Source organism: Myotis daubentonii, chromosome 1 (assembly GCF_963259705.1).
Source record: "Myotis daubentonii chromosome 1, mMyoDau2.1, whole genome shotgun sequence".
NCBI classification, from domain to species: domain Eukaryota; kingdom Metazoa; phylum Chordata; class Mammalia; order Chiroptera; family Vespertilionidae; genus Myotis; species Myotis daubentonii.
This window is the reverse complement of record NC_081840.1, coordinates 139,782,676-139,854,764: the sequence shown is the minus strand read 5'-3', so window position 1 is coordinate 139,854,764 and position 72,089 is coordinate 139,782,676. Positions and strand designations below refer to the sequence as shown.

At 42.5% G+C, this 72,089-nt stretch overlaps 1 long non-coding RNA gene and 1 pseudogene across 1 annotated transcript; one reads left to right on the top strand and one right to left on the bottom strand.

The window, feature by feature from the left end:
- Positions 1-41,797: 41,797 nt before the first annotated feature.
- LOC132214182 (tubulin alpha-1A chain-like) lies at positions 41,798-43,186 on the top strand (annotated as a pseudogene).
- Positions 43,187-63,935: 20,749 nt separating this feature from the next.
- LOC132214175 (uncharacterized) lies at positions 63,936-68,826 on the bottom strand. Its single transcript, XR_009448229.1, has 4 exons — positions 68,635-68,826; positions 67,996-68,177; positions 66,591-66,929; positions 63,936-65,021 (listed from the first exon to the last, which is right to left on the bottom strand). It is a non-coding gene; the product is annotated as an uncharacterized LOC132214175 (long non-coding RNA).
- Positions 68,827-72,089: the final 3,263 nt, after the last annotated feature.

Below are 72,089 nucleotides of genomic sequence, written 5' to 3'. Positions count from 1 at the left end.
TCAGCCCCTCACCCAGGCTGGCCAAGCACCCCAGTGGGGACCCCCACCCTGATCTGGGACACCCTTCAGGGCAAACCAGCCGGCCCCACCCATGCACCAGGCCTCTATCCTATATAATAAAAGGATAATATGAAAATTGATCCTAACAGCAAAATGACTGGTCACTATGACACACACTGATCACCAGGGGGCAGACACTCAATGCAGGAGCTGCCCCTGATGGTCAGTGCACTCCCACAGGGGGAGCTCTGCTCAACCACAAGCCAGGCTGTTGGCTGCCAGCGCAGCGGTGGTGGCAGGAGCCTCTCCCGCCTCCTCAGCAGCTCTAAGGATGTCAGACTGCAGTTTAGGCTGCTCCCCACTGACAAGTGGACATCCCCCAAGGGCTCCCGGGCTGCCAGAGGGATGTCTGACTGCCAGCTTCGGCCCGATCCCCCGGGGAACAGGTGGACATCCCCCAAGGGGTCCCAGACTGTGAGAGGGCACAGGCTGAGCTGAGGGACCCCTGCCCCCACCCCAGTGCACAAATTTTTGTGCACCAGACCTCTAGTTAAGAAATAATCCTCGATTTATTTGTAAACATTAATATAATTCATTCCTTTTCTCTAATGTACTAGATAGCTTATTATTAGAAATGAGAATAAAATAAAATTACAAACTCCTTCTTTCTAAAAAAAAAAAAGAAAAAGAAAAGAAATGAGAGAACACAAATAAAGTAGTTTACCCTTTTCATGAAGAGCTCCCTTGCAGACCTCTGCTCCCCTCAGTTGTCCCATGCAGTAGTAGCATTCCTTACCACTAGCACCACTGCCATCAGCCTGGAATCAGGCAGCTTTCCTCGTGCAAGCCTATGATAGTTAATTTTATATGTCAACTTGGCTGGGCCATGGTGCCCATATATTTGGTTAAATATCCTGGATGTTGCTGGATGTTGGATGAGATTAACATTTTAACATCTAAATTGGTGAACTTTGAGTAAAGCAGATTGCCCTCCATGTGGGTGGTCCTCATCCAATCAGTAGAAGGCCTGAATAGAACAAACTGATCTCCCCTGAGCAAGAAAGAATTCTGCCAGCAGATGGCCTTTGAACTCCAACTGCAACTCTACAACTCTTCCCTGAGTCTTCAGCCTGCCAACCTATTCCATTAGATTTTTGGAGTTATCAAGGCTCTGTAATCAGTGAGCCAAATTCTTATAATAAATCTCTCTCTCTCTCTCTCTCTCTCTCTCTCTCTCTCTCTCTCTCTCTCTCTCACACACACACACACACACACACACACACACACACACACACACAGCCTTGGTTCTATTTCTGTGGAGAAGCCTAATACAAGGCCTAATATCTGTGAAAAGTCAATTCCCCCACATGGGCACTTGGGTGAACCTGGCATGAATATAACTGGCTTCATTACATCCTAGTCCTAAGTGAAGCCTGCCATGTAAGTTCCTCTATTCTCTCTTGAAACTCACAGTTCTTCCCTCCCAGTCTTTCCAACCCCATTTCTTCTGTGTCTTTACAGGGACCAAATTGAAGACTATCAGCATTTTTATGCACGTGTTGTATATCTGTGCAAAGTGCTGGCCCCTGCTTTGCTTTTGTGTCAGCTGTAACATCTGGCTGTCCTCTGAGGAGGCTGTGTCATCTTGAGTGTTTCTTGACATTCCAATTTCTTCAGGATTCTTCTTCCTTTGAGTTTCTATTCAACAGATTGAAACCCTCTAAAACTAAGCCCTTCTCTTTAATGTCAAAAGTATCTTAGATTTCAATTTTTTTCTGTAATAGAACCACATTCCCCAAGGTCAGGCTTGCTCAGCTCTGCTACTGAACAAGGCATATCCTAAGGTTACAGTTTCTTCCCCCTGGCTAACTCCAAGAAATCCTTCCCAGACCTAAGGTTGATTCACTAACTGATTATTCTCTAGCTGAGAATCTTGCCAGGGCTTTAAAAAATATAGATTGCTGGGCTACTCGCCCAGACTTTTTGCCTCAGTAGGTCTGGGGAGGGGCCTGGGAATTTGCACTTCTAGCATGTTCCCAGGTGAAACTGATGCTGTGGATCCAGGGACCACACTTTGAGAACCACTGCCTGGTTCTGGTTCCTGACTTGCTGTCTCCTACACCAACTTCCTTTAGTCCCTAAATCTTTTGTAGATTCTCTCTTCTGGTTTAGGGTGGAACTCAAAGTGGGGAAATGGAATTATAGATCTTATACAGCCTTCCACTACAGGGATATGCCAAGGATAGCAGGAATTTAATTCAACATCACAACCATTTTTTTTTAGTGTCTGGTATGTTAAAAAGCACTGGTGGGAAGTGGTTAGAAAGATAAGTTTCTGCTCTCAGGCAACTTAACATATAATAAGGGGGAAAGCCCAGCACAACACTAACTATAGGGACCTCAGGCAGAGTAAAGTGGTCCTGTCAATAATTAGATAGCTAAGGCTCCTCTCAGGCCTTAAAGTCTTGTACTATAGATATTCAACTTTAAGCCACCTGTTCTATTGAAGGAAAAACTGAAGCTTTGAACAGATATGTGACTGTTCCAGATTAGCATAACACATTAGTTACAGATCCTCAATTAAGGCTTAAATATTTTTATGACAGCAGTCAGGCAATTAGGAAAGTTTAACTGGCAACTGAAGATATGCAACTGTTTGCACAGGACTGAGATCAATGCTCTGTAGTTGTCCCATCAATGTGGCATTTGCAGCCATGAAAGTGGACATAATCTAGAAAGAGAAAAGAATGGGACTCTGTGTCAAGCCTTGATAAATGCGCCCACTTAGATACAATGGAAAAAAAATATATCAGAAGAGGAGCTGGATTTTCATTCGCCACATTTATATCAACAAATACATAGCCCCAGATTGCCACCACCTCAACATATTCAAAATCCATCTCAGAGAGCTGGGCACAGTGATGGAAAGCAAGCGCTCTTCCTTCATATCCCATCTCCACCATGCATAAGCCGGATGACCAGAGCAAGGCACTGAACCCCTCTCTCTGCTTCAGTTTCCTCCTTTGTAAAATGAGGAAATGACAAGACTGACTTCAGAAGGCTGTTGAGAAGATTAAGTGAGGTGGTACATAATACGCATTCTTTAAATTTTATATAAAAAAAGAAAATGTATCTTGTTTCCAATCTGGTTCTTCTTCCTTGTTCCCTGATTTGGACCAATAACATTGCCCTTCATCTAGTCAATCTTCCTAGAAACCTGAGTCATTTTTTATTCCTTCTTCTTTCTCATTCCCCACATCCAGTAATTCACCAAATGTTATTGATTCTAGCTCCACAGTGTCCTTCAAATACAGCCACCTCTCTCTGTGGCCTCTATGACTACTCTCACTACAGTCCTTAGCACTTTCACTTGGACCATGGTCATGCTGGAATTTCTGTCAAAAGTGTCTGCACTTCCAATGTGTTAGCTATACCCACCCATTCTCTACCTCGAGGGTGGTGTTTGTAAACCCCAGGTCATTTTGCAGCCTTCCCTGGCAGTTTCTTTTTGCGGGCAGCATTAAGTTGATGTTCTTCAGCATGCCATTCTAGGCCTTTCACAATATGCCCTGATCTACCTCTCCATTTGGAGTAAAAATATTTCACCTTTTACTTTGAACCAAGAATATATCAATATGGATCAGTGCATTTTAAAAATTCAAATGAGTAATTGTCTTGCAACTGCGTATTGACTTGGAAGGAGGAAGCAGTGGTTTTTATTTGACTCCTAGTGGAAAATGCAAAATGCCTTAGTAAACCTTGCAGAGATTCCTCACCACTGCCTCCCGTAACTAGGGAGACCCATGTGTCCTCGTTTGGCCAGAACAATCCTTGTTTACAGCTATTGATCCTGTATAATTCTTAAGAGTTCCCCTGTTTTCTTCTAAAAAGTGTCCTAGTTTGGGCAATAAGTTATGTGGTCAACTAGAGCCCGCCTTGCCAAAATCAATCAGTCTGAGATGAAGGGCAACAATGGAATGATCACCCCCCATTCTCCCCACCCATCTTATTAGGCAGTTGGCTTTGAAGTCACTCTTCACCTCTGTCAGCATCTCCTACTTCCTTTTGGAAGCACTTTAAGGCTGCTTAATCCTTGCTGAAGCATCTCTTCCAAAGCATTGCTTCATACTTCCCAACAGCTTTATTACAAGTCACCGCATAGCCCTACACTCTGGACCTAGTTGATGATAAAAACTAATAACTAAAAAGTGGCTAGATGTACCACCTTCCCAGAGAGCATTTATGAATTTTAGAAGGACCTTAAGAGCCCTGACCAAAGGAATGACTAATGGAGGGAATATAGGAGAATTGTGTAGGTGTTGGCAATGTCATTAGAGTGATGCATCAGAGGCCAGGGATGGCATGAGGGACCAAGGATGACGTGAGCCATTGCTCACACCCCAGAATGAGGAAGAATAGGTGTGGGGGAGGGGCAGGGAAGCGCACAATAATGAATGATCCTGGAAACTAAGAGAAATGTGAAAATTAAAGAAAGGAATGGCTCAGGGAAATTACAGATGGGGACTCTCTGGCCATGTATTTGGAAATTGAACATGAGAAAACATTTTCAGAAGTAGGAACTAGCAGTATTCCAGCCAATCCAAAGCAGGCAGACAAAAGGCAGGATGCATAGGATGACAAGGGTTCTGGTTCTTTGGGGCCCCCAAGCTCCCCTATGTCTGTTCAGTACTAAGGGGTGCTCTAGCACCAGCTTCCCAAACATTGCTGTTCAGGAGGCAAAGGTAAGAAAAATCTAACATGGAAAAGGGAAGAGCTGACTTTAATCAAGAGTATTTACAAGGTGCTACAAAGGAAGATGAAAAGACAGAATAGATCCTGTCTTGGGAAGAGTTTACAGACTAAGACAAGAGAACAAAGGCATTTCAGAGTGTTTTCAGCCATCTTTTTCTTTCCTCCCTTCTTTCCCCTGTTCTTCACTGTCTCCTTCCTTCCTTTCTTTACTTCCTTGTTTTCTGGGTGTGGATGTGGATTTTTGGCTGGTGTGCCTTAGTCTGCAAACTGACTTGGGACATACCATAGATGCAGGGACTTCCAAGGAGGTGGAGCCCCCTCAGGGAAAGGGGGCAGATAATGGGGGAAACTGCTATAAGCAGAAGCTCAGTACCAAATATGACCTTATTCACCTTTTAATTTAAAATTTGTTATATCCTTTTGTGGATTATATAGAAATTGGCCAAAACCTGGGTCAACGTCTGTGAAGAAGACCCCTAGAGGCTGGGCTTTTTCAGTCTGGGAAGACTGTTCTCGAACTATTCAAGTGCTAATTCATGGCTGGTAACTTTATGGGAGACAGAAGATAATAATCTGACATTACTAGTATTAATATTAAAAATAAACATAGCTTATGAGTCAAACAATTTTAAAGTTTTGAAAAAGTATTCTATAAATAAAAGAAATACTATGTAAGGGGGGAAAAAGTGTTGGTGAGGATGTGGAGAAAAGGGAACCCTTGTGCACTGTTGGTGGGAATGGCACTATGGAAAACAATATGGAAGTTCTTCAAAAAGTTAAAAATAGACCTACCATATGATCCACTGTGCACTGACTTGGAAGGAGGAAGCAGTGGTGTTTATTTGACTCCACCAATTCCACTTCTGGGTATATACCTGAAGGATTCATTCAATAAATCATAGGGCATATGCTAGATTATTCTATTAAAAATCATAAGAAATATGAACAAGATGAATGTCCATATTACAATTAATTTTAAAAAGCATTTTTATAGAACAATATGACATAATTTCTATCCATGTCATATTGGTATATAGCACCAAAAGCACAGGTGACAAAAAAGTAGATAAATTGGATTTTACCAAAATAAAAATTTTGTGCATCAAATGACATTATCAAGAGAGTGAAAAGTCAACCTACAGAACGGGAAAAATATTTACAAATCATGTATCTGATGAGATTAATATCTACAGTATGTAAAGAACTACAGCTCAACAACAAAACAGACAACCAAATTCAAAAAGTGGGCAAAGGACTTGAGTAGACATTTCTCCAAAGAAGATATACAAATAAGCACATTAAAAAAGACACTCAAAATAAATAGTTATTATGAAAATGCAAATGAAAACCACAATGAGATACTACTTTACACTCATTAGGATGGCTATTATTTAAAAAGAAAAATAAGGAAAGGAAGGAACAGGTCTTGGCAAGGATATGGAGAAATTGAAATCCTTGTACGCTGCTAGTGGGAATATAAAGTGGTACAGTCATTATGGAAAACAGTATGGCAGTTCCTCAAAAAATTAAACATAGAATTACCATATGACTCAGCATTTCACTCATAGGCATATACCCCAAAGAACAAAGTAAGGTCTCGAATAAATATTTGTATACCAACATTCTAACATTATTCATAATAGCCAAAAGATGGAAACAGCCAAAATATCCAACATATACATGGACAAACAAAATGTGCTATATGATTCATCTTAAAAAAATGAAATTATTCTAGATGCTACAACATGGATGAACCTGGAAACAGTATACTGAATAAAATAAGCCATACACAAATATTGTATCATTCCACTTATGTAAAGTACCCAGAATAATCAAATTCATAGACATAGAAAGTACAATAGTGGTTACCAGAGGCAGTGGGGAAGAGGAAAATCGAGAGTTACTGTTTCATGGGGACAGAGTTTTAGTTTGGGATTATGAAAAAATCCGGAAGTGGATAGTGGTGATGGTTACACAACAATGCGAATACATTTAATGCCACTGAGTTTCCCACTTCAAATTTATTAAAGTGGTAAATTTTATGTTTGTACATCTTACTACAATTTCAAAGCCAAATTAAAAGGTATTGAAGAGCTTTAAACAGGAATTCTTGCTATTTTAATTACTGTATTTTTTAGAGATCATTTTGTTTGTTTTATGAAGGACAGATTTTCTAGGGTGGGAAAACAAGATAGAAATAGATGTGAGGGTTGAAGGGTTAGTGACAGTAGTCATAGAGTTAAAAGGGCAGGTTTGAGACTTTGGAGAGAGAGCCACACTGTGCTCCAGTTACATTGTTCTTCCTACACCAACCCACATGTGTCCCACCTCGGAGTCTTTATACTTGCTATTCCACCTGCCAGGTTGTTCTTGTCACAAATCTTAATATGGCTTTTCTTTATTAGTCATATCCCTGTTTAAATATTAGTTCTTCAAAGAGACATTCCTTGACTACCCCAGATAATTCCCCCTCCCCCTCTCCCCACACACACCCCTTTCCCTATCTGGTCCCTACCCCAATATATTTTCTTCATAGTAAATAATCACTAACTGAACATGTATTTACCATTTGTTTATTTAACTATTTGTATCCACTTTCCCTTTAGAATACACATGGAAGAGATTTGGTCTGTAGTTTTTGCCTCTGAATCCACTGGGCCTGGCTATTGTAAATGTTCAGTAAATATCTGTTACATGGATGAATAAATGAGTGTAGATGGAAGGAGGTGTAAAGATTTGTTGGTAGAAATACAAAGGAGGTTCACTCTTTTTGTGTGTGTCACTTTTGTCTCAAAGTTATTGGAGGAGAATTAGTTTGTAAGAAAGATATGTTAAGAGAAAAAAAGGTTAAGGCATAAAATAGGAGTGTGAAGACATAGAAAATTAGAATTGTTAAGTGACTGGTTCAGCCTGTGGTTACAAAGTCAAAGCAAATTCACTCAACCAATATTTGACTGCCTGCTCTGGGCCAGACCCTGTGCAAGTTGCTGGTAATTTAAAAGAGGAGGAGTCTGGCCAAGGACAATTACTTTACATTCCAAAACTTGACAATGGGAGTGTCCTTTCTCCCCAATTTCTAAAAGTTGTACTGAAAACAGTGACAAAAGCTGAATTTACTTGAGTTCATCTCTCATTTTCTGAGCACTTAGGTGATGCAAAACATTTATTCAGCACTGAAGGATTACATCCTAGTTACAAAATACATTGCCCCTGCCCTCACAGATACTACAAACTACTTAGAAAAGCTCACTATTTAGACAGGCCAACAATACACGTAACCCACAACTTGAGGCCTTGAGGCCCAGGTTAAACTGAGCCGAAAGTATTGGGTAAAAATCCATTGACCGAGACTCTTTGAGCTAGCCTTTTGACTTCTTCTTGGTAAGGGTTTTATTTCCCATTTGGAACTGGTCTTCCTTATGAAGGTCCAGATTAGGACTGCATAGTAGAGGGGCCTGTGTACAGAACGGGCCTCTATAGGAAGCATATCAAGGGACATGTGTTTGATTGCAAGAAACAGAAAACCCAATTCAAACTACACAGGAAATAATATAATATATATTGCATGTGTCATTGAAAACTCCAGAGATAGAGTGAAATCCACTTACTGTTTGTCAAAACTCTGGCACCATCCTAGTGGATGTCTCCCCTCTGCCATCTTGTGTGTGTTGACTTCATCCTCAAGCCTCCGATTTCCGCATCACACCATTTTGGAAGAGAAGCAACCACCAAAAGTCTTCCACTCTAACTGACCCAACTTAGTTCTCATTCTCATACCCCTTGGAACTAATCACTGAGACTAGGGCAATGTCAGGGTCTGACTTCCTTAGGTTTAGAAATAGGAAGGAAGTAATCTCCAAACCAGTCACCATGGCAACAGGAATGAGATTATGCTGATTGGTTTAGGTCAGCCAGAACCTCCTCCCACTTTGGCTGAGGTTGGGGTGGTCTGGAGTCCGCCCCACCCATGAACATTGTGTTAGGAAGCAGGAAGAGGGGATTTTGCCTGAAAGGAAAGCAACAACATACACCACAGGGGGACCCTCCCTCCCAAAGTGGAGAGATTCCGACTCATTCACTAAAAGAAGGCAGCAATATGGTGAGTGATATCTGGGGAAATGAATCGGTGCCTGTAAAGCATTTGTAAGAATGATCCCTAAACAACAAGAGTGTCATCATTGGAACGCTCGGTACACATGCTAGCTGCGATTGCCTGGGCTCAGGACTGTTTCACTGCTGTGGGGCTGGCAGCAGCCTCCTTGCCAAGACTTACTGTGGGCCAGCTGAGCCAGAGAAGCTTGGGGGGTTATTTAGCTCCGTTGATCTCTGTGACAGTCATTACCGATTTCATAACACAGCCCGCTCAGCATCAAAAGAAAAAAGGGAGAAGAAGGTCAGCAGCAATAAAATTAGCACATCTTCTTGCAGCCCCTCCTCAACACAAATAAGAACACTTTTCCAGGAATGAACAGGCCCTTCGTTGACTCAGTATCTCTCATCACTCTCTTCTCTGATGGGAGCAAGTCGATTGCCAGTTGCTGATCAGCCACATCCCTCTCATCTGGGTGGCCACACCACGTGGATAAGAACCCTGGTTTGGGGGTCATCTCAGCTGGGTTCCAGACCTGGCCATACTGTGGTATCTACTGTGTGGCCTCAGTCCTTTTATCTCTCTGGGTCTAAGTTGCTCCTCTGCCAGTTGCCCTGTCAAGTTTTAAAATCCTAAGTTTGTATGACTCCAGGTAAACTTCCCTGGCAGAAAAGTCCCAATCCTAGTTCAAAAATTTGTAACTGTTCTTAGTTTGAGTGCTCCAGAAAACAGGCTCCCACGTGGAGATTTGTGTGAGGAAGTTTGTGGGGCGTGCTCTTGGGATCAACACTCACGATGGAGGGAAGGAAGAGGGACAACAGGTAGAACTGTAGTTCAGTCTTAACGCTGGCTTCAGCCATGCTCATGCCGGGAGCAGCAGAGCTGCATGGCCCTTTATAGCCTGAAAAGGGGTCAGGGGTCAGGTCTGGGGTTTTGCCAACAAGGAGTTGGATGCACCTCCCCCCCAGAGAGAGAGCCTGGCCTTGAGCAAGGCAGTTTTCTTAAGCTATTGGCAATTGCCTAGGAAGGGCTCAGTCATGAACTTTTAACAGCCAACATTCCCGGAGATCAGGGGACTGAAGGCCTCAGTCCTGAGGGGGATTTGGGTATCTGAATGATGGACAATCACACCCACTTCATGTCCTACCACCATACCTTCAGAATATGGGACCAGGACAACCAGGGGCCATGTCTCTTCCTTTCCAAGTCTCTGTCCCCATGTGATAACCCAAGGTACCTGCTTTTTTCCAAGCGATTTCCTGGAGGGAGCATTAACCCTGGAATCCTCCTTACCTTGTTTTCATCCAATGACGTGACTGAGCATAACTCAATTATGCAAACAGCCCTCAGAAAAAAGCCTGTCTCCCGGCATTACAAAACATTGTTACTTTGGCCCTTATGAACTAATGCACTGCTTTTTAAAGGGAATTTTAATTTATCCCCAGAAAAAAAGAATCTGATGCATTGAGTGCTTGAGAACAGCTATATGCTTACATATCCTTGTGACAGCTGATAGCACCTGGTGTAACATCATTAACATTTCCTTAATTTATACCCAGGGAACTAGAGGCCAGCAGTCTTTTTCTGGAGGGGCCCTATGTCTGAGGAGCTCTCTCCTTCCCAATACTCAGAGTGAGGGGGGAAAAAACTTCTCTATACACTGAGATGGCCTAGCTAATTTTAACATTTCTTTTTCCTTTACCTGCTATATTTCTCTGACTTAACTATTTTAGAGTACCCTTTTCTTATATTTCTGTCCTTTGGTTTTGAACAAAAAGCATGTCTTAAATATATCTAATCAATAAGAAAGATGCAATTCCATTACGCATCACTTCCCTTAATAGGACCTATTTTAAACTTGGACTTCCTGGAACTAAGCTATCGAGTGGTTTATCAGAAATAATTATATAGTTTGAATAAAGTATATTTGCAGGTCCATATCTGCCTCTATGGATAGAAATTTATACAAAGCCACCACAAGAACTCTCTTGAAATGATATCCTCATTTAAGTAGAATCATCCTGGGTGGCTGTTTAGAAAGGATATAGAGACAACCTCCTCGCCCCCCTCGCTCCCAAATAGTTGTTTGAATTCAACTTTCCAAACATAACTCTATGTGGCAGAAGACATTATTCTAGCTGAGGAAATTCTCACCATTATAAATCAATTGTAATTTTTTTCTGAGAGTCTATGCCCAACCCTTCTGGTCAGTAGTATATCAAGAAGTATAGAAAATTCCCTGCCCTTGAGAAATCTCATTGGGGAGAACAGACTAGCACAAGAAATAATTAAAGCACAGTTAAATCTAAAATGCTCTAAGTTTAGTGGTGACTCAGGGAGGGGAGGGTTCAGTCCCTGCAGGCTGATGTAGATATGAAAGCTTTTACAAAAGGGTTAGGAATGAAGCCTTTGAAAGCCCCAGTTGAACTGCAAATATATTTTCTGGGAGGGGCAGTGTTTTGAGTGTTCATTACTCTTTAATGCCTTATCTATAAATTATTGATTAGACTGCTGAACACTGAGTTATACTTGAAAGGAAGAGCTGACAGTGGGTCAGGTGAGCTTAGAGAAAGAAAGGACCCAGAGAAGGTCAGAGAGCGGGTGGTGCCACTTGAGGAAGGGCAGGCCTGGACGAGAATCCCGGGGATACTGACCTTCAGTCCGTGTGGACAGAAAGGCTCAAAGTAGGGAAGAAGAGGAAACCAGGAGAAAGGTTCCCCAAAACAATATCTGCCTACTTCAAAATTCAGGTCCAAGTGTAAAGGGGATTGAGAAGTATTACAGCCTCTCTGGTCATTTAAACAACCCTGATCCTGGACATAGTCCCTATCTGCAGAGGGGACTTGATCGTCCCTCCCTTCTTTGCTAATTCTCAGCCTTTAAACGTGGTAGAGATCAGAAAGAGGAAGATGTGAGTCACAGCTGCATGACTCAAGACTTCCAACGAGAAACCTAGAGGAGTAGGCAGCAGGCAGCCGATAACAATAACTGGTATTACTTGAGCAACAGTGCTGCCTGGCACTGTTATATACATTTATAATCAGAACCTCATGTAATCTTCAAAATCATACTTTGAGACAGTGGCTATCTCATTGCATAGATGAGGAAAATGACCCTCCTGTAGATTGTGTAATCTGCCTTAACAGAGCTCATTACAATGAGCTCCATAATTCATTCGTTGAATGAATATTGAATGAACGAACCAGTTAAGAATATTCCATGAGAATGAAAATTATCAAAAGTATCAAGATTTGTAAAATGCCTGAGTACTGGCAATGTACTTTCATCCTTATTATCTCCCTCGATTCTCACAATTCTGCAAGGAAGACTTTACTCTTTTCTTCTGCAGAGAAGAAAATGGACAACCAAAAAGGGTATGTGACTCACCTGTGATTTCTCAGTTAATAGGAATAGCTTGAAACAAAATCCAAATCCAGGTGTTTGAACACCAAAGCCACCTTTGTTCCCATCAAAGGCTCCAAGTCCAGAAATAGAAAAATAATCTGAGGGCTGAAGGGAAAGGGTGCCCTCACATGGATGAATACAGTTACAGCACATAAAATTGGTTTGACTTTCATGATTATTTTTCTTATAGTTCCCCTCTAGCCCTATTATCTTGCATACAATACCTGCCTTTTTTCAAAGGGGAATTTGTGTGTGTGAGTGGAATTCTGGCAGGCAGCAGGGGAAGGTAAACATAGACAAAGACAGCATCCTACCCTGAAGCCGGTCTTGAGCAGGGAAAGGGATAATCACAGAATTATCCCTTGGAGAGGAAAAGCCAACAGAATCCCTGCGGCCTGTGAAAAAGAGAAAAGGGAGCAGAGAGGAGCAAGAACAGACTGGAAAGGTGACATTGGGGCTTAACTGGTGAGAGACCTTCCTGAGTTCGTGCCACTGGGGAGGTGACCATGGCAGTGAGGTCCCTGGGAATAGGACGCTTCAGCCAAACTCCCTGCCCATCCCCCAGTGGCCACCCCACAATGTCAAGCCTTCTCTTGGAAAGGCTGCATTGAAACCATTAAGATAATGCATTCCTTGCTGACTTTGCCATTGGGAGCACCAGGCCCATCCCTTGAGCCAGACTTTCTTTGACTGGAAGAACTAGAGGACTTGCTTCCATGAGAACACAGTTCCCCTGCCCATTTATACCATTGATGAGCTAGGGGAGATCCCTGGAAAAAGTCACCCACCTACTTCAACAAGGCAGGGAAATCGCCAAGGACACACAGATGGAGAGGAGTCTTAGGGAATGTTCCTGCTAGCTTGAAATGGCAGCTAGAAGTTACCATGGCAACCAGATTCCCTGCCCACCAAGCTATGAAGGAGGGAGAGGCCTGCAGAAGGGCTGCAAGAGCCAGTGCAGCTCTGGGCTCCCACCCCTACTCTGTTGGGAGGGTCCTTCTTAGGTCAGAGGCATCCCTGGGAACCCAGCCCTTTCTCGTGGTTTCTGGAAGGACTATATGGGTATTAGTTCTTTTCCATGAAGGGATAGTGTTTATGGAGCAGGAAGACAAAAACATGAATAAAGAAAGCAAATGGGTGGCTGCTATCACTCTCAACAGTGACTTTGTCATTGGGAGGCATTTGATCTGCATGTGTTCTACATAACTTTCCTTATCACTGTCTCTCTTCTTGAGTTCCCTCCGGTAAATCCCATAACTTGAAGTAATGTATCTAATACTCAAATACATGAGTTGTGCCTCTTGGGGGCAAAATGAGTGGACAGCGGAGCTGGGTAGTTAAGGAGAAAACAGGTTCAACCGGCTTAAATTTGAATATTCAAGTTATCCATGTGTGTGTGATTTATATGATTGAAATTTAGTCTGACCATGAAAGAGATGGAATATGAATAGAAACAAAACTGCTTTAGGAGCCAAAAGGCATGAGTTCAAGTCCCAACACTGTTGATAACAAAAAGTATGTGACTCAGTCAAAGAACAGCCTTTAGAGTCACAGGCATCTGGGTCTGCCTCCCTGTCCTTTGCAATATCTACTAGTAAAATTCAGAGACCAAGATGAGTGAAGGATGAACACATTCGTATATAATTGGCTGGGGTTTTAAAGACAGCTTTATTGAGATATAATTGACATACAGTATGTAGAGCATATTTAAAGTGTGTCATTGATGCATAAAGTATATCATTTGATACATTGAACAGATGCATACTCCCTAGAAAGCATCAGTCCAATAAAATGAATATATCCATCACCCTCAGGACTCCTTTGCCCCTTTTTAATTTCTTCCTACCATCCTCTCCTGCCCCCACACCTAAGCAACTGCTGTCAGCATCTACTTTCTGTCAGCATATATTAATTTGCATTTGCTGAAGTTTTATAGAAATGGAATGAGTATATTTTTTCTTTATTGATTAAGGTATTACATATGTGTCCTTATCCCCCCATTGCCTCCTCACCCCCCTACTCATGCCCTCACGCCCCAGTGTCTGTGTCCATTGGTTAGGCTTATATGCATGCATACAAGTCCTTTGGTTGATCTCTCCCCCTTACCCTCACCCTCCCCTACCTTCCCTCTGAGGTTTGGCAGTCTGTTTGATGCTCTGTCTCTGGATCTGTTTTTGTTCATCAGTTTGTGTTGTTCATTATAGTCCACAAATTAGTGAGATTATGTGATATTTATCTTTCTCTGACTGGCTTATTTCACCTAGCATGATGCTCTCCAGTTCCATCCATGCTGTTGCAAATGGTAAGAATTCCTTCTTTTTTACTATAGCATAGTATTGCATTGTGTAGATGTACCACAGTTTTTTAATCCACTCATCTACTCTATTCTAAAAAACTAGACAGTATATTCTTTTTTGAGAGTCTGATTTCTTTCATTTGGCATAATTATCATGAGAGTCATCCATGTTATTTTGTGTACCAATACTTCATTCCTTTTTACTGCTGAGTGTATGGATGTATTGAAATTTGTTTATCCACTCATCTGTTGATGGACATTTGGGTTGTGTCTTGTTTTAGGCTATTACCAAGAAGCTGCTGTGTACAAGTCTTTGTATGAACATATATTTCCTTTGTTTTGGGGCAACATTCTAGAAGTGGAATGATTGGCTTATATCATAGGTATATGTTTAACTTTTAAGTAGCTGCTGAATTGTTTTCCAGAGTGAATCATTTCATCAGGAAAGTATACAAGTTTCATTTTCTCCATGCCCTTATCAACATTTGTTATGGTCAGTCTTTTTTAATTTTAATCATTCTTACAGGTGTATATGGTATCTTGTTGGATTGGTCTTTTTTTATTGCAATTCCTCTAGTTGGGTTATTTTTGTTGCTTTGTGGGTTCAGAAAAATAGCATCACTTGAAACATTATGGGTGTGTGTAGTGAGTTACACCAGCTAACAGGTGTGAGAATGAATTAGATTTACTTCACCATCACTTTACTGTCCGGGAATGACACTGAGACACTGCAGATAATGCCACTAGCATCTTGTGCTAGGTGATGACAGTTACAGCTACTATTCATCAGCTTCCTAATGTATATCAGACATTGTGCTCAGGGCTTATGTAAATCCTTTCTTTTCATCTGCACAACCCAGATATTATTATCCTCATACAGAATTGAATGGTACTGAGGCTAAGAGAGGTTAAGCAATCTTTGCCTAAGGTCACTTGGGAATAAGTAGGAAATTCCTGGCCCAAAGCCAGCCCTGGGTGCAAAGCCCATACTCCTAACTGCTGTGTTCTAAGCTTCTGTGGTTAACTGCCTACCTCACCATGGCATCTGGATTCATTGGAATAGGATAATATAAATGAAATGGAGACAATTATTATTAATTTCCTTCTCACATTTGGCATTTAGTCTTGAGTGCTCTAATGATACCCTGATTTCTTTCCTTGCTTTAGGCCATCATGCTCATGCTTCTCCGTCAGCTGCTCTGTGCTTTGCTTATAATGATCTGATTAGTTCTTAAATTTTACAATAGTTCTGTGATTTACATTTCTTCCCAGTATACATATAGAGTACCTACTGTTGTCTGTGCAAAGCTAGTTTTATATCAGCTGCTATAAGAAAACCCATAAAGACAAAACATATAAAATCTTGTTTTAACATCCTTACAAATCTGCTGGGAAAATGAAAATAATTCAGGTCAATATCTGATCATTTGATCTATCCAAATATCTATATAAAAGTACTCAATATTACTAGTTGTAAAATATGCAAGTTGATATCAGACACCATTAGTTCTATGTCAATAATACCTCAATAAAGCTGGGGAAATTCTTTTAATTAAAAAAATCAGATATCAGATATTTTTACGTATCTCATTTTATCTATTTGTATAGGTATGTTTACATGCATACACACACACACTAGTGCAGTGGGACTATCATACACAACAGGAAGAATTTTTAAATTGTAATCACCTTTCTCAAAAGAAACAGGTAAAATATATATATATATATATATATATATATATATATATATATATATATATCCAGAGTGCTTCTATAACTTGGCCCAGTGCTTATCTTTCTAAAAGTTTAACCTAAGGAATGAAACTGAGAGCGAACGATTTACCTAAAGACTGTTAATTATTGCAATGGTAGAAATATAAAAACAACTGAAATACTGACCAGTAGAAGACCAGTTATAAATGAACCTTGGTACAGACATATATGGACTATTATACAGCTATTAAAAATTATGGTTTTGCTACATATTTAAAGACTTCAGGTAATGCCAACTTATGCTAAGTGAAAACAAGCAGGAAACAAAATTGTATGTAGAATATGATTCCAATCTTTTAATAGAAATTACATGTATATGTATATACACATATACTTAAACTTTATCAAGTACTTACATTTTTGTTTTCAGACAATAAGGTATGGGAGGAAAGGCACCAAAATTTAATAACAGTGATATTTTGTGGGATTTTAATTTTATGTTTCACCACATTTTTGACAATCAGAATCATTACTTTTACAAGCAGAAATAGAAATATGGCCTTAACCGGTTTGGCTCAGTGAATAGAGCATGGGCCTGCAGACTGAAAGGTCCCAGGCTCGATTCCGGTCAAGGGCATGTACCTTGGTTGCGGGCACATCTCCAGTAGGAGGTGTGCGGGAGGCAGCTGATCAATGTTTCTCTCTCATCGATGTTTCTAATTCTCTATCCCTCTCCCTTCCGCTTTGTAAAAAATCAATAAAATATATTTTTAAAAAAAAGAAATAGAAATATGTTGTTGTTGCTGTTGTGATTGGTTTTTTTTTTAAGCAAAATAATAAATGAGCCAGGCTATGACAACTCACAGCCTGAATTTCTACCTAATCTCATGCACATAAATAGGGCTAACTGAGGCTTGGAAGAGCCACCCAAGTTGGGAGCGCCATCATTATTGTGTGAAATGCAATGACTTTTCTACCTGGGCTTGGTGACATAGACTTTGCGCTCTAGAATCTGTAAAAGGAAGACCACTGGTGACTTGTATGGAAGCACTCCAACTTAATAAGCTGTCTTGAAAAACGTTACAATCCCTTCAGAATAGGAGAATGCATTACCCTGAAGTGCCTCTATCTAGCACTGTCTTTTGTGTAAGTACAGCATGACTAGGTTATCAGCCAAAGAGTATGAAAAAAAAGGCCTACCCAATAAGGAGTCACTCATGTGAAAGGGTCAGCGGAAGAAAGATCAAGGACTGTGTGTGGGAGGGACATCACAGACCTACCGCACAACAGACAGAAACAGGCATCCATTTATCAACTGCATTCCCCACCGTCATGGGGAGTAACTCATATCCTGTGACATTGCTTTCTGTCCTTGATTATCTCAAATACATGAAAATATTATCAATCAGCCTTTCTGAAAAATTCCAACTAATGAGCCACATTTCCTCTTCCTCCATTTGTCTGTGTTAGCAGTGTCGTTGTAAACCTTCCTAAAATAGAAGCTAGCAAATTTCATAAAACATTTTTTGATGAGTGGCCCTCCCCACCTTCCTTTTCCTATTACTTCCCATGTCTCTCTGAAGAAAAATAAATGAATTAATCAAAATTATTTCTAATTGATTATGCTTTGGTTACATACTGTGGTTTTATTTTTAGCTACCTTTCCCAATTGGGGTTATTTCTATAACAAACTAAAATAACTCTATTGCCAATATTAAGAACTTGTATACAAACATGCTCCATCCATTTTGATAACCTATTCACAGACATAAAGAAACATTCAAAGAGGTTAATCATTGTCATGAGAAGATCAGAAAAAAAAATCATTTTCAAATGCAGTATCTGTTCAATGCTCTCGTGCATTTAAGCATCCCTCCAGCATTCCCGTTGGCCAGATTTAATTTGGTCAGTGGAAGCATTTGTGGAGCACCCCAGCAAAGCCTCTAGATTCTAGAAGCATAGAGGCCCTAGGGCAGTGGTTCTCAACCTTCTGGCCCTTTAAATACAGTTCCTCATGTTGTGACCCAACCATAAAATTATTTTCGTTGCTACTTCATAACTGTAATGTTGCTACTGTTATGAATCGTAATGTAAATATCTGATATGCAGGATGGTTTTAGGCGACCCCTGTGAAAGGGTCGTTCGACCGCCAAAGGGGTCGCGACCCACAGGTTGAGAACCGCTGCCCTAGGGGGAAGAAGCTAGCTTTGTTTGAGATGCCAGCCCAGGCCTGCCAGTGGAAAGTCTGTAAAAGGACATAGTGGGAAATTCCTAGGTGCTGAAATCCCAGCACAGGTAGTGTTTGCACAGCCTGCAGTGCAGGTACATGATAAGGCAAGTTGCATAAGTAAAGCTAGAAGAATGTGCCTGTACTGAGCAGCAAAAGTGAAGCCTCATGCGGTAGGGTGAAGTGTTTCTAGATTCTGATGGAGCCTTTTAACATGTAGTCAAATGTCCAGGGTCTCGTTGGGAGACTCTCACTCTGTCTGGGCTGTTAGCTGCCCACCTGAGCACAGCCATATGCAAAAAGGAAGACACCAGGAATTGTAGGCCAGTGTCTTTAGAAATAAAAAAATCATACACAGAGAGTCTGGGAAGCTTTTATTAAGCAACAGATTCACAGGTATTACTATAATCTAAAAGCCAAACTTTGTTTAAAATCTACAACTGTAGGAAACCGTAGGTATGACTTCTAGATCCTCACAAATCCAGTCATTTCAGAAATGACTCTAAAAATATTCCAGTTCTTTTGAAGAAATCTGGAAAAGCCCTTAATTACATTTTGGGATTTGGATGATGACGGGATGCAGAATGAAGAAAGACTCAGAGATCTTTGGGGTTGATCAGAGATGACCATATGGAGGAAGTGACTTAGGAATTTTATTGTGTCGGAAGCATACTGGCAGTGAGAGATGAAGACAGTGTGGCTGTCCATAGCAGGCATGGGCTGGAACAATCGCAAGCAGCTGGTGAGGCCACTTTATCCACAAATCAGCAAGGGAGCAGTTCTGCTCAGTCAGCCTTGTCATTGAAATTCTCGCTGCTCTGCGTCAGATGAGGGGCCCCAGGTTGTTCTGGGTCTGACTGAATTTCCTTTCCGAAGCAGGGTCTGCCCTTTTCCAGGAACCTACGGCCTCTCAGAGATAACACTTGCTTAGGAGAGACCCACAGGCGCCTAGGATTCGAGCATTTGGTCCATGGATCTCGATCTTTAAATTCATATTTGGATGGGGATTCAGTTTGTCAAGAAGGTGGGGATCAGACATGGAAGGACAAAATGAATAATTTGCAATGCTCATAAAAGGATATGAGGGTGGGGAAGAAGCATATGACAGAAAAAAGCATCTGAAATGATAGAATAAATAGATTGAGGTAAAATAATAGGGTTTGGTTCACTCTTTAAATTGAAATCAACCAATTAGAAATGAAAGGTAGATTCTCTAGTCCTTTCTACTCACATACCTTCATAAGAAGCAGAGTAATCAAAAATGCATATGTTCCCCGTTGCAGTTATCAGAGAGAAACACCCTCCACATGGTAAATATAAATGTTTTAAAATGCGGCCTGTCGGTGTAGATAGGGAAAAAGAGAAAAGGTCGGAGGCAAGCAGGACAGGGCGGCCTGCCTGTCCCAGAAGGGCAGCTTTATCAGGGCCCGTAATTCAAGGAAGCTGGTACAGGCTAACGGAGTTTAATGCTAATGGGCCGGCATTGAGTGAGTGCTTACTAAGCACAAGCGCTAGAGATGGGGAAATACCAAGATGAATAAAATGAGATTTCTCCTTGCTCCAGTTCACAATGTGGTGGGAGCCAGATCAGACTAGGAATAAGATAGAAGCAAACCCAGCCTGCAGGGTTGTAATAAACCAATGGTACAGATGCCAAACCATTTGTTCAGGAGGAAGCAATCTGCCCCAATGTAAGCCAAAGCTCAGCCCTGGCCAGTGTGCCAAGTAGACATCACTTGTGAATTCTGGGTTCCCATTTTAAAAACATCCAATCACAGCCCCTCTTTGCCCTTTGGAAACCTGCAGTCCAGTGCTGAGCATCTCTGAAGCTTTCAGTATCTCAAGTAAAGTAAGATGTGCAAGGGTACAGGCTCCGGGGTAAAAACCTCCCTGGATTCAAACTGTGGCTCCACCATCGATTAACTGTGTGGCCTTGGGCAAGTGTTTTCACTTTTCTGTGCCTCAACCTTCTTATCTATAAAATAGATACCCTGATCATAATATACGTAGCTGAGAGAAGCAAGTGGGCCAACACTTAAAAAACATGTAGAAGAGTGCCTGGCACATGCTAAGCACTGACTAAATGTCAGCTACTTTGACTGTAGAAGCCCCTGATTAGGGCGTCTTCATTAATCCTTATCAACCAATTAACAGGAATGAGCAAGATGAGATACAGGTTTAAGAGGATGGAGGTAAAAAGAAGTAGAGTGAGAGGTTAAAAGAATAAGAGAAAACAAGTAGCTGGTTGTTTCTCAGTGCTGCTGGGTACCTCCCACATGGGCAACTGTGGGCTGGGACTAGGGGGCAGGAAAAGGTTGCCTGGGGCCCAAAATGACAGGAAGCATTTGCTTGCTCTCAGGCTGTGCCAGCACAGGGCTGCCTAGAGGCCTCACTCTAGTTCTGGCTCTGCTTAGCCTTTCCACTGGTTTCCCCCTTGGGTCAACTCCTCGAGTTTCCCTGCCATTATCTTTGATGAAACAGGACAGGATATGGACAAATATGTGAGAGAAATAAAGAAAAGTTAGCCAACTTGGTATTCACCAAACATCCTGTAAAGCTACATCCAGCGAAAGATCCCAAGAGTGATTGATGTCCACTCCCAGCACCTCTGCCCCATCGGTGACCCAGTCTACAACAAGCAGGGCCTAAGTCGGGACCCAAGCCCACCCACCCGCACCAGCTAGAGAGCCGCCCATACAAGGGTGAGTCTGAGGCTGGGATTGGGAGGGATTGTTAGGTTGGCAGCAGTGTGAGGAAAAGAGTTATTGAGTCTCTTGGAATGGTTCAAGCTGGCCTCACTTAATCCTGTAGGATTTCCTCCGTATGGGTGCTTAGTATAGCTAGAACCATAACCTCGAGCTTATAACCAGGAATCCATTCAATCAGAGAACAGGGCTCAGGTGCGGAGAGGTGCCTTGCTTGGGAGCTATCTGAAATGTTTGGGCACCCCCTAGTGGTAAAGCCCAGAGGACTCACCACCTGGGATGCAAGATCCAGAAAGGTGGGTGATGGGAAGAAGGTTTAGAAATGTGTCTTCTCCTCTCCCTGGCGCATATGGACATGCCAAATGTTTGCTGTACCAAAGACCACGTTGCCCCATCTCTGATAGACAATATGGGGGGAGGATGAGGTGCTTGCCAGGCAAAGAGACCACACTGATTTCCTGCTTGTTTCCTCAAGTAAACTTCTGCTCCTTAATCAAACCTTCTCTTAAGCAGTTTCTGGGACAGGGTAACAGACACAACCTTTGCAGATGCTGAGCTGGAAACAATCTGGCACCTCCCTGGAAATGAAAGAGGCTTCCTTCCCATTTCCTGGTCCACAGGCTACTATGGGACTGGAGGTAAGGCCTCAGGCTGGCTGGGGCCTTTAAGACCGAGCCCTGCAGGCTTCCCTGTGGATTGACCCGTTGCCCCTTGGTTTCCAGGATGAGAGTGAGTCATAGGCTTTACTCATATTCATACCTAATTGCAATTTACTGTTATAGTAAATTTAGTTATAATAGTAACTATACTGATCACTTGAGGGAGTATTGCATTGCTGTTAAACTCACGGGCTCTGGTGCCAGATGGCCCAGAATCAAACCCATCTTTATCAGTTACCAGCTCTGTGATCTGGGGAAAACTACACGTTTCTGTGCTTCTGTTTTCTAATCCATAAACAAGGATAATATTAGCAACTACTTAATAGGATTATTCAGAGCATTAAATGAGTTAACATATGTAAAGCACTTAGAATAGAAGCTGACACATTGTAAGTGCTGTGGTGTTAGTTATTATTGTTGTTCTTGTTGTATGTGCTAGGCATCGAAATTATTATCATTATTAATATTATTATGCATTATTATGTGCATCACCTTCTTTAACCGCCTCCACAATCCTATTATGATCTCCTTTAGACAGATGAGAAAACTGAGGCAGAAAGATGTCACACAAAGTGGCTGTGCCAGATAGGGCCCTAGTATATGCAAACACAGGAGCTCAGGGATTTGTCAGGTAAACTAGCCATCTAAATCAATCTATAATAATAAAAGCATAATATGCAAATTAGACTGGATGTCCTTCCGGACATCCTTCTGGACGACCTTCCAGACCAAGTGGGGGCTGCAAGGGAAGCCTAAATCCCGGGTGCCAGAGGGAAGCCGGCAGCCAGGAGAAGGAAGGCCTACTCCTGAATGAATTTCATTCATTGGGCCTCTAGTATGTATAAGAAAGTACTCAGATAGAAATCTGAATAGGGTATTGTGTGGTTGATTAAAAGGGAAGATCAACAGGGCAAGGGGGTGTCAGGAAATACTTCATTGAGGACGAAAAGTTCAATAAAACATGGACAAAAATGGCAAGAAAAGTACAAACAGAAGGAACATCTTGAGTAAAGGTAAAGATGGATGAGGCAGCAAGACAGGTTCTGGATCCACAGTGAGTGTGGGTTTGAGAGTTGGAGAAAAGAGGAGGCAGATGGCGGAGGGCCTCGCATGCCAGGCTGCACTCCTGGACCAATGGGCATGGGGGCATGGCGAGCCATCCGAGGTTCTTTATTAGGGCGTGGCCCAAGAGAACCAGAAAATCCATTTGTCTGGTTTTTCTTTTTACAATAACTTTTTAAAATCTTGATGTGGGTGAGTAATTTTGATTTCCTTTTTGGGCTACACTGGCCCAGAGATTTAGAAGTATGGGTGGTCAGCATTTCTGCATCACAGGTCATTTTGCTAGTTGTTTCTGACCAATTCTAGCCTGGTTGGTTGGAGATAAAAGTGGAAATGAAATGGAGAAGATAGACAAAATTACTAGCTGCCATTTATTCCTCCCCCCAGCAGGCTGAATGAAGCTACATAATGCACAGTTTTCCCTTAAAAGGTTAGAACTAAGGTTCTAAGTTAACAATGGCTCATAGCTTCTGTCATGTTTCTGCTCAACACTATCACAACCTAACTTGTTCACTGGCACACATGCATAGTACAATTTTAGGATCAAGGGATCTGCCCATAAGGACTTTACAAGTTTAACAGTCAAGGTCAAAATTAAAAATAGAAGAGATTGGGACATCCATTGCTACCTGAAACTCAGCACGCCATCATCCCAAGGAAGGGAGCTTTCCCCTAGTTATCCTAAAAAGAGACCTGAGTGCCACTTAGATTTTCCATAACTGTGTCCAGTGGTCACCAGCAAAATAGTGGAGGTGCAGATGACGGAGGTACTTAGGATTCCAACCGAGCCTGGCATACCACACCACATTCCAGAGCCTTATGATTAGCCAGGGAAGGTGACAAATTCAGGCATCATTGCATTTCTCCACAAAGTAAAGATCATGGTGAAAGGTTGAAAAGCACTAACCTGATTTTAATTGTATGAGTATGGCTGATACCAATAGTAGGATGGTGATGATGACAAGCTCCACCCAGGAACCCATGATCAGCTGGGATTCCAGAATAGTCATTGACAATAAGGTTTCTTCTGTCTTTAACATCCACAGTCGCCCGCAATCCTAGCTGAACATTAGAATTACCTGGAAAGCTTTTAGAAACTTTCCCTGGGTACCAGCCCAGACCTATTCAATCAAAATATCTGCAGGAGGGGCCTGGGCTTCAGTGTTTTTGTTCCAAAATATTCCTCTATAAATAGATGGCAAATATGTGATAAGATATGTGGGCCATTCTGATAGTGACAGTATCATTCTCTTCCGAACAGGAGTGTAACGTGATGGAAAGTAAGTGCGAAGACCATGAGCTCTCCAGCCTCCTCTATAAACCGAAGTGCCTGCTTTTTCACTTACCACTTGCACCAAGTTACTTAACGTAGTAAGCGCTCAACCAAAACTAGCAGTAATAATAACCATCACTAGAAAATAAAGAATCAAGATGTGTATAGAGGCCTAGGCACTGCTACTAACAAGATGTGAGAATTACGGCCTCACCAGCCAAATGGCTTAAACTCTCTGGGTCTAATTCCTACTAAAATTTCCACAAATTGGAACATTTTAGCCGGCTGTTCTCTGAGCTGACTGTCATCTCTAACATTCTGTTGTATTCAAAGAGCAGCAACAGGCTGAAAGGATAAAAACCCCTCACCAGGAACTTAGTGATAGTGTTGTGTGGGGACAGAGGAAAAGAACGGGAAGAAAAGATAACAGAGCTGGGCCCTTCCCTGACAACATCTGAAATAGCTGTCAACACCCCTTCTCCAGTTCCAACCAATGACTGCATCTATTTGCCCCACGTTCATCTGGTCTAGTTACGCACTTATCAAGCATCTCCAAGTAGCAATCTAGCGACGGGGATATAAAAAGTGCTTAACTAGAAATCAAAAAAGCAAATTCTACCTGTCGCTCCCAAAACCAACTGGATGGAGGTCACAACTTCTCTGTGACCTCTACAAAATGGGAATGACAATATCTATTGTTAAATAACAAAAATTCAACTGAGCAAATTTGAAGATGTATGTGACTGTCTTTATTTGACGATTCATGAATAGGGCAGCATCCTATCTAGCAGATAGAAAGGAGCCATAAGGAGCTGAAAAATGGAAGGCAGAGGGGACAGGGACAAAGAAAGAGTGGATGAGCTCATCTTCCCTTGGGGCGGTGGTTCTCAACCTTCTGGACCTTTAAATACAGCTCCTCATGTTGTGACCCAACCATAAAATTATTTTTGTTGCTACTTCATAACTGTAATGTTCCTACTGTTATGAATCATAATGTAATATCTGATATGCAGGATGGTCTTAGGCGACCCCTGTGAAAGGGTCGTTTGACCGCCAAAGGGGTCGCAACCCACGGGTTGAGAACCACTGCCTTGGGGGATGGAAGAGGTCTATCAGACAGATTACCTCACTAGTCCTGACTGGGTTATTCCAGATTGACTAGGTAAAGCTCACATTTCTGGGAAAGGCTGAAACTGCAGTTAGGTTACTGTAGAGAACAAGAGCAAAGCAGACATACGGACACTTTTGACAACCCAATATGGAGTCACTATCAGCATGACAGTTATGTCAGGTGCCATGTCAGGACTGAGGTAATCGTGTAGCAGAGTGCCCTTAGGAGGGGCCAGGAACCACAAGCCTGAGCACTCCTATAAGGGACTCCATCCGGATATGGGCGGGACCTCCATCCCCTGTAGGCTATAAGAACTCAGAGCTCAACCACCAGCGCTCAGGTTGGCTGTACCACTGTCATGCTCGGAGCCCTGCCAGACCTCCACTCCACAGGACATGCCACCAGTGTAGCCACCTGGCTTGAGACTGATGACACCCGTCTCTCCACCTGAGATGCCGCCAGTGACTGGGACTTCATGCCCAATGCTTGCTCTGCTCACTTCTTTTGTGTAAGCACCCCACTCTGTGTATAACCTGAGTATGACTCTATTGGCTTATTGAGGAGGTCTTTCCAAATAAACCTGGCACTGTGGAAACACACAAATGTGTGTGAGTGACTCCTTTCGGCTTGTCATATATTGGACAGTTATATATTAAGTCTTGGCTTGCTGATGTGGGGCTCAGTATAAGTGACTCCATTTGGGATCCGTTGTCTTTCCTCCCCCACCCCCCCGCCCCTTTAATACTACCTTCAACATAGTTCCAAGCAATCTTGGGAAGGTCACTGATTTCAACTTAGTAAAGTGAACTTTAGGCCTTCTGGAATATCTGAGGAAAAGAAAATGGAGGCACTCTGAATCAACTTCAGACAGACGTTTAATGACCAGAAATGTACACAATTCCATTTAAATGAGATCTTCAATTTTTAAAAATACCATTATAAACTAGAAAGTTGATAGCTGTAATGTCAATTAAAAGAACTGAAAGATCAACATAGATAATCTATCTAATAATAGAGGAATATGCAAATTGTCTTGGATGCTGTCACAGTAACAGTAACGACCAGCAGGCTGCCTGGGGCAACAAGGCCAGCAGGGGGGTTAGTGAGGGACGACCAAACAACTCAATAGCAGGCTGTGTGGGGCAACCAGGATAGCAGGAGGACATTTGGGGGTAACTAGGCCAGCGGGGGGGGGGGGCAGTTAGGGGTGATCAGGCAGGCAGGCAGGTGAGCAGTTACGAGCCAGCGGTCCCAGATTGTGAGAGGGATGTCCCAGATTGGAGAGGATGTAGGCTGGGCTGAGGGGACTTTCCCCACACACACACACATGAATTTTATGCACCGGGCCTCTAGTTTACAATAAAAAGAGAATGTATAAGCATCATGAGCAGTCCCTCCGAGATCTTCAGATTCCATTCCAGGGTTCTCCAGGTTCCCTTGTACTCAAAGCTAGCCCTCTCGTCCACCACAGCCTAAGGAATGTATTACTGGTAAATTTACATGCATTATCAAGAATACAAAATGGTCCTATTATTATATAAGCAGCCACAGTTTAAACAGGCTGTCAGTCAGCTGCCTCCAGGCTTGAGGGCATCTAATTTGTTGGCAGATAGAATATTCCCATCTATTTTTTCCTGTCATGTTTTTGATAAACATTATCATAAGCCAGGTGCCTTTTTGAGTTGTCATCTTGTCTCAGGCACCTGCCTTATCCATCAAGTGGAGTACCTATTAAGAATTGGGAACATTTTTTCCGCAGCTGATTCGCCAAGCTAAATAAACATGTAAATTCATTTTAAGTTCAACTTTCCATTATTTTTTCCAGCTGCTAATAGAGGGAACAGAGTCAGTAATGTGTTATGAATGGATGATGTGTGAGGTTGTCTTAATGAAAACCACATGTCCATGGAGATTTTTTAGTCAATAATTATGAGAATTCTGACCATTTTAAAACATCCACAACATATCCCCAAAAGTGCTAGATTGTACCTAATAATTATGAGAGTTTATTTATAAATATAAAACATTGGTGTTTTTTTTAGAGGAGATTTTTTTAATGCACCTGCAATCAGAGCCAAGTACCCTTGAGAGTCACAGGATGCCTCCCCGTGTGAATCTCAGCACCTGACCATGACCTCATCTCCCTTAAATGCCCCAAACCAGGGCATTCTCCCAGAGGAGGAACTGAGTGTCCTGTGCAAATACTTCTCAACATTCTTTATTTCAAAATGAATGGGAATGAGAATAATGTCTATAAGTTTGGACTTACTAGATTTTTTTAAAAGAAGAGGAATTAGTGCTTTCAATCTACCCAGCCATTCCCTTCCCCCTAAGTACAATCCAAACTTAAATCATGTGAACTATAGCATCTTTCTTAAAACAAGTTTTCACTCTGAGCAAAACAAGCTCTGGGAAATGAGAACAACTCGCCAGAAAGGATGAGAGAGAGGAATCAAGGAATCAGGCTAGGCTGAGGTGAAGTGTCCATGTCCACACCATTATAATGATGAGACAACTTTCTGTCAATGGAAACTCTAAAAAACTTGGGTGGAGGGTTCTGTTGAATGATTAGGGGTTAACACTCCCCCCACCATACACACACACACACACACACACACACACACAGTGCTGGAGCTGAATGTGATAGGATCTGATAACTCCTCCCTTTTATAACAAGCTCCTCATTGAATGCAGGCTCATACTGAACACTGGGACAGGATCCAAGTGAACACCGTGATGTGGAAAGAAGAGCAAAGGTGCAGAGATTCCTGTCGAGGCAGAAGCCAAGTGTCATTTCCCTACATGCCTGCAAGGAGGTACCGGGTAGACAGTTTGGCAGATATTCAAAGTGCTCTGGTTCTGCAGGTCCCTGCCAACTTATGTGCTGAAGAAGAATTGTGTTAATAAATAGAAAATGTGTGTAAAGGAAAAGAATATTACACCACAGTAAGTGCCACTCTGCTCTGAAGCCAGCAGAGTTTGGTCTTCTGTAGGACTGGGTGGGGGACTGAACCTTAGGAATAAAGCACAGTTCCATGAGACACACTCTGTGCTGACTTCCTTGCCCTTTTCATTGGCCAGGTGACCTGAACTGACCAATCATTCACTGCCTCCATCTACAAAAGCTTATGGAATATCTAAAATGCTGCAGGCATAGTGTTCCTGGCCTGGTCCTAGACCCTAGGACTGCAGAAACAGCTGTAGGCCCAGTTCTCGGCCTCAGTGTTGCCAGAGAGGACACTGTTCTGCCTGTTGAGTAATTAGAGATGAGATCTGCCCTGATGGCAACAGGCATATGTAGAGGCTTCTTGGAGGAAAGGCTGTCTACACATTCTTCTCTGAAAACTGGCCTCTCCCCAAAGGCCCTGGGGAAGGGAGGGAATGTCCTCTGGCCACAGGTGATGGGATCCAAGCTAGAAATGGGACCCATGGTGAGCTAAGAGATTCTTTGTCTTAAGAATTTGAATCATAATCCTGAGACATGATCCTGGGCCTTGTACTTAGAGATCCAAGAAGCTGGGGCTGGAACAGCCTTTTCCTACCACATGCACCTTGATAAGTAGGCAGGGAATGTCTGGCTATGGAAAAAGAGCAGAAAGAATCAAATACCCAGAAGGAAGAAGAGATAAGAGATTACATTTGGGCCCTAACCGGTTTGGCTCAGTGGATAGAGCGTCAGCCTGTGGACTCAAGGGTCCCAGGTTCGATTCCGGTCAAGGGCATGTACTTTGGTTGCGGGCACATCCCCAGTAGGGGGCGTGCAGGAGGCAGCTGATCGATGTTTCTAACTCTCTATCCCTCTCCTTTCCTCTCTGTAAAAAATCAATAAAAAAAAAATATATATATATATATATATAAAAGAGAGAGAGAGAGATTACCTTTGGGTCCACCACAGGGACAGGGGAGAAACTTCAGTTTCTGACTTGTTTGGCCCCAAGAGAACCAGATGTACTTCCCACGGTGAGGTCCTTGTGTTATCGGAGAAATCGTGAATGGTCTTCCTCCGTTGCTAGTGAGAGTGGGGTTTTGAGGGTACCACTGGAATAAGAATTTCCAGAGGCCCCCTGGGAGAATGAGATGTAGTACAAAGCTTTATTTGCATGGAATTACATCCCTTGCTTTCTAAAGTCCCATTTCCCTTAATCCAGTCCTGGAAGAGGTGTAGCTGGGGATTCAGCAGAGCTAAATGCAAACCCAGCATCGAAACTTTCCGTTCTGCGGTGGAGCTGGGTCCCCTACAGCGTTAGGCTAGGTACAGTCCATCAGTCCATTGTGTGGGGGGTACACATGGCTGTGGACCATGTGAGCGAATGCAGGGAAGCCAAGAGAGTATATATAGCCCCTGCAACAAGAGTCCCAAGAGTTTAAACCAAGAAAAACAACTCTTTTGTTTGGGAGTTTAAGTATTTCAAATCTTCCCACTCTTGCAGTGGCCACGCCTACTCTGGTCAATGACCTATTCCCAGGTGTGACTGACAGAAAAGTACCTTCCCTATGTCCCCTAGAATTTACTGGGCATGCGTCTACTCTTCCTCTGTCTAGATCCTTCCCCCCCAAGGATCTGCAGAGAATAGACTGGTGGCTTTGCAGCTTCCTGGCAAAGCTGCACAAATGGCATGCCGATAAAATTCAGCCTTCCCTTTGCTCCTTGCTGTTAATTAATAACTGGATTAATTTACAGCAGTATCAGTTTAACTTGGGCTAGACTGAGTGAGCCAAGGGGCCCTTTAAATGACCTAAAGCTGATAGCGCTGTGGGGGTGGGGAGCAGGTGTTTAGGGCCAGGAGGCTGGGCACTGATCTGTCAACCTTGCAGTTTCATTCCATTCATCTCAACAAGCAGTCCCGGGGGCCCTCCCAATAGGCCTCTGGCATTTCCTCACCCCTGCCTTGGGCACAGAGGCTCTCTTCACTGCCCAGCATAGAGGACACAGTGTGTGGCTGAGAAACAATTTTTTAAATCCTTGCAATAAAGCATGACTCTAATGACCTTGGCCTCATTTATTCCAGTTTCCAACTACCATCACTTTCATTTTCTCTAAAGAGCTCTAGAAGTGTTACCTGGTGGGAGCTTCCAGAGCAATGAATCAGCACACAGTAATCAGTCCCTCTGCGAATTCTAAGAAGCTGTTCTTTTGAACACTCTGCTGGTACTACTCCATATGATGCTGCCTTGGGGGTGCTCGGAAGCTGCTTTTAAATCTTGAATATTCGTTTTCCATTTGCTATATATATCAGTCTTGTTCTCACAGTTATAAACTCCTTGAGAGCAAGGACTATATATTGTTCTTTTTTTTTTTAAAGCCTTAATATGTTGAAAGAATAAGTCCTTCATGAACAAATGACAACAGGGTTCTCAGTGCTCATCAGCCTGTCAGAACATACACAGATGACTTCAGCTGGCCCATTATTTCCCCCACAAGCCCCTCCTGCTCTCCACCCCAGGGCAGGACTGAACGTTAAGGCCAGCTTCTCAGCTCAGAAAGAGAGGCCTTAGGGATCAAAAAGACCAACCCATATTGCAGAAGAGGAAACAAAGGCCCAGGAAATTTCACCCTCTCCACACCATCTGGCTAGTGAGTGGCATTCCCCCTTTCTACTGGCCCCTGTGGCTTTATCAAACAGGTGGTTCCCTTTTGCTTTATGATAAAGTGGTGGAAGCCAGTCTGATGATTACCTTCCTCTACTTTGTGGAAGCCGTGGGGAGCCTGGCTTCTGATATGTGTCCCGCCTGTGTTGTCAGATGCTTATTAGCCTGGCTCCTCCATGTTGGCTTGGCTCCTGGTCACAGAGTCCAGTCAAGCACTGACCTGAGATTACTGGGCACAGGACTTCTCAAGACTTTTCTGATTTAAACCCCTTCCCTCCGCATCTCTCTTCATCACGGCCTCTAAGAAAACAGCTCCAAGATTCATAAAACAAGGTGAACTCCCTCACTCCAGCTTCCTTGTTAGAGTTTGTCCTGGCTCCCTGACATCAGCCATGCACACACCACAGCTTAACCATCAGCTCCTGGGCGTGGGTGTCATAGAATCAGTTGTTCTCCCAAGCATGACCTCAGAAGAGGCACATTATGCAAACAGGTACAAGATGAACAGTTTGGCAGGAGTTTAGTTACCTCGGTTCATGGAAACTCTTGCCAGCATCCATGCAGAGGAAGTAGTGTTTTAATTAATGGAAATGTATGTGAGCCCCTCTCAGGAAACAGGGCTCAGAAGAGTCACGGTATGTGGCACCTTGGGGGTGTTTGTGAAGGAAGAGGTGGTTCTGCTTTGTCTAGAGCAGCGGTTCTCAACCTGTGGGTCGCAACCCCTTTGGGGGTCGAACGACCCTTTCACAGGGGTCGCCTAAGACTATCAGAAAACACATATATAATTACATATTGTTTTTGTGTTTAATCACTATGCTTTAATTATGTTCAATTTGTAACAATGAAATTGGGGGTCACCACAACATGAGGAACTGTATTAAAGGGTCACAGCATTAGGAAGGTTGAGAACCACTGGTCTAGAGGATAACACAATCTGGCTCTCCTCCCCACACTATGAGACAATTTCCTTTTGATTGTCTTCCTCTGAGGCGGAAATGATTCCTTTTCAGAGTATTCAGCGCCAGCAGAACCCACCTCTGCAGTGATGCTAGCCACTGTGACTGCAAACACAGGCTCTACACACAGTGATCAGAGGCCTGGGCTTCCCGCCTCCGACCCTTCCTTCCCCAGGTATTTCTCCTCTATTAGCTTCCCCTCCACTAGCCCCTCACAGAGCTGTGGCTTCTCTGTGAACAACCAACCAGACTCCGGCCCTGATCACACTGAATGAAAAGTGCGGCTTCATGTCTGTCTCCCACAAAACTGTGTTCCTTTAGGTCACATCCTGGCTATATTCATTGGCCCATATTGTGGGATGATTCAACATGTTGAATAAATGAATGAATGAACTCTCAGATAAGCTCTGATAAACTCTGGTTAAAGTGAAAATGATCACTGGGTCCAAGTGATACTTAGGATATTTGCGTTCTAAAAGCCTTTCACCAAAGGAATTAGAGAATTTTAAGCATCAGGTAGTTAGGAGGGAGAGGAGTTTGGGGAAAATTCAATGGCACATCATGGGCAGAAGAACAAGAGGACCCTCAAGCCCAGGGTACAGATGAAAAGGTGACACATTATCTGTAAAGAATATAAAAGCGGCAAGAAATCTGACCAAAATCAGTTTACTTTTATTATTACTTTTATTGTAAAATTGCTGATGCAATTTTAAACAATGTCATTGATAAAATACCCCTCCCCTAAAAAAAAAATCTTTAATTGGTTTAAGTTTCAAGCAATTGCTGCAGTTTATTGTTAATATTGATAATATGTGTGCCATATGATCACAGTTTTATAACTTATGCTTTAATACATATTGTATTCTATTTATAATTTAATTCAGAGAAATCCTGGTTATATAACTGCCCTGTAATGCCAACACAGTTACACATGTTCCTTTGGAGAGTAAGTTTCTCCCAGTTCAGAATATCTTGTGTTTGCTTTGGGTAAAGTTCATGTCCGCAATCTCCAAGGTACTACATGTTCTTGCATTTAAACAGTATGTTATAAATAAACAGTGATAGCACAGTAATTTCAAAGATGGATTTGAATTTCAATCCTGTCACTCTATTTGACAACCTGTAGGGACTTTTTAAATTTTATTTAATATTTCAATTTTAAAACTGTGAAACAGTGAAAACTATGCAGTAGAATTTCTTGTAGGTGAAAACTTTAATTCATATGTGAAATATTTTACTGAATATTAATACTCTCTTTTAATATACAATTTATTCAGTTTAATTGATGATTGCTTTGAAATTACACAATGAGTTCTGGAAAAACTTAATATTAGTGATATTATTTCATAGGTGCTTAAATTATACTTTTGTAGATCTTTCCATTTTGTTACTTTTTTTGTACTGTAGTATTTCTTTTTAGGCTTTATTTATTTCCCTAGCCTGGATATATAAGCAATGTTCATGAAAAGAGAAATTTTATGATATTTCTTTTCCAAGCATTATTCTTCTTCTTTTGATTTTATAAATGTTAAAATAGTTTTGTTGTATAAAGGAGGCAGTTAAAATATGATCCACTCCAAATGACAAATATAAGAGAACGAAGATGGCGGCATAGATAAATGCCAGTACTTGCCACCTTCCACAACCACATCAAAATTACAACTAAAATACAGAACAATTATCATTCAGAACTGCCTGAAAGCTGGCTGGATGGAAGTCCTACAACTAGAGAAGAAGAAAGTACATCGAGACTGGTAGGAAGGGTGGAGGCACTGAACCCATGTGTGGCATACTTTTAATCAGGAGAGATATCTCAGCTACAGTGGCCTCCTATGAGGAGCAAGGGGTCCCAGCCTCACACCAAACCCCCAGTCCAGGGTCCCAGAGCTGGGAAGAAAAGTCCCCATAACTTCAGGCTGTGAAAACCAGCGGAGATTGTGGCTGAGTGACACAGAGGTTGCTGGAGATCCAGGCAGTTCCTTTTTCGGGGCTGGTGCACAAACTTAAATGGACTTGCTCCCTCTGAGTTCCAGCACTGGGACAAGGGCTCAGGGAGATTCAGGGATATATGGAAAAGAACTTAATTGCCTGGCATTGGAGCAAGAACTTAGGGGCGACTTTCTCCCAGATAGGGGTGCTTGCAGGGGTCATTGTTCCTGTGCTGAGACCTCCCCCATTGCAGAGCTGACTGACAATCATATCTGAGTTTTCATCAGCCTGGTTCACACTATTTGATCCATCCTGGTGATTCCCGGAGACCCTGCCCCCTCCAATTTGCAGCCCAACCCAAGCTGTTTGCAGTGGCTTTTCCATATGAATTGACAGTCCTGGCTCAGGCTTCAGCATTTTCTTAAATCTCTCAAACAAACAGCAGCTAGCATCAGCATGCCTCATATCTATCAATTAGAGGTCCAAGAAGCTTGGCCTCACCGAATGCTTTCAACCCCAACACAAGTAGCAGCTATCTGAAGATCGTTCTGTAGCTCCTGCCAGGTAGCCCCAGGCAGTGGCTGACTTTGCACCTCTCAGGAGGCTCCAGAGCCAGTGCACCAGGTGGACAGCTTCAGACCATACCAGATTACAAATCTACACATCAATGAGCAACACACTCAAGGGGCAGACTCAGTAAGCATCAAACCCCACTGAAGCAAGTCCTGCTCCAGACAAGTGTCTCCTGCACAGCAGCTCTTCTACTGTAGTCACAGCTGGTTCTCACAGCCAATTGGCCTGGAGGTAATTTCCTTTCAGTGATGGCAACAGCAATTAAGACCCAACTACTGTGCACACAGCCCACACAGGGGCACACCTAGAGTTTCCGGCTCAGGTGACTGGGAAGGCTGAGCCACTGGATTCTAAAAGACACCTACTACACAAGGTCACTCTACCAATTCCAGGAGACATAGCAGCTCTACCTAATACATAGAAACAAACACAGGGAAGCAGCCAAAATGCAGAGACAAAGAAACGTCACAAATGAAAGAACAGAAGAAATCTCCAGAAAAAGAAGGAAATGAAATGAAAGCAAACAAACTACTAGATACAGAGTTCAAAACAGTAATTATAAGGTTGTTCAAGGATCTTAATAAGAACTTCAAGGGACTTAGTGAGACTTTCAAGGATCTTAGTGAAAATTTCAAAGACATGAAAAAGGACCAGTCAGAAATTAAGCACACTAGTACACTAATTGAAATAAAGAGTAATTTACAGGGATTGAACAGTAGAGGATTCCAAGAATCAAATCAATGATTTCGAATATGAGGCAGCAAAAAACACCCAATCAGAAGATCAAAAAGAAAAAGAATCCAAAAATATCAAGATAGTGTAAGGAACCTCTGGGACAACTTCAAGCATACCAACATTCACATTATTGGGGTACCAGAAGGAGAAGAGAGAGTAATATATTGAAAACTTATTAGAAGAAATAATGACAGAAAACTTCCCTTATCTGGTGAAAGGAATAGATGTACAAGTCCAGGAAGCACAGAGTCCCAAACAAGAGGAACCCAAAGAGGCTCACACCAAAACACATCATAATTAAAATGCCAAAGGTTAAAGACAAAGAAAGAACCTTAAAAATCAGCAAGAAAAAAAGCAATTAGTAAGAAGGGGGAAAAAAGATAAAAAAAATATGAACAATAAATTGCAATAAATACACATCTATCAACAATTGAATCTAAAAATAATAAACAAACAAGCAATCTGATGAATAAAATAGAACCAGAGGCATGGAAACATGGAACAGACTGCCAAATTTCAGTGGGAAGGGGGATGCGGGGCCAGGAAGAGGTTAACCAAAGAACTTATATGCCTATATGCATTACCTATGGACACAGACAATAGGGTTGTGAAGACTTGGGGTGGGATGGGAGCCAGGTGGACAGGGGCAGGGGGAGAAAAGGGGAGACACCTGTAATATTCTCAACAATGGAGATTTTTTTTTAAAAAAGAACCCATGAATGAACTTAAGTCAGTCATGCTTAAAAAAAAAAAAAAAAGAAGAAGTTAAATATACCAGTAATGTCACTAGGGAAATCCAGGGCACTAAAATCATCCATTAAGCAATGCTCCCACTCAGACCAGCAATTAGGGCCAATCTGTGGGGCAACCGGTGGGGAAATTGGGGGGACCCCCACTGGCACCCACCTTGGCTGGCCTGTGGCCTGCGGGCTGGGGGCAGCTCCTGCGTTGAGTGTCTGCCCCCTGGTGATCAGTGCACATTATAACGACCGGTTGTTCTGCCATTCAGTCAATTTGCATATTAGGCTTTTATTATATAGGATTTTTACTTTCTTCATAACATTTTTCACTATCTGAAATTCTCCTCTCCTCCTCCTCCTCTTCTTCCTTTCTCTCTCTCTCTCTCTCTCTCTCTCTCTCTCTCTCTCTCTCTCTCTCTCTCTCTCTCTCTCTCTCTCCACTCCTTCAATTCAAATATGACCTCAGGAAAACAAAAACTGTGTTTGTCTTTGTAATGTAAAGAACATTTTTTAAATTATTTATTAATTAAACAACCTATACCTAAGGCAGATTTCTATTCCAGTCTGGAAATGCTGACCCTCTTCATGGTACTTGGAGCCAGAGTGGGTCAACCTTCCCCTGTAGGCTGCCAATGTTCTGCACCCTTTAATTAAGTCACTATTTTTGGTCAGTGGAGCTATGATATTTCAAGTCACGTTGCTAAGGGCAACATACCTTTGCTTTTTCATCTCCATCTACTCCTTTCAAAAAGAGTACAGAAAAGATCTTTTAAAGGTTCATGTGTGAAAAGTCCCCAGAGGAAGAAAAATGCCCCCAAAGTAATTATAAAGATCTAGTTCCACAATGTGAAATTTTTTTTTCAACACATAAGCAAGTGTTAAAGGTATTTGCTTCTTAGTCATTTTAACAGTTTATTATGGGGTTCTTGGGAGGGAAAGAATCTTCAAGACAAAAAGACATAGAAAGACAAAGTTCCAGGCTCTGTGATTTGATACAAGCTATTTGGGAGCGTAGGAAGGACCATGGGTAGCTTATCACAGCACTCTTAAGGTGAGGTTGGCAGCAAGACCCTAGGTTTGACAATCACTGATTACTTCCTCTCCCACATGCCCGTATTCAATCAATCTCCAATTCTTACAGATTAAACTCCAAACTCTTCCTCAAATCTAACCCTTACTATCTATTTATTAACCAACAGACTTTTGGTTTCCCTGACTTTAATATTGTACCCAGCCCTCAATCTATTCTACCTAAGGCCAATAATCAGACCATATCCTTCACTGTATAAAATGCTCCAATAGCTCCTCTTTGTCTAGAAAGGAAGGTTCAAACTCCTTAATGGGTCATAAAAAGGCTCTCCAGGATGCAACTGCCTATTTCTTGTCCCTCATGTTGCACTTAATAAACCCAACTCTTGTAGTTCTCTGAACCCGTGGTGAGATTTTTCACCGCTGTGTCTGTATAGGTCGACTTTATGCTCATAGTGCCTTTACCCAACCTTCTATTAACTGGCTAATTCCTACTCTCCTTTTAAAACTCAATTTAACTGTCCCCTCCTCCTTGGAAACACTCCTCACCCAGTCAGAATTAGGTCCTGTCTTTCTGTATTCCCAAAGACTCCTCTGTTTTTCTCTGTATGCTGTCCAATTGCAATAATGTGCATTAGGACCTATTAACCTTATTAGACTGTGGAATTCCTAAGGTCAGAAACTATATCTTATTCATCTTTATCTTAATGCCTAGAACAGTGTCTGACACATAGTATTTAATGAGTGCTTGTTGAATAAATTAATTAAGTAAATGAATATGTGAATGACAAAATAGTTTTTTTCAACTTAAGTATACATTAGGAAAATCTAAAAGTAAGTTATATTTATTATGCATTTGAAGAAATGCTTTAATGTAAAAATGAAGTCATAGGAGCATGAGATCACCATGGTCATTTTAAGGAAAGTTGGCCCAACAGCAAGCTCAATCCCTCCTAGCCTGGCTTTCTCAAGTGCCAAGAAGAGACTCCTTGCCCCAACTTGTGCATGGAGGATGTTTTTCTCCAGGGTTGCTTATTTAGCACTTCTCATGGGCACTGAAATAACTTTTTACTGGGTCTGTTTACACCTAAGTTCAGAGCAAAAATAGAGACAAATGAAAAAAAAATAGAGACAAATGAGCTTCAGACAGGACATGCTTGTTTTGGAATTTACTGAAATCATAGTCTTGATTTGCAAACTTCTAGGAATATCTATGTGGTTCCAAGACATTAACATTATCTGTTTCTGGGGAGAGCTTTTCAACCTATACACATCCCATGTCCTCCTTCAGTCTCATTAGCTATCCACCTCCCTCCTACCCCCCACTTCTACACTTACTTGACTCTGAGAGGTTCTCAGGGTTAAGTACATATATTTCCTTATATTGTTTTAATTGATTTCAGAGAGAGGAAAAGAGAGGGAGAGAAATATAGAAACATCAATGATGAGAGAAAATCATCAACTGGCTGCCTCCTACATGCCCCTTCCTGGGGATCAAGCCTGCAACCTGGGCAAGAACATATATTTTGACAAAGCTTCCAATACTCAAATATGCTTTAGCCAAACATAACCCACCTGGGCAGCTGACCAGACTATCCCTCCACTCACGAAGTGCTGGTGCTATGGTCAGAGCAGAGGCAGAAAAATTTTTCCAGGACTGGATACCATACTTTTCCTCTTATACAGATCAGCCCAGCATTTCTGTGGTGTTTCCCTAAGAGAACAATAAGAATTAGGAAGAAATAACATCGTGGATCTGTGGAAAGGACACTATGAGATGCTGCAAGAATATGTGAATTAGAGCCCAGCTGGTGTGCCTCAGTGGTTGAGTGTTGACCCATGAACCAGGAGATCATGGTTCAATTCCCTGTCAAGGCACATGTCCGGGTTGTGGGCTTGATCCCCAGCAGGGGGCATGCAGGAGGCAGCCAATCAGTGATTCTCTTTCATCACTGATGTTTCTATCTCTTTCTCCCTCTCCCTTTCTCTTTCTGAAATCAATAGAAATGTTGATTTAGAGAATTCTACAGCAATGAGAACAGACTTGTCTTCTGAAATTGCATAGCCCCAAATAGGGTTTCTTTTGGCCAGGACCATGCCAAGAATATGCCTTGTAGCACCTAGTCTGCAGCCATGTGGTAAGGGCACACTTTTAATCTTTAATAAAGGTCCGCAAAGGCAGAGGGGAAGGGAGGGAAACAGAGAATAGTGATAGCAACTGCCACCCATACTCCTTTAATAAGGTCGGGATTAGAAGAAAATTGTGCAAACAGCATAATAGAACAAAGATATTGTAGACAGGCATTGCCCTCATAACACTCCTAGTGCCTCTGAATGTCTACAAACTCAGCTAGAAAGATGTTTCAAGAATATCCCAGATCTCTCATAAAAACAAACAAACAAACAAAACCTTTTATTTGTTAGTCATTTATTTATCTGACAAACATTTATTGAGTTCCCTACATGTCAAGCACCTGGCTAAAAGACTGTGTCCCTTTTGTTTACTACTATATTCCTAACACTTAGTATAGCAACTGGCATACAGTAGATGCTCCATAAAATGTCCAAATAAATTTAAAGGTTGTGTTGGTGGTATAGTGGTGAGCATAGCTGCCTTCCAAATAAATTTAAATGAAGAACTGAGGAGTTCTCCAGACATTTTACCAGTGAAATTTGTAAAAAATAGTTTTTTAAAGTCATTCAAGCCCCTGGGGATGGTCTTAAAGGCATATGTAAATGAGAGAACATCCTATCTAATAATAGACAAACATGGTAATTGACCGTACCTTCGCTATGCCTCCCATTGGCTAATTGGTGTGATATGCAAATTAACTGCCAACAAAGATGGCGGCTAATTTGCATACTGCAGGCAGGGCGGGACAGCGCCATCCCACCTGCCCCGCTGCCATCTGGTCCTGCTATTTGCTATCCGGGGTGGTGGGGCAGGACAGCGTCATCCTGCCTGCCCTGCCACCATCCGGGCCTGCTATCTGCGACCCAGGGCGGAGGGCATCTGTGTGCTACCCTACCTGGGGTGGCTGGGCGGGGCAGCAGTGATCAGCAGCCTGCCCGGGCATCCCGTGTGAGACCTACCCGGGGTGTCCCGTGTGCGACCCAACCTGGAGCGGCGCCCCAAACCCCGGATTGCCCTGCTTTGTGCGTGACCCGGAAGGCAGGGCAGGCACCGAGGGATCGGGCCTGCCATCTGCCACCAGAGGAGCAGGCCTAAGCCAGCAGGTGGTTATCTCCTGAGGGGTCCCAGACTGTGAGAGGGCAAAAGTGGGGCTGAGGGACACCCCCCCTCCATCTCCCCTCCCCCGCCAGTGCACAAAAATTTGGCCTCTAGTCTATGTAAGAAAATTCTATAAAAATTCCATAAGAAAAGGGAGTCTGTAGTATGTTAGCCAAGGCCACTCCCTGCCTGCCCCCTCCCAATTCAGCAAGGCAGGGACTCTCCTCCACACTGGGAAGCCAAGAACACAGGGCTTCCTCTCCCCCAGCTCCAAATTGGAGGGCTTGTTTCCTAGGAGGAGCAGGACATCAACATTTCTCATTCTGCCTCAACTTCCTGCTGCTGAGGTCAAGTTGTAGGCAAGGGCATTGGAGAGACTGGAGCTCCCTTAAGCTACCTGTGGAAGGCAGGCTTTACCTTCACTACAATACTTCTGAGAATACTGGGTCCTCCATCACTCCTAGCCTGGCCTGTGAGGCAGTGGTCCCACGCTAGGAGAGGCACTGTAAGAACACCTCAGACTACTGCTCCTTAACCCCCTCAACTCCACCACCCCATCCACCCAGTGCTCAACTCCCAAAATGGAGGGACCCATTCATGAAAAAGGGTGTATTGTTCCTACTCCCAGCTCCAGAGCCCTGGCTCAGAGATTTTGTCTGGGGACAAACAGGTCATAAAACAGCTCCTAATATCTTCCCAAATGAACTAGTAGCTTCATTTGCAACAGAGTGTAGAGAATTTTAAGCCTAAGGGAGCTCTCAAGAACAGTGGATGTTGTGGTTGGGAAATTAGGAGGAGGTTTGTGGATTTGGTGAAGATAGAGGTTAAACTGTAGGCTAATTTTCTGAAGACAGCTGAGGTAGGAGATGTGGGCAGACTCCTCATAGGGTCAGAAGGAAGATTAAACAGTGACCACAGGAACTTTTCCTTCAAGGGAACCTGAATGTAATTGGGTTTTTCTACAGGGCACTTTATGTCTCTAGGATATTGTGGAAAACAGTAGAGCAATTAGTCAGCCAGCAACAGTGAAGTCTAACAGCTGGAAGTGGTCAGGGAAAAAGAAGACGAAAGCCCTACTCAGTCCACTGCCGTCCCAGGTGACTGGGCAAACCCAGAGCGGTGCTTCCCTGGGGAGCAACATCAGAAGCTTAGCATCGTGTTTATATTTTGGTGGAGGGGGGAGTAAGAAGGTGGAGGTGGGAAGAAGGGGAGTGAGACTTCTAAATAATCCAACCAGTCACTAAAAAACTAAACAAGCAAATAATAATAACAAGCTCTGGGTGGGGGAGGGAAGAAGTATATCCAGTTTCCAACAAAAAAATTACAAGACATACAAAGAAATAGAAAAGTATTGCTCATATGCTGGACAGATAGTGGACACAGCCTGTGAGAGCAAACAGATGGTAGGAATAACAGAAAACGACTTCAAACTTGCCAGAATAAATCTGTTGAAAATACAAAAGGAAGCCATGATTAAAACAGTAAAAAAGAAAGGCATGATGAAAATAGAGAATACCAATAAAGAGAGAGACATCAAATAATATGTGAATGAATAAATGAAAGAATAAAAATGTTCCACAGCAGGCCTACTCCTAATGTTTTCAGAGACCAGGATAAAAGTAAAAATGGAGGACTGTCTACTATATCTCTAAATATTTAAAATTTTTAAATCAGGTTCTCTTTCATCAACTGCCTAAGAGCCGTGCTGTATGAAGCAACAGTCTCTCCGCTTCCTCTCCGCCACCCTCTTGGCAGCCTCAAAACAGCAACCATGTGTGAGTGCACCTCCATCCATGTTGGCCAGGCTGGTGTCCAGATTGGCAATGCCTCCTGGAAGCTCTACTGCCTGGAACATGACATCCAGCCCGATGGCCAGATGCCAAGTGACAAGACCACTGAAAGGGAAATGACTCCTTAACACCTTCTTCAGTGAGACAGGTGCTGGCAACAGGTGCCCAGGGCAGTGTCTGTAGACCTGGAGCCCAGAGTCATTGATGAAGTTCACACTGGTACCTACCGCCAGCTCGTCACAGGCAAGGAAGATGCTGCCAATAATAATGCCCATGGACACTACACATCAGCCAGGAGATCACTGGCCTCATCTTGAACTGAATTCAGAAACCGGCTGCCCCATACACAGGTCTTCACGGCTTCTTGGTTTTCCACAGCTTTGGTTGGGGAACTGGTTCTGGGCCCACCTGTTTGCTGAGGGAATGTCTCCATGACACCAAGCCCAAGCTGGAGTTCTCCACCTACCCAGCCCTGCAGGTTTTGAAAGCTATAGTTGAGCCCTAAAACTCCATTCTCACCACCCTGGAGCATTCTGATTGTACCTTCATGGTTGACAACAAGGCCAACTATGACATCTGTTGTAGAAACCTCAATATTAAGTGCCCACCCTACACTACTCTGAATAGGTTAATAGGTCAAATTGTGTCCTCCATCACTGCTTCCCTCAGGTTTGATGGAGCCTTGAATGCTAATCTGACTGAATCCCAGACCAACCTGGTGCCCTATCTCCACATCCACTCTCTCTGCTACATGTTCCCCTGTCATCTCTGCTGAGAAAGCCCACCATAAACAGCTTTCTGTAGCAGAGATCACCAATGAGTGCTGTGAGCTAGCCAACCAGGTGGTAAAATGTGCCACTCGCCACAGTAAATACCGGGTTTGCTGCCTATTGTAGCCTGGTGACATGGTTCCCAGAGATGTCAGTGCTGCCATTGCCACTATCAAGACTAAGTGCAGCATCCAGTTTGTGGACTTGCACCTTATTGGCTTCAAAGTTGGCACTAATGACCAGCCTCCTACTGTGGTCCCTGGTGGAGACCTGGCCAAAGTACAGCGAGCTGTGTGCATCCTGGGCAACACCACAGCTGGAGCTGAGGCCTGGGCTCACCTGGGCCACAAGTTTGCCCTGAGGTGTGCCAAAATGCCTGTGTCCCCCGGCACATGGGTGAGGGCATGGGGGAAGAGTTTTCTGGGGCCTGTGAGGACATGGCTGCCCTTGAAAAGGATTATGAGGAGGTTGGTATGGATTCTGTTGAAGGAGAGGGTAAGGAAGAAGGAGAGGAATACTAAGGTTAAAATGTCACAATGGTGCTGCTTTTATAGGGAAGCTAATCTATTTTAAATGTTGCAAATTACAGACCTATGCTTTAAAACACTATTCTTTGGCCCTGGCCACTGTGGCTCAGTTGTGTGAGCACCATCCTATGCACCGAAAGGGGTCACTTTATTGATTCCAGATCAGGGCACAACAGATCAATGTTTCTCTTTCAGATCCATGTTTCTCTCTCTCTTTCTCATCCTCCTTTTCCTTCCTCTCTCTCTCAAATCAATAAAAAACATATTTTTTAAAAAACAAACCACCATGCTTTGTACAGACCCAAACTGTTCATTTCTCTGATGGGTTAACAAACTGTTTAAAAATGTTTTATCCTCACTCTTTGAAAAATGTGCTTGATAATGGCATAGATATTTGAAGTATAATTTTGAACAATGCTAGCTCACCAAGCTCTATCTCCCAACTTCCTCCAAGAGCTGCTATGGGCCACTGAAAGTACATCAGTTCTCAGACCCAGGAAAGGGGCCTGTGCAAGCCCTGGGGATGAGCTCAGAGCCACTGGAGCAGGGATCTCTGGGTTTCAGGCACCCTGGAACCTGGTCTAGATGAGGACAGCCGTTCTCAAACTCGAGCCATCCTCAGCATCATCGAGAGTGCTGTTAAAACGTGGATTGCTGGTCATATCCCTCAGAGGTTTTGATTCAGTCGTTCTGAGTTAGAGTCCAAGACTTTGCATTTCTAACAAACTCCTATGGGATGTGATGCTGATGTTTTGGAAACCACATTCTGAGCACCACTGGTCTTGGCAGGAGAGGGACCACAGGCTCTGGATGGGCAGCTTCATTGTTCTTTGGGGAGAGCCTCAGCTGGAGGAGAGCCTGAGCAGGGTCTTCTTTAGCACAGGGCCACTTGGTGGCAGCAGAATGTATACCAGGCAGCCTGGGAGTGCAGGAGATCAAGCATAAGTGGGTGCCGGCGCCTCTGAATGCAGCATTCTTCAATCATTTGACCAGGACACATACTCCCTAGCAACAGATCAGCCACTTTACTCCACGTCTACGTGCGCCAGGGCCACAAGGATGCTCTCGTTCCTTCTATCACCAGTCATGGGATGGCACAGCAGCAGGGTCAACTGAGGTTCCACAGAGAACAGAGGTCGTTTTGTTCACTGAGAAATGCTAACTAAAGTCATCTGATCACCGAACCTTTTTCTAGAGTATCATCTATTAACATCACGTGCAAGTATTTTGGGAAACACAGTACTGCCCTGTTCTAACAGGAAGTTCAACCACCTCACTCCTCACACAATGAAAAAGGTAACCAAGCGACCAAGGAAAAGATTGATTTCCTTTTAAGAGTTGTCAAAGGACTAAACTGTGATCAGCTGAAGAAAAAAACTAAAAACAAGATGAGATTGTTAAGTCAGTGTCCATTGTCTTTACCTAAAGAGGCAGAAAACTGGTTCTGCCGGCATTCAAATAAACGCCATCCTGGCTAATTGCATTTTTTGTCCAACAGATTGATTTTGTGATGTAATATACAGCTATAATTTTACATTACATTGGGCACATCAGGGCAAGAGTAAGCTACTTTAAAAAAATAAAGGTCATGCATTCTTTCTACAGGTCTGCCATGACCAAGGCCAGAAAACACCAAGCCAGGAACAAGCTGAAAATAAGCTAGTCAGCATCAATGGGCCCCTGCTTCGCCCACAACAGACTTTCCCATCTTGAACTTCTCTTCCTTCTGTGTTGGTCAGGAGGTCACCATCAGCCTTCTTATTTTCCGAAGCACGAGCCAGCACGCTAAGGAAGTGACTTTCTCAAGGTCACGGAGTATGTCTCCAGCTGGCCCCTGGATGACTGTCTCTCCCAGGCAGCATGGAGGTTGTGTGTGCCCGAAGGTGAAGGGTTAATGTGCAATTTAGCCTCTTGAAATAACCCCCCTGAATTCGCTCAAGGACATCTTTTAAATTCCTTTCCTCCAGCACTTTGTTTGCAAGCCCATAAATAGCTCCTCTTCAAACACATATGAAAGCCCAACCTAATAAAAGAGGCAAAACTGTTTCTGGGCTGAAGTGCTTATTGTATTTGCACAGGTCAGAGCTATGGTGTTCACTCTGATCTCAGTTTAAATAAGCAGCAAAGAATTCCAGTACAGCAGGCTCATTCTTGAGATTCCCATGAAATGGGGACATTTTCTCCCCCACTGCACACTGAATACTAGAAGGCTATCTGTTCTCCAGCGAGTACAGATTGAGATGCTCAGATGCCCTGTTTGTAACAGCAATGGAACATTTAGGGGACACTTCAGCTACAATTTAGAAAAAGAAAATGTCTCCTGCTTTGTAGTTGGGACTCTCCTTAGATCACTAGCAAACTGATGGTGGATGCCAGAGGAAGGGAATCCTCCTTTAGGTTGCTCACTGAGAAGAGGCTAAATGCTGTTTTCATGCCAACTTAATACAGGAAGAGCTGCTTACAAGTCATCTGATTCAATCCTCTAATTTTACAAATAAGAAAATCTAGACCTGAGTATTTGAGCAGCTTGCCTTAGGTAGATAGGTAGTAGATAGGCAGGTAGATTGGTGGGACGGTGTTAGGTGGTAGGTAGGTAGGTAGGAAGCAGGGAAGTAGGTAGGTAGGAGGTAGGCAGGTGGGTAGACAGGAGGTAGAGAGGTAAGAAGTAGGGAGGGAGGTACGTAGCTGATAAGAAGCTGGGAGGAAGTAGGTAGGTGGGTAATAGGTAGGTGGGTACTCTGTCAGGAACCAGGTCACCTCAGGTGGATATAGACTTCTTTATATATGCACATAACAAAATCAATCAAGAATTAGACGATTCTTGTATGAAAGCTTCTCAATTTATTCTTAAAATAGCAATGTGGCTATCTGAGGTAATTGGATAACCTATGAAAAAGAATGTCATCAAGACTTTGGAGCCCCTAATAAGTAATTTGTCAGTAACTCTTGTAATAATCTCTTATTTTTCTTCAATGTTCCTAAACTTTTACATTTACAAAAAGAGCAAAACAAAGTAATTTTATGACTTTTCCAATAGTTTGTATGACTTTCTCAGGTTCCCTGCTGCTTTATTCTGGACTCTGTTCATATTAGCAATACCTTTTGCCCATGACACAGCATGACAAGTTGCTAACACTGGTGAAAAAAACACAACTCAGTAGATTACTGAATTAATTAAAAGAAAAAAAGCCTGGGACACTTCCCTGAAGGAAAAAAAATATATTCCCTGATGTCTTGTCTTGTGGCAGCAGCAGACACAGATGGCCTGTTAGAGACAATCACTTCTCCACAGTGGGACGAGTCGCCTTCGGAAACACAGCTCCCATTATTGCAGGAGGGCATTTAAGGACACGGATTCTTGGCTTGAGGACCTTGCCCAGCAGAATTAGCCTATTTGCCTAGTGCTGACATCCACTAGAGGGAGTCAGGGTCCTTCTTTGGAAAGCTATGGGGAGGGGAAAACACACACACACACACACACACACACACACACACACACACACACACACACACAAAATGACCAAAGCCTGCAGTCCTCTGAAATACAAACAGAAGGATGGGCTGGGAGAGGATGAAGGTGTCACTTCTGCCTCAAAAATGTCTCTCTTTGTAGAACACTTACTTCATGATTTAGCTCTTCCTTCAACACAGTTATTGATTACATGATGTATGTCTAAAGTAGACAAAGGGAACACTCGCTCAACATCAACACACACAGGAAGGCCAGCCTTATATCCATTTTGGAGTGATGTGTGGGGAAGAAGAAGCTAGGGACCTGTGATTTTTATGTACTAGTGGACAACTGGTCAACTGTCACCTCACGTTCAACTGACCTCAGTGATAACCTAAGCATGTGTAACAAGTCAATGGCAGTTGCTTCATCTCTTTCTGACTTTGGCCAAATTCAAAGGTAGTTAAGTTTGTAAGCAAGCAAATCAAGCAAGACCCTCTTTTCCCCTAAAAATTATAAGTCTTCCCTATAACTAATTCCTGCAATTTAGTGTTAAAGAGACATTTCTATGGGTCTTTCATGATCCCCTGTTAAAACACCACAGATATGTGGGTAAAAGGTATATTATGGTATTACTTACAATATTACATAAAAAAGAGACTGGATGCTCCATACCAAGGGAACAGTAGAATAAATCATGATGAAACCACATGAATGCAATGTGATGACTCCTTTCAAATCATGCTTTAATCATAGCTTTAATGACATGAGAAATGATTGCAAGTTTGTGTTAAGTAAAATATAGCACATTGTGGATGTGATATACAAAATTATCTTTACCTTTTTAATTTAAAAAACAAGTCTCCAAAATGCTATGACTCATATCTCTGAAAGAGAAAGTTACAAATGGACTTATAGCTTCTGTCTTAATTTTTTGTATTTTCAAAAAACACTTGTTTATATGAATACTTACTAATTTTATAATCACAAAGAATTTATCTTACATTCCTGAGATAAGTGATAGCTTACTTTTTGTAATCCTCAAAAGGGAGATTTAAGCTGCTAACCAAGAACAAGGAGAATGCCGGCCAACATGGAGAGGGGAGAGGGAGTGAATGGAAGATTGAGAAACAGGTGATGTTAGGGTATTAAGGACTCATTTCACTTGCCTCCCTGGTAGGAGGGCAGCACTGGGCCCAGCCAATCACTGTTCTCCAGGATCAGAAAAAAAGAAAAGACAGCATTATTAAAGACATTGCCTAATGAACACAAGCCCTTTCAATAGAGACAGATTAATATACAGACTTTGAGATATTAGCTTGATGGCTTTGTGAGGCAGAGAAATCAGAAAAATTAGTCGCCATTTAAAGTTTTATTCTGCTTAGCTCAATACACATTGATTATGAATGTTCCAAATAATGTTTAATAAGCTCTAAATGGTTCTCTGTATTTCATAGGATTCATCTGGTCATTTTTAAATGTCTACTAATGGCTGACTTTATACATAGAAAGACATATACCATGGAGTGGATATATTTGGCATGGAGAAAGGGAACATTACTTGGTAAAGTGATATTAGCAGAAAAATAGCACCTGGATGAGGGGGTATTTCAAACAGATGTTATTATTTGAAAGAAAGCTTAGAGGTGTCACTTTCAGGTGTAAGAAGTCCTTCTTTGAGCTCATTTCTTTTCAAGACCTTGGGTAGGGTATGGGCAATCCAGAGAGAAATGTCTGGAAGAAGAATGGTCTGAGAAGAGGCAAGAAAACTAGAATGGCTGACTAGGGATATCTGAAAACATACATATGATACCTAAGATTTTGCTATCGAATCACAGAAGTCTGAATAAGAATTATACCAGTTACTTTACCAGTCCTGTGGATCTCATCTGGCTGTGTGAAATGAGAAATGGTTCTCAGGGTCTGAAATATGGTGAACGGAAAAAGAAAGATTATGAAAATTGGGGAAATAATTAAATATTTATCAATGGACAGACCTGTGAAGCTAATGAGATTAAGTAATCAAAGATTATGAGTAATGAGTAAAAAAATACATGGAGAAAGTTGTAGAAGACACAGAGTTCTATCATAAATGTCAAAAGGCCTGACAGCTTAGTAAGGATTGGTGCCATCCAAGGATGAATCCTGAAAGCCTTCTCCCTGTTGTCCTCACATTGCCTCAAGCCACGGCCCGCACTGTGGAGGACATGGAAACCATAAAATTGGTCATTTTGGCCAGGTAGTTTAATCTCTAGACTTTGAACTTGTAAATGTTCCTATGTTGCTCTCCAACTTTCTTATCTCTTTGTGGTGGATCTTGTTTATCTGCCTATACTTGAAATTGTCAATGATTAACTGCTAGGAGCTAAATGTCTAATCCGTTTGGCAGTTTCCCAAAACAGATACTTTCCCTCAACAGCCAATATTTCTGTTGGGATTTTTTTTTTTTTCAGAGAAACTTTTCTTTCAAATTGTAAGAATGGTCCCTTTGGAAAGTGCACTTTTATTTTATTTATAATTTCTTTAGCTCAAAGAAGTGCTGTCTGTGTTGTTGCTTCAGGGTAACGCATAACAGCCTCTCCACAGTGCCTCGGTGCAATTATCAGTCTCCTTGGAGGCTGACTGAGGAGCCAGTGTGCAGCCAGGTAAAGAGAGAGCCACCAGAAGGTGCTTTCCCTGGGGGGGGGGGGGGGGGGCGGGGAGACAATTCAGACACCTTGAGACGGGGAAAAACAACTATCCTTCATATGCCTGGCAACCCCAGGGAACTGGAGCTTTAAGCAACCACAGTACACTAAATAGGAACTGTATGATGGGTTCTCTGAGAAGAGATCTCAATACATTTGTAAGCATATGGCAGAATCAGAGACCCAAATAGAGGTATTAAGCCGTTTTCTATGTCTATGTCCATACTCAGACAGCAGGAACAACCTCTTCCCAGCGACTCCTAGATTACAGCAAATGTTCCTGGTAGCACACCTTCAAACTCAGATGACCCCAAGGCAATGGAAAAGGCAGAAAACCAGGATTAGTTCCAAACAAAATCAACATAAATAAGCTCAGAAAGAAATTCTATTTAAATGAAGGTCTCAGAGGCATAGAATTCCTTAAATAAAAAGTAAAGAGTATAAGAGAAAAACTGAAAAATGCAGAACTAGCTCAGATTTTCTAGCAGAGCCTAAATGGGGATTCTTACTCCAGGGATTTATGATCACTGTGCTCTCCAGACAGGGAGGTGTGGGAAAGAATCGGTCTGGGGATGGGAAGCTAAGCAAGAATCCAGTCTTAACAGGAGCCCAGCTTCATATGGTTCCCATGGGACACCCTGGAGCACAAGTTGCACCTTGAGTTGAAGGGGCTGCTCTGTGCCATCGGTCATCTGCCAGGGTCTATTAGTCGGCTACATAAGGACCCCAGGGTGGGGAGGGAAGATTCTCCAGAATGGGGCAGCCGTGAGTTGTTAGCAGCTACAAGGTGGGTGTGCTGGCTGGTAAAGATGGTCTGGGTGGGGCACCAATGGCACCTACTGTACAAAACAAGTATTGTAAGTACAGCATCAGGCCAGCACCTGCTTCACCGAGCAAGAGCTTGGCTAGGAGGAGCAGTGACTGGACATGATAGGATCTCTCTCTCTCTCTCTCTCTCTCTCTCTCTCTCTCTGTCTCTCTCTCCCTCCCTCTCCCTTCCCTCTCCCTTTTTCTCTTTTGAAATGCAGAAGATAAAGCAATAGTAATATTCCACGTTAATGAATCAGATCAATATGGGCCAGATGCCTACTAGCTCTTCCAAGCTTTATTAACATAGAGCAAGTTACTCACTGTCTCTAAACCTCAGTTTCTTGTTTATAAATTAATAATCGGTATAAATAAATTTATTATTAGAGATAATAATGCTACTTTAGTTTGGGGGTAAGTATTAAACAAGATTTTTGTATTTTAAAGAACTTAGTCCAGTACCTGGCATACAGTAAATGTTCCATAATTAGGAGTTAATTATTATTAATTTGGAAGGCAATTCTCCAGCAATATGTATTTGATTGGAAATGTAAAACAATGCCACATAATGGGAAATCCCATAACTATACCAGCACCTAGCATTGATCCAATTTTACAGCTGAAGAAACAGAAAGCACATTAGGAAAAGGCTCTGAACCACTACCACTAGCGGTAGGGCCTTCTGCACATCTCACTTCCTTCGCTCACAAGTTCCAACAACTCCTAGGGGGCAGATCTGTCAGCTTTTCCAAAGGATTGGATGACATCCATATTTTATGCTGGAAAGTATTCCTTAGTGTTTTACCCATCCATCCTGGAATGAAAGAATCATCAAATCAGTAAGGGAACATCACATATTCAATGGCTTCCCAAAGGTTTAAATGCTGATTTGTCTGTGTTGCTGGCAGAGGCAGGCTCATCGCTGACCCTAAGGCACATGAGCTTAGCACATGACTGGAGAGATTCATACCTTTTAGTCTGAAAACTGGGATCCATAATCCAAAAGCAGCAAGAGGCGCAGGAGAAAACCCAAATAACCTCTACTTCGTCTTCCAACTCAGAAATTGGCTAACAGCAGTGAAAAAAACTAAAATGTGAACATGCATTGCTCTGCAATGTGCCATTGACATCACAGCACAGTCATTAGGAAAAAGTGAGATGGGTCTTAGTTTTCAAATAATTCAAATGCAAAAATAATTTTTAAAAAATTTTTGAATTACAAGATAGTAAAAAACAATTCACCTGCTTTTCCCCCTCTACTGAATTTTTTTTGGCTATCATGTAGCCATTCCTATAGTCAAAGCACAAATTAGTTCACAGAGGTTAGTAATGTTTTTTAAGTCCCAACTTTCCTTGGTAATCTATTTCTAAACTTTACAGTGTTCTCGTCCAGGAATTTATTCTGCATATTGGACCCAGACAATCTCTCTCAAAATTGTCTCTTATTTTGTCCACAGATAAAATAAAGAACATTACATTACTAAATACAATGAACAGAATGTCTTTGCCTATGTGAGATATTGATCTCTCAATTTTTTCCATATAATTTAAATAATCATAAATTCCTAATATTTTCATTTCCTCCTTATACATTATTATTAATACATAGATGATGTTCATTATTTCCAAAGTTTTAAATAGTTCAGAGATTGTGTGATCTGGGATTGGTGCTCTATTTTCAAGTTCTTGGTCATTGGTCAAAGATCCTCCACAGAGAGCCTGATCCAGGGCCACCTGGGAGTCAGTCACCCAGGATGTCTGGGAGGCCCCAGTCTCCTCTGAGCATAGTGGTTAAGACAGTGGGAGTGAAGACAGACAGATCTGGGTTCAAATTCCAGCTATGTCATTTACTGGTTATTCATACTTGGGAAGTAATTAACACCTCTGTATTCATGAAACAGTGTTAATAATTGTACTTATTTCATAAAATTTTTATAAAGATGGAACGAAACAAAACTCTGAAATAACAGACACTTCAACAATAATATTAGTGATTGTTAGAATAAACTTTAGTTCTTATTATCATTACATACTCTTCTGCCACTTCTGAGTTCTAGTGATGGATGAGACAATATAATATTTTGAGTTCACAGATATTTCTTCTTCATTGTTAATTTTCCCTTTTGAATGTGTTGCTATAATAAATGTCATTGACATCGCTGGACCAAAAAATATATCTTGTCTCCCTTGAGTCATTCAAAGAATGTCTGGCCTGGTCACCTCTAGTCTGGAGCACACTAGTTACTGAGTAGCACACTCAAGGCTTTAGGATGTACAGGAGAAAAAGTAAACCTTCCCAGAAGCCACTCTTCTAATAGCCACATGATTACTATCTGGCTCAAGTTCTAAAAGAAATTCGTTCACATGAAATTCAACAGAGCAAGTATTCTTTAGATTTAGAATAATAGAATCCTCCAACATTATGGTGGGAAATCTTAGAGGCCAACTCCCCCTGATGCATACATAAATTCTGTTTACAGGATCCTTGCAAAGTCATCATTCAGTTGAATCAACTTTGGGCAGCTAGACTTGGTAGAAATTTCTTCCATATTTTTAACTAAAATATTCTTCTCTATGATAATGCCTATTCTGCCCTTAACATCCCTATATCTCTGAAGGAGAGTCAAATCCCTCTGCAATGGGACAGATCTTTCCTATTGAAAACAGCCATCTAATCCCTCCTACATCCTCCCCCGCCCCCATCCTTTAGATCTTCATTTTCTTCAAAGAAAATATCCCCAATTCTTTCATTAAAATGGAAAAAAAATTACCTCACACTTAAAGTAATCAATGTACCATTGTAAGTAAAGAAAGGATTATTAAAAATCTAATTACATAGACACAAACTGTTTAACCCTACCCCAGCCATCATTTTGTACCCAAGAGTCTATAGTGGTTTTCCGAAACAAATCCTTTTGTTTTCTTACCCAGCAGGACTGAAAGAGAACTCAGATATTTGGTGCCAAAAATATACGAGGATGCACTGAATCTTACAATTCTATGGGTAACTTCATATGTATTGTGTTTCATATAGAACAGTCATGTTCATGGGTATGCCCAGGGTTCCCAGAATCGGTGGAAGTGGCCAAACCATGTTCAAAGATTTCCCATTCTAACCTCCTTTTCCCCAACCCTATCCTATATAACAAAAGCATAATATGCAAATCGACCAAATGGCCAAACAGCATAACAACCATCCAGGACCATGCTATGACACCCACTGGTGCCAGGCCAGCCAAGGCGGGTGCGATGCGATTGGTCGGGGGCCCAGCCATCGCTCCATGATCACTCCACAGAGGGAGGCCCAGGCCACCGACCAGCAGGCTGCAGCAGGTGGGCGGGGCCTCCCTCTGTGAGGGAAGCCATGCTGGCAGCCAGGGAAAGGAAGGCCTACTCTTGCACAAATTTCGTGCATCGGGCCTCTAGTTTAAAGAATATAACCACATAGGTGACTTAGGAAGCCATTATGGTTTTCTACAGTTACAGAGACATTTTAGCTTGCACCTTCCCTAGCTTGAAAAATGTTTCTGGGTTTAGGTGGGAAATTATTCTGTGAAAAGAATTTACTAAGGTTTCTATTTTAAATATTTGACACTAATAAGCATGTCTAAGAAACAGTTAAAAGTAAAGAGGAAGCCCTGGCCCACAAGTTCAGTTGGTTAGAGCATCATCCTGATATGACAAAGTTGTGGGTTCAATCCCTGGTCAAGTCAGGGAACATATAAGAAGCAACCAATGAATGCATGAATAAGTGAAATGACAAGTCTTTCTCTCTCTCTCTCTCTCTCTCTCTCTCTCTCTCTCTCTCTCTCTCTCCTCCTCCTCCTCCTCCTCCTCCTCCTCCTCCTCCTCCTCTCTCTCTAATATCAATTTAAAAAATATAAAAAGGATACTACTATAGCCATAGTGGACATTGGTAATAAGACACAAGAATTACTACAGAGTAAAGTGTTTCTAAATAGTGGGGTGAGGTTCCTTACTTAGTACTCAACTTAAGATATTTTCTAGGAACAGTAAATAAACTGGGAAGACCTAGATGGCTTGTATGGTCACTATCCTAGTGTCCTGAATGAGCAGAGCATATAACTCATACATTGTGGGATGGTGCCCAGCAGCAGACATTTTGGATATGTCTCTGCTTAAAAATACACTGATGTGCTTTTCCCCCAAAATGTTATGCTATGTAGAATGTCTTCTTAAATGCCCAGGCTATTTTGATTTCCGTATTTAGGAGAGGTGATAGGTAATTGGATACTTAACTTTCTCACAGGATTGCTTAATCTAAGAAAATTCTAGCATCTGAAGCATTACCCCCAGGTAACTTTTTTTTAATTCAAAGACATAACATTATTCCTCATATAGAATTATATCAGATCTTAAGGTAAATTTTTAGTCAGACTTTGACTATTGGTATTCTTCTCCTCCTCCTACTTTTATAAATAAGGAAACTTTTAGACAACAAATGAATTTCTAAGTCTATCCAATGCTAAAAAGCGAGAATTGATCAAATACAGTTGTGGCTTCTTTTTATAGTTCATGCTACTTCTCTGGTTAAAAAATATTGTGAGCCTGATATTCACTTAAAATTCCTTGAAATTATTCCATTAAAAAAGTATACACATAGTTGTGAGTGAGGCATTCTTATAAGATTAATTGCATTATCTAGATGTTGGGATGTTTGATGTCATTTTATTCACTCTATTTTTGACATGGCATATTAAAAAAGGAAAATGAAATCTCAGTATAATGAGATTGAGAATGTTATTATTTTATACCGTATTCCCACCCTCCTTACCTATGAGGGATATATTCCAAGACCCTCAGTGGATGCCTGAAACTGTAGATAGTATCAACTTTTTAAATACTATGTGTTTTTCCTATACATACACGTATATTTAAAAATAAAGTTTAATTGATAAATTAGGCAGTTTCACAGATAGATGTGTTCCTACTACAGAGTTTAGCAACTTCAACCTACAATTTTTTTCTTTCATTATTACGAACGTTTACCTTTCACTTAAAGGAAGCATTTTAGGGCTTCTCTTTGGCATATCCAAATTGCCAGCCGGCATCACTGCTCTTGTGCTTTGAGGTCATTATTAAATAAAACAAGGGTAGCTTGAACACAGGCACTATAATACCATGACACTGTATCTGATAACCAAGAGGGCCACTCAGTGACTAATGGTTGGGGAGTGTCTGCAATGTGGATACACTGGACAAAGGGATGATTTACATCTGGTGGAGGTGGGGCTACACCGTGAAGAAGCGAGATTTCATCCTGCTGCTCAGAATGGCTTGCAATTTAAAACTTATGACTTGTTATTTCTAAAATGTTCCATTTAATATTTTCAGTCCTTGGTTGACTGTGGGTAACGGAAACTGTGGAAAGCAAATAAGGAGACACTCATGTACATGATATGTTTTTAAAAATACCTTTTTATTGATTTCAGAGAGAGGAAGAGAGATACAAACATCAATAATGAGAGAGAACCATTGATTGGCTGCCTCCTGCACGCTCCCTACTGGGGATCAAGCCCAAAACCCGGCATGTTCTCTGACTTAGAATCAAACCTCAACTTCCTGGTTCATGATTGACCCTCAACCACTGTGCCACACTGGTCGGGCCAACATGATATTTCTTAAGGAACTTAGCAGAGTTTATCGTGAGTCTGTCCTAAGCACCATTTGGTACATATTTTCAAATAATGAACTACCTGCAGAAACCCTATATGGCTTCTTTGCCTGGCTACAAAGCCTCTTAGTTACTTATAGGTTTGCCAGGAATTTTGGTCTTCCTAATGTGATCTACAAGGTGTAACCAATTGTCACATTCATCACAAAGAACAATAGCAGACTTATATGTTGTTAAAACCAAGGAGACTTCTTAGTAAACCTTATCTACAGGTCGATAAGTGGAGTCAAGATACAGCCAACGTTCTGTTCATCTGACCAAAGCAGGGAGCTAAACTGGGTAATTCTCAAACCTATTCAAACCTATTTTACTGAAAGGGTCATATTTCAGCTGCTTATTTTTGTCCTCATTCTACTTGGTGCTGAAAAGACTCTTCTTAATCCTAAGGCATAGTTTTCATCCTATCTTAGATACTTGCCCAATTGATGCAGAGAAAAACCATGCAGTAATGAAGAAAAAATGCTGATAGGATATAAATACTTATAATGATGTAGTTCTTTCCTAGGGCAATGTGAGTTTCTCTGCTTTTCCAAAGTAGAATCAGAAAAAAAATTGCTAGATGTTTAATCCAGTGTTGCCAACTAATAAAAATGACAGGATCATTCTTGATGAGGAGATTAGATTTTTTTTTAATCTTTTCACAAAATCTCTGCTTAGTGCAAAGCTCCATTCTGTGTTCCTCCCTGAGTTGAAAGACTTGCCCAGAGGCAACATGGGAATTTCCTGGTTACATGAAGTTTGTACACAAGCTATGACTGAGAATATTCAGTGATTAATTGGCTACTGCAAATTGGAAAAAGTAATTTGGGCTCTGGATTTATTTTGGGTTTGACTATTCTCTGAAGTTTTTAATGTTTTCTGTTGTTGTTGTTTTTGTTGTTTGTTTGTTTCTTTGTTTTTAGCATTCAGTGACACTGTGTGAATTTAGAGGTTTAGTTCAGCTCAAAATTTACCTGATTTTTATTTTAAAGCCATTTTTTGTTAAAGGTCTTTCTGGTTTTAAAGCCCAAATGGCCTCCTCAGCCATCCCTGTGTTTTCAGTAAATGGACCCAAATTCAAACTATTTAATATATGCAATTTAAAATAATTTGTATTTCTTTCCCAACAGCCAAGCAAAAGTCTCACAGAATATATCATTTTCTCAATAAAACTAGAGGCCCAGTGCACAAAAATTTGTGCACTCTGGGGGAATGGGGGGAGGGGCCCTCAGCCTGGCCTGTGCCCTCTTGCAGTCTGTGACCCCTCTGGAGATGTCCACCTGCTGGCTTAGGCCTGCTCCCCGGGGATCAGGCCTAAGCTGGCAGTCAGACATCCCTCTGGCTGCCCGGGAGCCCTCGGAGGATGTCCACTTGCCAGTGGGGAGCAGGCCTAAGCTGCAGTCGGACATCCTTAGGGCTGCTGAGGTGGCGGGAGAGGCTCCCACCACCACCACTGTGCTGGCAGCCATCAGCCTGGCTTGTGGCTGAGCAGAGTTCCCCCTGTGGGAGCGCACTGACCACCAGGGGGCAGCTCCTGCATTGAGCGTCTGCCCCCTGGTGGTCAGTGCATGTTATAGTGACCAGTCATTCCCAGTCATTCTGCTGTTAGGGTCAATTTTCATATTATCCTTTTACTATATAGGATAGAGGCCTGGTGCATGGGGGGGGGGGCAGCTGGTTTGCCCTGAAGGGTGTCCTGGATCAGGGTGGGGGTCCCACTGGGGTGCCTGGTCAGCCTGGGTGAGGGGCTGAGGGTTTTTTTCAGACTGGCCACACCCCCTTCAGGGTGGGGGTCCCCACTGGGGTGCCTGGCCAGCCTGGGTGAGGGGCTGAGGGCCGTTTTCAGGCTGGCCATGCCCCCCAGTGACCCAAGCTCCCAGCCTCTCCTTTTGTTCTTTTCTTTTTTTTTTGCGGGGGGGAAGCAGGTATGTGGGATTTATTTATCTTCTATAATTGAAACTTTGTAGCCTTGAGCATAGCCCAGGGCCGGCCAGGGCAGGCGGGAAGCTTGGCTTCCTCCATCACCAAGGGCAACCCAAGCCTCCTGCTCGCTCCAGCTCCGCGGCTGCCGCCATCTTAGTTGGGTTAATTTGCATACTCATTCCTGATTAGCTGATGGGTGTAGCGGAGTGATGGAGTGATGGTTAATTTGCATGTTTCTCTTTTATCAGTGTAGATTGTCCAATGTTAGATACATATAAGGTAAGTACAGAGCCATATTTGCTGGTTCTCCCAAATGGTCAACAACAAAAAATGTGCGGTAGCTTTGCAGATGCTGGGGACTATGGGTGTGTGGGGGTTGGGGGGTCGGAGGGGGGTAGACTTGCCTCTGCCTGGCCCTGTCACCGCTGCTGCTGCACCTGCATGCCTGGCCACTGGGGGTTGTCTTACAAACTGAACTTGACCGCGCACCTGCCTGCCACCTCCTTCTGCGCCACTGGGAGCATCCACCCGCCTTCCACCCGTATAGCAACGTCCTCACAGTATCGCCAGCTGCTGAGTGCCTACCCGCCACCATCTCTAGGCTACACACTGGGAACAGCCAGGTGTCCTAGAGCAAATATCCTGAGCTGCTGGGCATCCTGGAAGAGCTGAGGAAAGAGATCCTACCCACGTTCACGGCAGCAAGAGGCACCATCCACGCTAGAGGAGAACAGAATGCCAGATCCCAGCTGCCTCTCAGCCGAGAAGGCTTTCCATCTCTTCCATGAAGTTCCAGTTCATCTCCCCTGTTTAGATGAAACTTGTTTTCAAAATGGAAACAGTTTGGTTTCTCTCCCCTTCCTCCTCTCTGGTTCATTAGGTTCTGAACCTACAGTCACTAAGATGGAGAAGAGATTTTGCAATTGAGTAGGGTTTACATATTAGTTAGGTAGGTGTTTTTTTAAAAACATTGATTTAAAAGATGAACAACAGAGTTACCTATCTTACAGCAAACTGTAGTTTGCCTCTAACATACCAGTGTTTCTCTTTTGAATAAATTGATATGACTCAAATTGTTCTTTGTTTGTCGTTATAAAATAATACAACTTTAAGGGTTTTGTTTTTAGTGCATACTGACTGCAGCTTGCTTTACTAGTGGCCATTTGCCATACAGTATAATTCTGCTTAATGGTTTTTGCTTAAGCATTTACATGACTGCTAGTGTTTTGAAATGTAATATAAACATTATAAATACTACAGAAGAAAGAGCAACTTATCAAACCTCACCTAACAAGGACCCCTGAAAATTTCCCCCAAGACTGTATGTAGATTTCAATTCTGCCTTTCCTGTAAGTTGATCCAGACATCTGGAAAAAAAAAATGACTAACATTGTTTGCATGTTTGTATGCATTTATTGCTTGATGTAATAAAGTTTATCTTCATTACCAATTTTTAAAAAGATAAATGCATGTATACAGACTATAATCGATTAAAAAGAGATACAGATTACCTGAAAACTAAAAAACGTACTTAGGAGAAGAGTTAAGGATATTAAGATATGGAAACAACATGCCATAATGACTAAATATTCATCTGAGAATTTTCACAAAGCTTTACTTCTATGGATTGGCATGCGATGTCACAGAATGTCAGATGGCATCTTATAGGCATAGCTCTTACCCCGTGGGTAAATCTAATTTACCATGTTGCCAACCTCTGCTAAAATAACGTCGGAGAAAGCAACACCACTGAGCAACGCATTCTATTTTTGAACAGGCACATTAGTGCTTCCATATATTGAGCTGAATCTTATCTGTGATTCCCAAACTTCTCTTCTACATGACTACCATTCGCCTCTTGGATGGTAATTCTCAAAGACCCCTTCCAGATGTATCTTCATGGAGCCACACATCCCTAATTAGTTCTTGCATTTGTTCATTCATTTATTAAACATTTATTGAGTATCTAGTATATACTAGGCACTGGGGACATAAAAAGAGGGGAGGGGGCATAGTTTCTGCCCTCAAGGAACTAATGACTTTTAGGTGGAGATAAACACAGAAGATATTTAGTATAGAGTATGTACTTCCATAAAGGTTGGCCAGACTTTGGGAGAGCCTAGAAAAGGGAAATGTTATCTTGGTTTCAGGTTAGGATGTGACCAGAGGAACCCACTGGAAAAGAAGACACTTGAGCTGAGTTTTGATGATCAAGTTGGAGTTAGCAGGTTGGACTAACAATAAAAACGGTGATTACATTTGCCATGTGCCAGGCACTGATCTACATTTCTTACAGATATAGTCTTATTAATCCTTAGTAATTTAGTAGAGCATGATCTTTCCCTCATTTTAGATGAGAAATTGGAGACTTAGAAATAAATGCCTGACACAAGGTCACACACCGAGTAGCAGAGCTCTACCTAAGAGAGTTTCCAGCCAAGAAAATAGTATATAAGGTCTTAAGAAGGGAAATAGCCAGACCTGCTTGAGCCATGCTGGTGGGACTGTGTACCGGAAGCAAAACCAGATGAGCGGAAGTGGGAGTTGCTGATGTTACATAAGTAACCGCAGCCAAGCAATGCAGAATTGCTAAATTTTGGATTTAACTCCATAGCTATGAAAACTCTCAAAGGATCCTACACAGGGCAGGAAAAACTTGAGTATAATCATGTAGGCTTTAGTTTATTTTTTATTTTATTTGAAACCTGGTGTTGCCAAGTTGCATGACTTGAATATCACCAATGAAAATCTAACATTCCTTACGCTAATGAACACACCTTTTGTGGTGGAGATTTCAGTAATAGTATTTGAAGCGTTGATCCCTCTGAAGTGTGGATCCCTAATTAGTATTTCAAATGCTAACTAACCACCTTTAGAATGTCCATGTATGCTTAGGTCTTTTCAAATGCCTCCTCACTACTCTCAGGATGTAGGTGATACCAAAATAGTTTAAAGTAAATCAATACAGATAACATGTAACTCCTAGAAAGGGCTTGCTACTGAAAACAAGAGAGAAAAGTGTCCCTTTGTGTATGCTTGAGGTCATCGTCACAAGGACAAGTGGAGACACGCTCTGAGTGATGTGGCCCCAGTCATTTCCTTTTCCTGGACGGGTGTGCAGATGATGAGTGAGGAATGTGTGAGCCTCTGTTCCTCTTTGTCTGGAAACCCTTGTGACACACTCTGAAGCTACAAACAGGCCCATTATCCTTCATGCCTTTTCCATAGCTGGGTGTTGCTGACGTGGAGAAGTCACGGCACAGACAGGCTGACACATCTGAGAGATGAGAGCATACCTGAAACAAAGGCCTGATCGCATCATGTTTCCACCTGGCCGGCCTTCAGGCAGATTGCATATCCCCTGGGCTCTTCTTGGGGAAGGGGGCTTATTCCAGGCCCAAGACAAAGCTCTGGCACCTCTGTGACAAGCTGACCAGGCAGGGATATGAGTGCTCCCGATGACCAAGATCTGAACAAGATCCTGTCTGAATTCTTGTAAGTGTGGCATCCTAACTTGACACAGCACACTGCAGGGATGACACAGAACAACATGGGACCTTTGGACTTACAGAATCCCATAAAAGTTTAGGCCCCAATTCCCGGGGGGGTGGGGGGGAAAGAGCACATATGCACAGACTCACATGATTTGTATACAATTTCAGAAGGGTCACGGAGCTTCCCTTTTTCTAAAATACTTGTATCTTTCAGTGCAGCCTAAAACAGAATTATCGCTGAGGGCAAAAATATCACAATAAAGTAAATAAATTTTCCATCACTTCACTTCATGTCAAATCGGATTTTCGCTAAAAATAAAGACAGAATTAGTTGCCCTTTGGGATTTCCAGCAGTGGCATAAACAGTCTTGAGTTCCTTATTCCTGGTCATGTTTGGTCCTGGTTGGGTGTCACCTGGCAGTAATGCTAAGGAGGAGTTGCCTAAACTGGACGGGATTGGCCTCAATTAAATTACAGCAGGCCAGAGGGTGGACAGAAGAGACCAGAGGTGAATCAGTTAACAACAAAACGCTGATAACTTCCCTGAGTGTATGTTGGAACTTTGAATTAACTCCCAGGTGGCTATTTCCACAATCCTTTAGAGAGACGAGCTGAAAAGACCACCAGGCACCACCACATCTGCTTCCCCATGAACTTTCCAGACTACTGACCACAACTAATCCAAAAGAACAGCTCTTCCCCCTACAGACTATGCACCTATCCCAGAACCCACTTCGTTCCCCCCTTTATCTATAGCCAGTGACAATTCTTTCAAAACAGCTTATATCTCTCTCCTCCCTGCATAATGTAGAGAGGAGCGGTTAACACAGGACAGCCGACGTGTTGTCTTCTCCATCTAGCCCTGCTGCTGCTGGTTTAGATTGAGCACATGGCTCAATAACCCTGTCTTTTAGAAAGCCGTTCAGTCTTGAAGGTTTTTTAACAGCACAGTGCCCTACACATGGACCTTTCAACTCTTATGACCCTATAACTTCCGTTTTTGAGGCACCTTTGTCATACCAGGGAAGGAGAGTGCTGAAAAATTTCCAGGAGTCACAGAGCATTCATCTCCCCAAAGGTGGGTCAAAGGTTATCTGATTTTAGGTCTTGACACAAGATCAATTCTAACATATCGAGTTCAGTAGCCTCTTCCCATCAAGTCTAATCATTCTCACCACTCCTGTAACCTCCAGATTAGGGACTGAGCGATGGGACCCAGGAGTGGGGAAGATCAAGAAGCAGGCAGCAGGCACAGGGATCGAATTTCCTCCAGGACTAAGAAGACAGAGATGAGTAGTAGGGTTATTTGAGGTCTAGAGGTCTACTTTTAGAAAGTAGAAGTTCAGTTTTCCTGTGGTTTCCGCCTCACCTCCTCCCACACATACTCCCATCCCCCTGCAAAGAGAGAGGGTTAAAAGATTCTTATTTGGAAAAAAAAAATGCAGATATATAAAACATGAGACAACACTAAAGGAGACAAAAAAAATGTTAGTAATTACTTCTGGGTTGTGAGTTTAGAGGTAATTTTGGTATATGTATTTATACCCGTCTTTGCAGGATTGTCTATGTTTTCTGCAATGAACGTTATGGCTATTATTTAAAAAGCAATAATATTAAAAATATTATAAGTTTCTATTTAGAAATACACCCATCGTTGTTGTTAGATTCAGGCCTGGGAGGATTACTCAAGATCAGATTTAATAATTCTGGTAAATTGGGGCTCTTGGTTTCTTTGGATGCCTTGAGATAATCACCAATGCCATGAAGCATAAGCAATTTAACATTCAATAAATTAAATTTTGCCAGGGAGAATCTAAACACAATGTGATTACATTATACCCTACATTCAAATACAATAGCAGCTTCAGTGATAGACAATCCCTATTTTGCTTGGGGTTCCATCTCTTTGGATACCCTCTCTTTATCCTGGCACAATTCTAGTCTTCCCTCCTTCTGTAAGAGTTGTTAGTAGCTTTAGGAGAGGTTGGCAACAGCCATACTGTCTCTCCCCACTCCCCGCACCCCCCTCCCCTTCTATTTTATTCTTGCTGCAGCAGTCCTGTCTGATTGCTATGACCTCTTGCCTCAACTATTCCAAGAATCTCTTAACTATTCTGTGCCTCTGTTTCATCCTTCCCACGCTGCCAAAACCAGTTTCCATCACGTGATTCCACCTTGCCCCAGGAATCAACACCTCAATATGAAATTCAAGAACAGGTGCTCTTAACTGCAAGCACTGATTTTCAGTCAAGCTGTTTCTAACATGAATAACTTTATATAGAAAGATCCAGAGAAATTAGAAGAGGGAATTTTTTATCTGAAGAATTTTAATGATCCTCCCAAGCAATCGCACTGTTGATTTATATGTCTCTCAGCCATGCTGCCTTTGGGATTAGGCTTTATGGTCCATAGGAGGAGAGATGACATCTCCTACCTTTTTGGAATCTCCATTTGTTGTAAAACTGAGCACTGAGTAGATATTTTATGCATTCTTATTGACACGGTGCAGGCATGGCAGCTGAGGAAATCTGCTGCCCTGCTAATAGCATACTCTCCAGACAACACTGTGCTTGGAAGAGTGAATAGATTTGGAAGACCCCTGAGGATGGAAACCTTCCAAATTACAGACTTTGGACTCAAATCATCTGTGTACATACATCCACCTATTGAGCTGGGGCCATGTGTCCCTTGCATAGTATTCTGCTTCCTTCCACAATTGGCTCATGGACCCCTTAGTGAGCGTCTGTTATATGTCCAGCCGTGGGCAAACTACGGCCCGCGGGCCGGATCCTGCCTGTTTGAAATGAATAAAACTATTGAAAAAAAAAAGACCGTACCCTTTTATGTAATGATGTTTACTTTGAATTTATATTAGTTCACACAAACACTCCACCCATGCTTTTGTTCCGGCCCTCCGGTCCAGTTTAAGAACCCATTGTGGCTCTCGAGTCAAAAAGTTTGCCCACCCCTGTTAGCCCCTGGTTAGGTAAAGTGGATCCAAAAATGAACAAGTAGTCCAAGTCCACTGGAAATTGAGATATACAAGAGCAGCTGTGACACAATATGATAATTGCCTTACAGAGTGTGGATTCGCACAAAGGACTTCCCAGTCACAAAGGGGAGCTGGGAAAGTTTCAAAGGAGAGAAATAATTTGAATTGGGCTTTGAAATTAAGTAAGACAAAACCAAAATAGTCTTGAGGGAAGAGCATTCGAGGCAGAGGGAATGACATACAGAAGCACAGAGGAGCGGAAAGCAAGTTACATACAGAGAAAGACACATCTCCCATGTGGCCGGAGCATGTGGTGAGGAGGGAGAAGGGGCGCTGGCTTCAGGAAGAGAGGGCATGGCAGGAGGTGGGCTATAGGGCATACTGGGGTAGGGTGCAGGGTGCAGGTGGTGGGTTGTTGGGGGAATGGAGAGAGAGAGGATGTTTCCTGTCCCGGCTCCTTGTTTCGTGTCATTTTCCTGCAGCCCAGGTGCTGGGCTCTCTTCTGCCATGATGTGAGGAACTGCCTGTCTTCTCTGTCCAGGCCAGAGAGTGGTCTGATGAAGGTGAGTCACTAACATATTCCTTCATGCACAAGTGTCAACAATTAGTAATGGATGAGGCCAGGCCACTGGGTCACCAGCTACCAGAAAGCCAGTTCCAGAGGTGCCATCACTGCCCGACCTTGCTTGCCGACAGGTTCCTGCCTCAGGAAACAGGACAACACACTCAGAAGGGACACACCAAGAGGAAAAACAGAAGGAAAAAAACTGCAACAGGCTGGCCCAAGACTTTCCAGACAGGGAGTGGCTGTGTGAACATTCCAGAGCAGTCTATTAAAAAAAACACAACAGGCTTAGTTACTTTTTCTGTCCCTTCATGAAAGAACCTCTGTGGGAATGTGAGGAAAGAGCAAAAAGGCCCATTTGCTCAAGAGGAGACTGATTAGATTTGCAGGAATAGGCTCATTTGTAAGCAGCGAAGGAATTTCTCAAAATGGCATCATTTGTGAGGTTCTTTGGGTACAAGAACACATCAAACATGAGACCACTGAGCTGTTGGAAATGCAGAGATTCTGTCCTTTGAGCATGTAAAAATGACTTACAAACAGCAGATAAGGGTGGTAGTTATTATGTTAACCAGTGGTAGTTATTATTATTCTGCTGTGCAAATATCCCCCTAGAGCAGTGGTTCCCAACCTTTTTTGGGCCATGCCCCACCTAAGCATCTTTAAAATCCTGATGCCTCCCCACCCCCCATGACATGTAATACTTATTATTCAAAAAGTGAACTCCTATTCACATGAAAGAAGCCTAAAAGGCCATTATGTCTAAACAAGCTTCCAAAGAACATGACATCCATGAAAGAGAAAAATAAAAGAGCGAAAGGACAAGTTGAAGTACTGAGGAAGAAATCACTAAGGAATTGTTTTTAAAAAAATAATTATATGAAGTGTTATGAAAAAATAGCAAATAAAGTTTCAAAACATATAATAGAGAACTGAAATGCATAAATATGTCACAATATATATTTTTATATGCTGTATATGAGGCCCCTAGAATCTTAAGAAATGCAAAAAAAAATTCACTGTTAATAACTCATTCTCAAATTGCCCCCCTTAATAATCAAATTGCCCCCCTGTGGGAACCACATGCCCCACGTTGGGAACCACTGCCCTAGAGAGTTGACAGATCTCTTGGTATTTTGCACATTTGCAGTCTTTTACTCAGCAAATACTTATGGAGTGGTTACCATGTGACAGGCACTATTCTAGACATTGGGAACATAGCAGTGAACAGCTGCTTGATAATCCAGGGGTGTAAATTCATCTAACCACACCTTATACTAACTTTCTCATCCTGCAGAGATAAGAAGGGAGGAAGGGAAGAGTGTGCAGACAGCGTATTGCAGTCAGAAGTTACTGGCTACCTGGATGACAGGTGAAGGGAAGGCTGCAGGTAGGAGAGAGAATAGAGTTGTTGGAGAATCTGAAGAGATACTTGTTGATATTACCGTTTTGTTTGAGACTCATCTAATCCAAATCCAGGACTTGGAAAAGGACCTAGCTGCTCAGGTCCTCCTAACCCGAAGGAAAGTTCACCCCCAGCTTGCAGATCACCAAAGCTTTTTCCTTTCCTCTGTGCATTGGAAATGTGGGAGGGAGCATGAGACTTGGCCTGACAGTAGCAACAGAAGGGGGAACAGAATGCTGATTCCTGGGAGGATTTAGCGTTGCTCTCTGCTGCCTTCTTCCTTCTCCTTCCAGAGCTCAGGTATGGAGAAAGCAAAAAGGGACAGAATTCCTTCCCCCAAAAGGGAAGGTGGCTGCAGGAGAGGAGCAGGCTGAGGAAGCCTGACATGGCTCTTGGTGCTGACCCAGGAATAAGGTTGGTTTTCCTCACCTGAATGTGTCTGGCAGCTGTCACCACACATCTGCAAACAAGAGCTGATCTCAGACTCAGGGCCTTGCTGCACAATCTGGCATCTGTGAGCTTCCCATGGTGCTTGGTTGTCATGTGGCATGAAGACAGAGCAGGTGGCTGGGTGGGTCCCCAGGTAATACTGATATTCTTGAACTCAAAGATTTTGCATCTAAGCAGCCAGCCTATTAGGGGACATGAGAGACTTTCCTGTCTCATTGAAAGAAACATGAAAGTTTGGCATCATCGTACTGCATCCTTTGCAATGCTGTCTTCTCTGCCAACTACCTTTCATCAGTTTGAGTTAAACCACCAGTCAAGCTGTTTGAAAATTTGGGGAAAAAATTGTCACAAAATTTGGAAAAATTCCTTCTGAGAAAATGGCATCATATTTTTGATGTGGTGAGTACAAGGGGAGGAGGGCAATGGGGTTTTCAATTCATTCAGTTCTTTCAAATGTTATTTTTCTCATTACTCAACTTTTCTTGATGAGGATGAGCACTGTGTCTCTGCTGATGATCTATTTTTCTATTTTTAGAAATTGGACAGCCTCGATCAATTTCTGGGTGGGGTATACGGGGCTCCTGATGGAGTGTGTGTTGAGAATGGAGACCAGCATTCCTCACCTGGAGCTTTTTCCAGCCCAAATTACCCAGGAGACTGGCACCCAGTCTGTATACACCATATCCTTTTAATATTTTTATTGATTTTTTAGAGAGAGAGGAAGGGAGAGGGATATAGAGATAGAAACATCTATAAGAGATAAATATCATGGATTGGCTCCTCCTGCATGCCTTCCCCTACTCCCCACACTGGGGATTGAGCCCAAAACCCGGGCATGTGCCTTGACAAGGAATTGAACTGGTGACCTCTTGGTTCCTCAACGCTCAACTGCTGACCCACCCTGGCCGGGCTGCACCATACATTTTAAAAATATATATTTTTATTTATTTCAGAGAGGAAGGGAGAGGGAGAGAGAGACAGACACATCAATGATGACAGAATCATTGATCGACTGCCTCCTGCACGCCCCACACTGGAAACCGAGCTCATAACCCCAGCATGTGCCCTGACCAGGAATTGAACCATGCCCTGCTGGTTCATAGGTCAATGTTCAACCACTGAGCCACACCGGCTGGGCTACACCACAGACTCTGAGTCACCTTAGGTTCTCTTCTTGGTAACACTTTGGATTAAACGCAACAGAATCCTAGACTTTGGCTTCTCCTTGTAGACAAATTGGCTTTGCAGGCTTCCCAGGCCACCCACCTTCAGGAGGCAGAGAGGCCCCAGCAGATAAAAGGTTGTGTATATTAAAGACCCACTCACCTAGGACAACCAGATATTGGTAACAGAGTTTTATCTATTTCAGCCCAATGAAACTCACCCAAGGCTGCCTGAGACAAAAGGGTGAAACAGGCCAATTCATCCAGGCTTTTTCCATCTCTCCTATGTCAACACTAGCTAGCATATCCTTCCATTCCCACTGAAATATAGCTTCATGCAGTCAGTGTCCACTGACATTTATTTTGCCAAGTGGTATGTGCGGTCTAGGCATCGGAGATGCAGCTGTAAACGAAATAGACAAAGCTCCTTACTAGGGAGGGATTGAAAGCTGGCACATCCTCAATGTAAATATCTCTTTATACTTGTACAGATCTGCTGTAAAGAGTATAAACCTACACTGAAAAAGTCAGGACAAAATGAACATCACACAACTGGCTTCACACTGGAACTCTTTCTATGTGTGACTTTCTCTTCTCATTGAACTGGGAGCTCCTGGGGTCTAAGGCAGGTCAGGTGTCATTTCTGTTTAGCTAACTGCGCCTAAGTGACAGAGTGCTTCACAAATGCATTCCTCCTTGCATAGCACAGGTTTTGATTCAAATCCTGACTGTTCCTTACTAACAAGGTGAACTCGGGCTAGCTGATTAACTGCCCTGAGCCTCAGTTACCTCATTTCTAAAATGGAGATAATATTTATCTTGAAGGAGTCTAAAGATAGTGCCAGGAATATGGTAATTACCCTGTATGACTCGTATGATGATGATGATGATGATCATGATGATGACGACATATCCTCATCAACTTCTATGTATAAACTATATAATACAACTAACACCAACAGAAAGCAACTATTCCATAAGAATTTCTAGAGTTGTCCTCCACCTGAGATGCTGGAGTTGCTTCAGTTGAAGTTCTCTAATGGAACAGTAGAAGATTGGTAGCGGTGCAGGAATAGATGAATCACAATGTTTTGAGACATCTTTAATGAAAGCAAAAAGAAAAACAGCTGCAAAGGTGCATAAAAATCTTTGCTGTGTCCTTATATCAGCCACTCAAAAAAGAATATTAATGAATTTTAAAAATACAAATTTTTTATCATCGGTATTTTTGTAGACTCTTCTGACAAAGTTATTTCAACTTAGACTAAATCTAGAATCATCTTAATGAAAGTATCTTTTTTGCCAATTTATTTGCTCCCTGGAGGTCATTTCTGTGGAAAGAGATTCTACTATATAAGAGCAATTTCTGCACATTTTGTAAGTGTAAACCTTTCTGGCAGCATCTGGTTAAAGCTATGCCTAGACCCAGAATACAGGCCTCAGCTAAGAAGGGAGGGGGTCATGGCTGTAAAGGCTAAGACCCAGGATCATTTTTTTAAATTAAAGTATAGTTGACATACAGTATTATATTAATTTTGGGTGTACAACATAGTGATTTGACATTTATATACCTTATCATGTGATCACCATGATAAGTCTAATAACCATACAAAGTGATAATATTGTTAACTGTATTCCCTCTGTTATACATTACATTCTGTGACTTATTTCATTTATAACTGGAAGTTTGTACCTCTTATTCCCCTTCACCCATTTTGCCCCATCCTCTCTCCCCTTTGGTAACCAACAGTTTGTTCTCTGTATCTATGAGTCTATTTTGCTTTGTTTGTCATTTGTTTTGCTTTTTGAGATTCCACATGTAAGTGTAATCATACGGTATTGGTTTTTCTCATCTGACTTATCTTACTTAGCATAGTACCCTCTAGTCAGTGATGGCGAACCAATGACACGCGTGTCAGAGGTGACACATGAACTCATTTTTTTGGTTGATTTTTCTTTGTTAAATGGCATTTAAATATACAAAATAAATATCAAAAATATAAGTCTTTGTTTTACTATGGTTGCAAATATCAAAAAATGTCTATATGTGAGACGGCACCAGAGTTAAGTTAGGGTTTTTCAAAATGCTGACACGCCAAGCTCAAAAGGTTCACCATCACTGCTCTAGGTCAAGACTTTTTTATTTTATTTTTATTTTTGAGTTGTAACATCTAAGGTAAATCACACTATCCCTTCTTCCTACTGAACTTTTGCACATATGCAACCTCTATTTAAAATAAACATGAAAGTTGGCATTTTAATTGACAAGAAGTGACAGAGGGAAAGGAGAAGGAATCACTGTCATTGATTCTTGGGGAATTTAATGAGGGAAAATGGTGGTGACTTGGACTTGAAAGTCCCACAAATGTGTTCCAGTTCTTCATTTGGTAGCCAACAGATGTTGAGATATTAACTCATCTCTCAGAACTTCTGTTCTTCATCTCTAGAACTGAGGTAAAAATAAATTACCCAAAAATATCACCTGACTCACAGAGATCCTCAGGAATTAAGATGGGAAACAAAGCATCTTATAAATGAAAAAGCACCATTCAATTTAAAGTAATTGTTTTGAACCCAATTGATTTTTCAAAGTATGTATTAAGAGGAGCCAAGTAGATCAAAATACTAACAATGGATAATGTTTCATGATGTTGTACTTGGGGCAATACTTTTGTTTGTATTTTTATTTATACTTTGCTATATTGGCAGCCTTTCTACAATGAACATGCATTACATTCGCAATCAGAGAAATTTATATTGAGTAGTTCATATAAGTGTTGCTTAGTGATACACACCATGTAGTGAGAGCATAAAGGAATGAAGAAGGACCATACATAGTGCTGCCAGGGTATGGCTACCACTGGGAATAAGAAATGAGATGGAATGAAGAAGAATGCCTGGGGACACTAACTATATCAGTAAAAGTTAATGTCTTAACTTGAGTGGTAGGTACAAGAGTGTTTTTAATTCTGATATACTAGAGGCCCAGTGCATGAAATTTGTGCACAGGGGGCGGGGAGGAGGTCCCTCAGCCTGACCTGCACCCTCTCCAATTCAGGAGCCCCCAGGGGACATCCTACTGATGGCTTAGGCCTGCTCCCCATGGTTCTCTGCTATCTGCGGGGCCCACTTGGCCACTCCTGGGTCGCCGCTGGCAACGGCCAAGCGGGCCCTGCTGTGCACTGTCTGTGGGGCCTGCTTGGCCACTCCCAGGTCGCCGCAGTGACAGCCAAGCAGGCTCTGCTCTCAGTGGCTGCCCCCCAGGACTGGAGGACTCCAGCAGGGCTGAGAAGACTGGGTGCCGCCACCTTGTGGCTATGGCGCCGCCATCTTTGTGTTGGAGTGATGGTTAATTTGCATATTACTCTTTTATTAAATAGGATGCTTTTGTGTGTGTTTTAATCTATCTATATAAAACCCTAATATGCAAATAGACCGAACGGCCGAAAAACCGGTTGCTATGATGTGCACTGACCACCAGGGGGTGCATGCAGAACATGGTGGGCATCGGCAGCAGGCGGCAGAGTGCGGAACATGGTGGGCATTGGCCGCAGAGGGATGGTGGAGCAGGTGAGTGGGGGCACCAGACCAAGGCGGGGCACTGTTCGCTATCATCAGGGAGAGCCTCTGGTGGTTACTGAAAATTCTTTGCTCCTGCACACCACAGTCCTGCCAGGCACTCACACCTGCTGGTGGTCCTGATTGCTCAGTGCCATCAGTGGGTGCAAGCGGTGGCTGCCAGCCCCAATCGCCCTTGAGGGCTTCTCTACCTCCCCCTGATCCTGAGGGGTGATCAGGGGAGCAGCCGCTACTCGCACCCACTGACAGTGCCAGCCCCACTTGCACCTGCTGCTGGCGCTGGCCCCAATTGCTCCCTGCCATCAGTGGGTGCCAGTGGGGCTGGCACCATCAGCATCTGGGAGCGGCGGTGGCGGGAGCAGGGCTACTGTCAGACAGGGGACCGGGGGCCACAGTGGGAGGGGCCGGTGGGGGCCAGGAGGATGGGCCAAGACCAACCCCTGTACCTACCACAGCCTCACAGCCCACAGGTCCTTTCAAGGTGCACGAATTCATGCACTGGGCCCCTACTTTCATTATAATTTTAAAACAAAATATCAGTTCTGGGTACAAAGGTTTATGTGCAAGGATGCTCCTTGCAGAATTATTTGCAATAATCAAAATATTTTAGATAAAGTGTCTAACAATAGGAAATTGGTTAAATAAATTATGGTGTAGTAAAATAAAGCAAGATAATATTGTTAATATTACTACCCTTGTCCTATGAACCTTAAGTCACCTAGCTTCACAGAGCTGT